Source organism: Thermobia domestica, chromosome 9, assembly GCF_964235325.1.
Source record: "Thermobia domestica chromosome 9, izTheDome1.hap1.1, whole genome shotgun sequence".
Classification (NCBI taxonomy): domain Eukaryota; kingdom Metazoa; phylum Arthropoda; class Insecta; order Zygentoma; family Lepismatidae; genus Thermobia; species Thermobia domestica.
The window spans coordinates 38,946,035-39,006,982 of record NC_137462.1 but is presented as its reverse complement, the minus strand read 5'-3'; the positions used below and the strand labels follow the sequence as shown (position 1 = coordinate 39,006,982).

Here is a 60,948-nt window from a genome sequence, read left to right as displayed (position 1 = left end):
TGAATTTAGGTACTCGACATGTGAAAAAAATATTAAAAACACATCTTCATATGTATGTGTATGTTATGTTAAGCAAATGTCCGACTCAAGACATGAACAAGGTTAGACTTTTCCCTTCAACTCAACAGAAACACCCACATCGGCGAGTAAAGGCGGTGGGCATCATACTGTATTCAGCGTTTCCACGTACCTCTTTGCGATAATCCACTGCAAGGAGACGTTCAAATGCACTGTATGTCTTTTTGAAAAGAAGAAAAAAAAAAGTAACCTGTACTCTGAATTAAGCAAAACACACTACTACAATTCAAATTTATTACGTGACAGTGTACAAGTAAAACTTGTATAATAGTAGTTGGTTAAGCGTATAAAATACAAATGAATGCAATTTACAATATAACTATACAAAACAGCAAATTGCAATTATTTTCAACTATATGCAGATCTATTGTCTCTATCAGTAATAAAGAAAAATGTTATAATACCATTCGATGTAAACATGGTTGCAAAGTCGAAAATCATACATAGCAAAGTATTACAATGAAAAATATACTTTTTAAAAAATAATAATAATAATAAAGTAATTAATAACACAAAATACGTTCAATCACCTTCATAATGAAAAAGCTACCTTGTGGTTTGTTGCCTGATAAGTTTGTCTACTACAGGGTGTCCGAGAAGTCCTTCCCTGATTACAGAAATTGATAACTCCGGCTAGAAATGAGATAGAAATATGAAACTGGTGTTGAATTGTTTACAAACTATAAAAGTTTTTGTCTGTTTTAGGTTTGTTCTGTTTTACCAAGTCTCAATTTTTTTTTGTTTTTGTTTTTGTTTTAGGTTTGTAGTACGTAAGTAAGAAGCCCAAGAAGCCATGCCAACCAACCAGGAGAAGGCACAGTGTGTCCTGTGGTACCATGAGACACGATCACCAACCACGGTGAAGAGACAGTTCCAGACAACATTTGGGAGGACTCCACCTGATGTCAAGAGCATTAAAGCCTGGTATGAGAAGTTCAAGAACACAGGGTCGGTTGCTGACCTTCCGAGGTCTGGTCGACCAAGAACCTCAGCAGACACGCTCTCCTGACATAACCCCATTAGACTTCTTTTTATGGGGTTATGTTAAGGATGAGGTCTACCGAACACGTGTACCAGATCTTGAAACCCTGCAGCAACGAATAACCACAGTCGTTGCATCGATCCCTCCAGTGATGTTGGCTAATGTGTGGATGGAAATTGAATATCACCTAGATGTGCTACGTGCTACCAAGGGTGCTCATGTGGAAGTGTACTGATGTGACCAAAACTTTTATAGTTTGTAAACAATTCAACATCAGTTTCATATTTCTATCTTATTTCTAGCCTGAGTTATCAATTTCTGTAATCAGGGAAGGACTTCTCGGACACCCTGTATATTCATGTATCTGAGTATATATAGACACATGCATTTCTCTCAAATAATACTCTCAACCTAGTATTAAACAAATTAACGCAATATTTCTTAAAAAGAAAAAAAAAAAGGCAGAAATCACATCAAGTTTCAAATTTACAAATAGACACTTAAGACTTGCCAACGTATAAAATCTACTCTTGAAGGTGCAATACATTTTTAACGTAACTTTACTAGGTTAGAAAATTTACATTAATTCTATCTTACAAAAAATAATAAAAGTTGTTCACAATTGGGTATAAATCTATGACTTCTCCATACCGAGACACATGTGGTACCATACATATACACATACAAAATTAACTAATGAAACTGACAGTAATTGTAAACTGTTAATATTGCGTAAGTAATACACAATTAAAAAAAAAAAAAAAAAAAAAAAAAAAAAAAAAAAAAAAAAAAAAGAAATCGTGCACAAACGAACTGGCACTCCTTCAGGAGATTTCTTACTTTTGACTGACACGTACATGTATGAGGCTTCTAGTATATATTTCTCCTTGTAAATAGGCCATCTTTGGACGGATAAGCTCTGTCCATTCCTCTTCCTTCATTATTTTGAAGGTTTCTCGAGAGCAATGATTGGCTACTTGACGGTCCATAGTATTTAGAGTCGGAGTTAAAATCATCTTCGTGTCGCATATCATCATACTCATCTTCATACTCCTCTCGTCTGAACGATGAAGAGCTTGAAAATTCTGAAAGAGGATTTCTTCTTAAACCTCCAGATAAACTGTCATTCGGTCGTGAGGGTTCTACGTCCAATTGTTTACTACTCGATGGTCGAAAGTATTTGTAGTCAGAACTAAAATCATCTTTGTATCGCATCTCATCACTCTCATCTCTTCTGAACGATGAAGAGCTTGAAAATTCTAAAAGGGGATTTCTTCTTAAACCTCTAGATAAACTATCACTCGGTCGTGAGGGCCTTACGTCCAATTGCTTGCTACTCGACGGTCGATAGTATTTGGAGTCAGAACTAAAATCATCTTTATATCGCACATCATCATACTCATCTTCATATTCATCTCTTCTGAACGATGAAGAGCCTGAAAATCCTGAAAGAGGTTCTCTTCTGAAACTTCCAGATAAACTCTCACTCGGTCGTGAGAGTCCTAGGTCCAACTGCTTGCTACTTGACGGTCGATAGTATTTAGAATCAGAACTATAATCATCTTTATATCGCACATCATCATACTCATCTTCATATTCATCTCTTCTGAACGATGAAGAGCTTGAAAATCCTGGAAGAGGATCTCTCCTGAAACTTTCAGATAAACTGTCACTCGGTCGTGAGGGTCCAACGTCCAACTGCTTGCTAGTACCAAGAACCTTCCGAACTTCAGCTGCAACCAAATCTCTGATGTCGGAATAGTTAGCCTTCGGCGACCCCACTGGTCTATCTGCTTCCACGGGTGGGCAATAATCTTGTAATGCGGAACGTGAACGGTCATTGGGAAATCTGTTAAATGGAAATAGTTCAGGAACTTTTTCAAATGACAATAGACTGGGAAGCATCCCAAGCAGATGCGCAATGCCAGTATTTTGATCTCCCCTTTGCTTCTGTAAATTTGACTGTTTGCCCTTCTGTCCAAATCCTCTCTGAGAAGACAGATTTTTCCTTACTCCGGCTGATGTCGGTCCAGGTGCTGCTTTATTCTGTGGCTTCTTTGCTTGACTCTTCTTTCCCATGCCCAAGACTGGGTGCTTCAGCACTAAATCCGAATACACAGCCTCCGATGTTCTAACAAATTCATTTTCAATAAGTTTACTCCAGTCGACATGTTCCTTCATAAAATACAACTGACGAAACTTGTTTAATACAACAGCTTTTAACTTCTTGTATTGCGAGTCGTATATCTGTGAAAGTGTATCTAATATTTGTTCTTCCTCCTTCGTTAGCGCTGCTGGCGCATTATCAGGTTTTGTTCCATTTTTCGCTTGCTCAACAGCAGGTTGTACTGCAGCTTTTGGCAGAGTGTTCACATCACGACGCTCAAAATGAATTACCATCTGACAGTATAACGTTAGAGGAAACATGTCTACTGGTATAGCTTTCAATGGAATGAACGGATCTCCACCAGACCCTGACGCGGGTAGACAACATAGGTCATTTATATTTTTTCGACCTTGATAAATATCTGACGCGACATAAATAATTTTACTAAGCTTCGATACTTTGCGTATTTCTTGCATTGCTGTTACATCTGAAATACACAAAACAATGCAATTAGAATTTTAATTATGAAGCGCATTAATCACCATTCTATTTTCACTGAACAATCAAAGGATAAAAGTCTATTATTTGAGCTCATATATTTGCTTCTCCAATATGTACACTCATGTCCAAAATTATTGTCGCGTGTCTATAAATATGTTGTTGTAGAAATATAATTTGATAACGAATTCGCCTGGTGTTTCTTGTAATGTTAGTATGTGTATAATCGGCGAAGACATGTATGTGGCAAATTTCATGTCAAAAGAGCAGTAAAACGAAAATAAAACCTTCTTGTCCATTTAGCAACATTTTGTTTTAATCATTCTAATTTTCGTATTTATAATTCTTCTCCTATGAAATTTACCACAAATATACATTTTCCGATTATACACATAGTATCAGTATTAAAAGTATCCTGCAAAATCATTATCAAATTATATTCTTACAAGAAGAAAGTTATAGATATGCAACAATCATTTTGGACACGAGTGTACCTATGTAGGCAAGTGACTGACAAGTGACAATGCAGACAAAACTGTTTTTTCTTAAGTCTACGACAAAGGTATGAAATCACATGTCAGGTAAGTAGTAAATAGAATGCTAGTAGCAAATAACATCTTTCAGTGTACGTCAAACAGGTTAACTCACTTCAACTCCAAATTCAGCTCTTTTCTTTGGGGAAGGGGGGAGGGGGAGGATATCCGAAATAGAGTATGTGTTCTTGTGCGCTTTGTTTGCTGATCCACGCCCGAAATGTCAATGCTGGTCATGTAACTTCAGTTAGTGCTGGTCATGTAACTTCAGTTATTATAAAGCTGGTTTAGGGAAAGATTTTCTCTCATACGTAGCAAGATTGTGACCCTTTCTTCTTCACAAGACTGAGCTCCCACTCTCTTCGATTACAATTTCTGAACAAAGCATAACTGATCAAGATTCAATCGGTGCAAAGCTAATAGTTTTTCTATAACATGATTGTTTCTTACAAGTGAATGGTCCCAACTTGACGAGTTGGATGAAATTTCGTATAGTTACTAATTGGAGTTCGGAGAATAACGTGGGAATAGTCATTCGATTCACTTTTGCGTACTTTACGATATATACAGCGTAATTCCAATTTGCAACAAGGTCATTACTGTTTATGTATCGGCCAAATTTAATTGAGTTTGATAATATTCCTCAGCCGAAAACAATAATTCCAGTTTGCGACCAACCAGTAATTGGTTCTTTAAATGAATCCGGAGAGTAGAAGTGATATATGTTGCCAGGTATTTTTTCCTAAAATTGTGAAGTGTTATGAACTACGTAGGGGAAACAAGGATAAACGTCTCTTTGTTTAAAAGTGAGGCAATTGTAGATCAAGATGTAGCGTAACGTTGGTCAGGAAACTGAGTCAAAATACTATATAACACTGCTTGCCCTTGGAATCCAATATTGGGTCCAAATGATCTAGACCCTTAGAAATATTGTAATATTTATTTATTTATTTTGTATATTACTGTTACGCACACGCCTGAAATGCCATGATTTGTTCTTTTATCTTCCCAGATATTTATTTTAATTTTTTTTTTTTTTTAAGTTATTTTGGAAAGCAAAATATTGATGATAATGCTTTTAGTTTTGCGTTTCCTCTGTCGTGTCTCATTTCTTACCGCGCAAAAATCAAGATTTAGGATTAAAAATGGTTGAAAAGTGAAAATAGGAAAAGTGTACGCTGTTTCATAAGGCTTGTTATAAAATACAAGTAAAAAGATGTGTAGGTAGATAAGGTTGTCTCATTTCTTGACAGCAGTCAGTTTTGCCTCCCGCAACCTTTTCTTCTTCCGAACCATATGATCAGGTTGTAAACTAACATAACTTCGAAGATATGCATTCTAGACATTATTAAATGAACGATCTTTTATCATTTGGTAACTTGTTTCCCTCCCCTAGCAACGTTTTGAAGATCAGTGAGGAACAATAGTGTGAATGGATCAGGAGAACTTGTTTATTTCTTCACCTCCAGAAGTAGGACAAGAAACCCTGCTGATTCTCCAATACCTGAATTTGTGTTCTTTCCAGCGTTGTCACATTTCCTTGTAAAAAGTAATATTAATGAACTATAAGAGCTAATTTAAAAATAAAAACGTGAGCATGTAGTATTGGGGTAGGTTAATATTTGGGGAAATTTCGAACTGCATAAGACAAATAGTTTTCATAATACTTTGAAAAGAAGTTCATTATGTTATTATGCATAGGGATTGATGATCTCATTTGAAAACGTTAGGCATGACCTTAATGGAAAGGATTAAGACATTCCCCTAACTAAAACTGGCATGAGCGTTGGAAATTGTATAAAAATATCTAACATTATTTTCGTGGTGGCGAACATCGCATTGCTCAACATCTATTTGAGAATTTCCGTCTTGTTATTAACCCAAATTAGAGTTCCGGTTAAGTAGATTCTGTTTGAAGGATTGTTGCACTTTCCAACTTTCTTAGCAAAATACACGCCACCTCTGGTGAGAGAAAATGAAATCTTTCAATTTAAAGACTCATGATTATGCCCTTTATTCTAAGGAAGAATGATGATTAGGCCAAGTGAATGATGGAAGAATCGGTGGGAGGAAACGGAAGTACCATGAGAGAACCCACAGACACGATAATGTCCACCAGAAACTTACTAGGCCGGGGATCGAACCAGGGACTCCCAGTGACGTAACTAGGGGGACAAATGGAGCTTGTACCCTGGCGCCGGATTGGGAGGGCACAAAATTGGACAAATATTTGGGGGGGAGCGTTTTGATTTGGTTGGTCAGGGGGGCGCTAAGGCGAGTTCTTGTCCCGGGCGACCAGAGGTAAGCACTCTACTACTGAATTTGTAGTAGAATTTATCAAGCAACTTACAACCCAATACTAAAGGAAAGAAGATTAGAAAAATATAGAAACGCAAAGAATACATATAAGGAAGCAATATTAGAGGCTAAGAAAAGAAGTTGGGATCTTTACCTAAAGAAAAATATTGAAATAGATCCATGGGGTGTTCCATACAAACTCATAACACAAAAAAGAAACCCATTAGTATTAAATACAGTCAAGAAATTAGATGGATCATACACCTCAAACAGAGAAGAAACTCTAAAAGTTTTAGCGAACAAATTTTTTCCCAGAGATGAAAACAATAACGACACAGAAAGAAACACAGTGCTAAGAAACAAAATGGGTGAACAGCATACAGGAACTGTACCAGAATCGGACAAAGTTACTAACGAAGAAATAGAAAAGATCTTTAGAAAACTTAAAAACAAGAAATCTCCGGGTGTAGATGGCATCAAAAACGAAATATACAAGAAGACTAAAGATTTATGGGTCCCCTATCTAACGAAGCTTTTCAACCTACTAATAAAGAAACAAGAAATTCCAGAGCCGTGGAAAGCATCAAAATTAATTATTCTCTCAAAGGGACCAGAAAAGGATCCATCCGAAGTAAACTCATATAGACCTATATGCTTATTAAAAATATAAAAAAAATTTTTGAGAGAGTAATATTAAACAGAATTCAAAAATACAGAAACGTAACTGAAGACAAACTACAATTTGGATTCAGAGCAGGAAAATCAACAGAAGACGCCATAAATACTCTTCTAGATGATATCAAAGAAAAGATATACGAAAAGAAATATGTATTAGCGCTCTTCATTGACATCGAAGGAGCATTTGATAATTTATGGTTTCCATCCTTGATTGAAAATGTAAAAAAACTGGAAATGCCAGAATACTTACTAAATTTGATAAGAAACTATCTAGAAAACAGAAAAATAATAATACCCAATGAAGAGGGCGACATAGTAATTAAAACAGAGAAAGGATGCCCGCAAGGATCAATATTAGGACCCCTACTATGGGACATAGAATTACAACCATGCTTGGAAAAAATAAACAAAAAGCAAGAAGTCGATAAAATAGTGGCAATCGCCGATGACGTCGTAATAACAACATCAGGAAACAGCCGAAGGGAATTAGAAGAAAAAGTTAAAAAGATAACAGAAACACTTGAAGAATGGAGTATGGAGAGTAAATTAAGGATATCATCAAAGAAAACCAAATATCTAATTTTCGGCACAAAACTACAAAGAAATCCGACTATAAAATTAAATGGAGTTGGAGTAGAACGAGTGCAAAGTATAAAATACCTTGACATAATGCTAGACGATAGACTAAAATTTGATGAACATTTGAAATATATAGTAAAAAGGGGAAACAGTGTAGCGAATAAATTGACCACTATTGCAAGAAACAGATACAGGTTACCATTAAAAATACTAAGACTATACCAAGAAACTATTTTGTCAGCTACCATGGCGTACGCATCCAGCGTTTGGATTGATAGACTATTAAGAAATAAGACCTACAGAAACCAAATCAATAGACCACAAAGAAACCTATTAATCAGAATGTCTGGAGCTTTTAACACTACTTCGCATAGCGCACTCTGTATAATCCTTGGTATCCAACCAATGAACTATGTGTTACTGCAAAGGGCAACTAATTACTGGTTAAGAAAAGAAGAGGAAAGGAAAATTAGAGAAATTTTTAACAGGGATCTAAAAGACGAGAAAGAAATTAATGACAACATAATTCAACTATGGGATAAAGAATGGCAGGGATGCAGTGGAGCGCAACGATTACATAGAATATTTCCTAGCATCGTCGACAGACTAAAAATAAATCACTTAAATCCAACATATGGATTGGTTCATTATCTATCAGGCCATGGACCATACGAACAACACCTCCACAGAATCAAGTTAAGACCCAGCCCAATGTGTGAATGCGGAGAAGAAGGAAATCCTGAGCACCATGTCATGTGGTGTCCATTATTAGAAGAAATTTTAGAATTAAGAACTCAAATAAGAGAAAAACCGCTGAAAGAAATAATACAAGTAGAGGAAGACTGCAAAAAAATTGGAAAATTTGACAAATGAATACTCCGAACTAAGACGAAAAACTTACAGAAGAAGAATAGAAGGATGAGTGCAAGTGGAAGAATGTGTGAAGAAGTCCTCGGACCGGAGAAAAGACTCCTGGAACCCAAGCACTGGATTACCGTGCTTTCGCCGAGGACCAGAATGCGTGCTGCACCTCCAGCCTCTCGGTTTGGAAAGGAACTCCGGTGCAAGAGTGAATGTTGCGTGAGTGCATGAGTAGAGGTGAAGCGAGGATAGTGTCTCAGAGAGAAAACATAGAGAAACTCTCGCCAATAGGACGGCCCATCCCGGGCGTGCCGGCCGAAGGATAAAACGGACCAGGGCCTGCACTAAGTGCTCTGAGTGGGCCCTGGACCTCAAGCCAGCACAAGTGGGTAGAAACTGGCATTGATACGAAACTGAGAACACTAAAGCATCAAAGCAAAAGTAACAGGAAACGCTTATATAGAAGCATAAGAAAATTAAAAGTTTTTGAAAATGTGAAAATTTAGATAAAAGTAAGTGTAGTGTGTGTGTTTCATAGTGTAAGTACTAGTTGGTGAAGGTTAGTGATTTCATCAAAAGCAGTCAGTGTCAATATCCGTAGTGAGTGTAGTGTAGTGTTGATGCAGGATAGTGAAAAGAGGTAAAATTTACAGGTGAAAAGCCAGTGTAAATAGTGCAAATATAGAACACACAGGAGAGAAATGCAGGCAGAAACCAGAGAAACCAAACATACAGAGTGAAAACCTGAAGAAAAGAAGAAAGAAGAAGATGACCAATAGGTAAACACCAAAACACAAAACATACGACATACAAAACAACACACACGTAACAAACTCAAACTCAATAAAACAAAAAAACACACAAAATCTCACAAGACTACAAATGAGAGTAGAGTTAAGCAAATATTAAATTTAGTTATTTTTGTTTGTTTGTTTGTTTGTTTTATCTTTTTTTTTTGGCAAATCCCTTGTTTTAGTTTCCCGTCCTTTTTTCCTTCCCTTTCCTTCTTCAAAACTATGAAATAAATAAACCCAAAAGAGAAATCATTCGCAATGATGATACTTCGCCGGTTTTGAATGCTCAAGGCACCGGCTGACAGTAACGCGGCTGAGCGAATGAAATGAAAAAAAAAAAAAAAAACTCTACTACTGAGATAAAGTGTCCTCTCAGTCTTTCGATTCCAGGATACCTTCCCACAGTTTCATTTAAGCAATTCTTTCCTAATTATTCACTTTCCATTAATCATCCGCCTTCTTTAGCCTACATTGCAATGACTGGAGACGTAAAAATAAAAATTTCTTCTTATTTTACAAGTACAAAATGTATACCCGTATACAATAATTTGAACGAAAAAAAAAATGGAAAATAAGTTTACTTACACAACCCATTTCTTGGTGGATCAATAACGGCAATTACTTCCTCACTAGTCACCTCTTCTAGTATTGTAGGCAATGTATCCTCGATAGTCCCATGGAAAACTTTGTAGTTGGTAATGCCATTTAGAGCCGCATTCGCTTCGGCATCGGCAACAGCATATTTATGAGAGTCAATGCCAAGAACCTGTCCACATTTCTGCGCAACAAAAGAAAGGTTATATCAACTACTAGCATACAGTAGTGAAAAAAACTACAAGTCCATTCACCTCAGTTTCAAACGGAGAATCACCTCAATTTCAATAGAAAGCTACTGGTGTATTTTTTTATAACATGTTTTTTGAAATGCTTGGTATCAAAGAAATCTTTAGGTTTTCTTTCCTTAAATTCTGTGCCTTAAACCCAGGGTTATTTTATGAAAAGCAAGCCACGTTTAAAACGAGTTTACCTCAATTTAACCGAGCTAAACTCATACTCAAACTTAACGTATATATATATAATGAACACTTTCATTTTAGCTACTCTCTAACTTGACGCTCATTATCGGTGACCTTACACATGAATACGAGGGCCACTATTTATATTTTGAGCCTTGGCAACACTGGTTGTAGTTAGGCGCTACTTTTTGTTTCCATAGAAACGTTTGACATTGTTGATCATAACGTACTTCAAACGCTTTGTCAATAGCTTTATTTGTGTTGTTTACGTTGACTTGAAGATTGCGTGACAACACAAAAATGGAATTAACTCGTGAAAATTGTCGTGCGATAATTTATTACGATTTTCGACGTGGATTATCAGGACAAGATTGCATCGATCAACTTACTTCCACATTTGGTGACGAAGCCCCATCCTTTGCCACTGTGAAACGCTGGTGTAACGATTTTATTCGTGGCCGTCATTCGCTCACTGACGAAATTCGCGAAGGTAGTCCAAAATCAGTTGTTATTCAAGAAAACATTAATGCTGTCCAAAACCTAATACTGCAAGATCGTCATGAGACATACTGTGAGATTGAAGCAACCCTAGGCATTAGCTCCACCAGCATATATAAAATATTGCATGATCATTTAGCTGTGAGAAAGGCTTGTTCTCGTTGGATCCCACATAATTTGACAAAAACTCAAAAAGAAGCTCGCGTCGATTGATGCACACAAACGCTCAATAAATACAATGGCGGTGCTTCAAAAGACGTATATAAGATTATAACAGGTGACAAATCACGGATATATGTATATGAGCCGGGAACGTAAACAGCAGTCGAGTATATGGGTGTTTCAAGATGAAAAAAATCCAACAAAAGTTATTCGCGCTCGAAGAACATCGAAACAAATGGTCACCTGTTTTTTCTTGGTATTGTGGCAACTGTGCCTTTAGAGGAACGTAGAACGGTCAACTCTTAATGGTACACAACAATTTGTTTGCCGGAGGTCTTCGGTCGAATACGGAAAACGAACAAGCGCCGTCGGGTCATTCTTCAAGACAATGCGAGCTCTCATACATCTCATGTAACAACCGACTATTTGAACACTCAAAAAATCGAATTGATGGGTCATCCGCCGTACAGACCTGATTTGGCACCCAATAACTTCTTGTTCCCGAATGTCAAAAATAAATTGCGTGGACAACGATTTTCGTCGGCGAAAGAAGCCGCTGATGCGTTCAAAAAACATATTATCAAGGTGTCTCAAGAAGACTGGAAAAAATGCCTTGACAAATGATTCGAACGAATGCAAAAGTGTATTGATCATAAAGGAGAATATTTCGAAAAACAATAAATCAATTTTCAATGACAAATTACTGTTTTTTTTTCATTGTTAGCCTCAAAATATAAATAGTGGCCCTCGTATATACATATAATTCAAAATTTTAACATCTATTGTAAGATTTATGTAGCCGAAGATTCAAATATCCACTGTTTACAACTGTCAATCCTGTACTGCGACTGCATAAAGTTTTAAGTACTATATTTAAAGAAGTAAAAATAATCCTACATACAGTCAACGTTAAATATGCGAAAACTTACGTTTCACGAAGTACCGATTTCATTAAAAAGTATTCAGAAGTCGAATCTTCAGTCTTGAACCAAAATTTAGGAGGCAATTAGAACATTGGTAAAATAGTCCAAAATCCCTTTCTATGATTGATCACGCGAATTTGGATTCTGCTGTATTACTTATAGAAACGATATAATAACCTGCAGGTGTTCTTATTTATAAACAAATCAGCATGTTCCTCTATTATTCCACGTACCTAAAATCTGTATAAGTTCACTTTCCAGTTAATAAAAAGTATGTTCGGTAACGGAATATTTAGTTCAATCGGTGCGGATTGAGTCCGACGCTTCTACCATTTAACATTACATTGTTATGTAGCAGGTAGAGCAATTACACATGGGAATAATTTTTTTCCCACAGCCAGTTTAGATATAACAACTTTCTATTATAGAACAGTTCAACTAAATAAATACAAAGTTCCAGTAAATAATTAGGGTAAGTAGGTGACCCAAAGTTCAGGCAGCTAAGGGAAGGAAATCTTATAAAGTGAGGTGGGTTTAGGATCCTCAGTGCTCCACGGCAAGCAAAGAGGGATTAGAGTTTTGCCAAGCTCCACAGCAAGCTCGGCGGGAAGGAGTACTACGAAGCCCCACAGCAAGCTAAGAAACAGGTAAGTTCCCAACAAAGCTCTACAGCAAGCTACGCGAGAAGGAATACTATGAAGCTCTACAGCAAGCAGAGAGAGAGGTTAAGTTTCTAATAAAGCTCCACAGTAAGCTAAGGTGACAGGAGGTCTTAGAGCTCCAGGCAAGCAAAAAGGCTTGGGTTGGGTTAAGATCTCTCAGAGCTCCACAGCAAGCTAAGAGAGAGGTTAAGTTTCTAATAAAGCTCCACAGTAAGCTAAGTGGACAGGAGGCCTTAGAGCTCCAGGCAAGCAAAAAGGCTTGGGTTGGGTTAAGATCTCTCAGAGCTCCACAGCAAGCTAAGTGAGAGGTTAAGTTTCTAATAAAGCTCCACAGTAAGCTAAGTGGACAGGAGGCCTTAGAGCTCCAGGCAAGCAAAGGGCTTGGGTTGGGTTAAGATCTCTCAGAGCTCCACAGCAAACTAAGAAAGAGGTTAAGTTTCTAATAAAGCTCCACAGTAAGCTAAGTGGACAGGAGGCCTTAGAGCTCCAGGCAAGCAAAAAGGCTTGGGTTGGGTTAAGATCTCTCAGAGCTCCACAGCAAGCTACGCGAGTGAGTGATCAGCCAAGATTGATGTCGGTTGTGGTGATCCTCAGAATTTTATATCTCCTCCTGGGTAGTGGTGGCGCTAGTGTTCTTCCTCCATCACATGACCAAGTAGTGGCGCTGGTGTTCTTGGCATCTGCTTCTTGTAGTAATATTTAGTAGAGAAACAGGTGGGTTTGTTTATAAATAAGAGCACATGTTGATGTTTATAAATAGAACCACATGCATAATATTACAATACACATTCAGCACTCAAAATTACACAAGAACAATATACGCAATAAAGTGGACTCCGCTACTATTGTTTTTATGTTACTATTTCAGATTCATAGTTATCAGCTCAGTAGGATATTTCGTGAATTTTATGTGTAGTACGTCATTTATTCTTATTATGAAATATATATAAATCATAATAAGGAATAAATGGTATACAATTAAACTTTTTTTTTTTTTTTATTAACCTTATTAACGTAAGTAGTTGTTTCCAGGTCAATCATCTTTAAAAGTTCTAATTGTTTGACTAACAAATAACTCGTTGTTACTAAAAAAAACTTAAAATATAGTTACGATCTATTGGAATTATTTCGAAGTGGTTTCCGATAATCTTTTCTTTTCTCTTTTATCACCAACTACTATAATTCTTAAAAAAAATATTTTGCTTGTGTTGCAGTCGGCAAATTTTGATGCGAATGAGGCCTCTTGTATAAGTAATGAACAGCAAAACACGTTCATGTTTAGTATAATCACTATCCAATTTCAAATAATCAATACAGTATAAGTTGCAATTAAATCGTCAGAATACATTACTATAGGAAACACCAATGTCAGTGCTCAAATCTAACTGTAAGTATGGTTACGGTCTTGTCCTATTTTGAAATAATCAAACTAAAAGAATGAAGTTTCTAAGTTGCAATTCAATCGTCACAATAGTTTTAAATGCGCAAAGTGCCTGCATACTAGCGCCATCTATTGGCATTCGGTAGGCAGGTAGCGAAAGTAGGTTAAGCGGCGAGTGCTAACTATTAGGGATTAGCGTTACTTACAGACTGAGAGAGTCTTGTTTTTGATGGACATTGGTCAAATCACAGCATCTCATTCTCTATCTAAGTTCCTCTCTGTATGTTAAGTCTCGATTCTGTTTTATTATTATTATTGTTATTATCCTGTTGTAAAACAGTTCGAACATACCCCTTCCTAGAACGACGAAGAACGGGGCAAAATATTGACATCATGAATAATTTGCTTAGAACTGTATAGATTCCTAAAGATACGAAATACAGTATCACTTTCTTCGTTACTGTCTCTGATACGTTCCTTAGATCTTAGCGGTTTTACATAACAATGTATTTACATTTACGTAATACTTAATAAATTTCGTTCAGTACGAAAACTCCGTTGCACGTTTGGAGCGAACTTTTATTCTTCAAACCAAAAAACACAGCGCGCTTCATTTGGCATTTGACTACAAAATTATATCAAAACCATTAAATTATCCTACTACACAAAAGAAAGAAAGAAAGAAAGAAAGAAAGAAAGAAAGAAAGAAAGAAAGAAAAAAAAAAAGAGCAGATACTTACTTCTGCCAGACTAAGTCCTATTGTTCCTACTCCACAACATAAGTCCAGTAAAGTAACGTTTTTATTGGGCGCCACAAGCTCTTCAATAAGGTTACAAAGCATTTCGAGTACAGGAGTGCATGGGTGGAAAAACGAAGTAGGATGAAGCTGAAACTTCTTGCCGTTTACTATTTCTGTGATGTGAGTGTCTCCTAGTAGATGTTTTAGTTCACAGTCTTCTTCATCGGTACACACTTTACTAAAGCTTTAAAGAAAACAATTATGTTGTAAGATCACCAAATATGAATAAAATTAAAATTATAAAACATATACAACTATAATGGTCATATTAAACTTATTGAAAATACTTTCAGTTCACTGATGAAAACAAAATATATATTTGCTGCTAAATAGGGAATTTTTAATTAAGCAACTACTGGAACAAAACGTCAAAAATGGCCAGAAGATGACATTTCATGTGCTGTCCATCCTTGTTGAGATATCTTTATAAGGTTTTAATTTGCTTGCCTGTATAAGTGTACACACTCAGCCATATTCAGATACGTTTTTCACATGTGATTAGCGTTGTACTAAGGCTTTGACTAGCGTGTGATGCTAACTTTCATACTTAGCCAAACACTGGCTATGTTGTCCATGATTTATATCGAATAAGCCCAGCCACGACTTTTTCCCGGTTCTCTAAACGCAATAGGAGAAATCACGGTGAGAGAGAATATTAAATATAACTCTAGAAATGGATTTTTCAGTTGAGATAAAGCAAAGTACTCGTCTTAAAATTATAAAATACAAGTATGTGCAGTCTAATAAGGAAGTACTAAGAAACATTAACTGATTGCAATCGAAACTACTTCATACTCGATATCATTTTTACAACATTATTATTAAGAGTCTTCCCCGCACATCATTTAATGGTGCTCTACATCCTTTTAAATTTCAAAAACTATTTCCCATATTTTTTTCTCTCTCATATAACAGAAAAAGATAATCAGAAATGATACCCCTCCACATTAGAAACAAAAGCGACATCAATAACAGGTGCAATTACGGGACAAGTTTTACAAAATTGAAGGTGGTATCGGCGACATTTTTCCTTCTAATGGAGTAACGTCCAATTTGATATTGTCTTATTTCAGGAATTCGCCCATATGGAGGTTCACCGGGTCCGAAGCCCTCTAACTTCGTACCCCGACGAACATTTCTTCACTTTCTTAATAACATGTACGTGCTTTAGCGGGGAAATGATTGATATAGCCTGAAGATTTGATCATACTCTTCATGTGTACTGCTTCTTTTCTTTGAAAAACAATTTAGTTCTAACCTTTCTGCTTAGAATATAGATGACAATAGTTAAAAACAGGGTGGCGACAAAATTCCGGGACTTGGTTTTACCAGTCTTCCAAAACATTTTTTGAAATTTTCTTTGATATATAATTGGCCACACAGATTTCCCTCAAGTTCATGGAGAAACATGACGAAGACAACATGACAATAATGATACACAAATAATATATTCTCCCCCCCCCTTCAATCAACAAAAACAATGAATTTGTGGTGGACAAACACCGTGCTCGTGGGTATTTTCGAGTTTCTCCCGTTTCCTTCCACTTTCTTCATTCCACCATTTCACTCATCTCTCATCACCGTCTCCTTTAGCCTAACTGGCATAACAGTGGGACGTAGAACTTAAAGATTTCATTTCATTTTATTTCAAAAATAATGAATAATATACGAAGAAATACAAAATATTTTATTATAAAATCACAAAACAGTTACCTAACACAAATTCCTGCACAAAGAAATTAAACATCTTCCCTGAAATTTAACCTGTAACTTTAGTCGCATAATGAAAGTTTCGTCACATATGAAAGGAAAAAGTCACAGTGAGACATTCACCGAAAAAGGGTGGATATATGTACCTAAAACTGGCTGTTCTATATTAACGACATATCTTTAGAAAAAAAAAAATAGTATTATGTACTTCATTTTACTTTTCCGAATGCTTCATTTCCTCATCAATATTGCGCATATCATCCATTAATTTAGTCTTGTCAGCTTCAAGTTCGTTCAGAATGATCTTTATTCTTTCTTCAATTTATTATAATAATTTCTTTTCCTCTTTCTCCCGCCGATAATTTGTTGCTTCTGCAAAAGGAGTACGAGATTTCGTGCATAATGAATCACGGATTTTCTTATGAATAATTTCTTAGGGTTACCAGAAGAAGCTATTGTATCGTATACAAGTGTGCGTGCTACTAAAATTTGTTCTTTTAAATAATTTGCTACACATTGCGCGTTGAAATGAAATCTTTCTATATTTTAATTTCATGAGATACACCAGGACCATTCTAACAATATGTCTTAAAAAACTGCACTCTGAAGCATCCACATTATTCAACCAAAAGTCATCTAAATGTTAACCAGTTTTATAATACTGACTCGTAAATGTTTTACAATTTGGATTCAAACAAAACTCTTTGACATGCTTCACAACTACATCTATCTTATTGCCTCCTATGCAATCCTAGCCAATGACACTTTCACGCCCATCTGTCAACTGCCTGCACCACAGCCTTATGATTTGCACTAACATGTCTTGTGACCATACACATGTTCGAGTCGTCTGTGGATTTTTGGACAGACAACGTTCCATGTGAGTATTCATAGTGCACTGTATTATCCGCACATCTGTTCCTGCCCAGGATTGCGGTACACCACTATTTGCCATTAGAATCTATATAAATCAACAAACAAAAATACGGAAGAAGTGAAAAAGACGTAAGTTCCAGAACAGCACAAGCTAAACAAGCATTCAATAAGAATAAAACTACTAACATCAAGAAATGTGTCGTTGGACGTTCGAAAACGATTTATTAAGACTCTATTATGGAGCGTGGCGCTTTACGTATCAGATACATGAATATTGAGAAAAGCTGAAATATCGAAGCTGGAAGCGCTTGAAATGTGCTGTTGGCGCAAAGGAAGTTAATGAACGACGATAGATCATGAAGATAATAAAAAGAAGAAACAGCATGCTTGGCCATCTAATTCGGCACTCCGATTGGATCGCCGTGTTGATAGAGGAAAAGGCAGAAGGAAAACCAGAAAGAGAAAGACCAAGGATAGAATACCTAGATGCAGTTACGAAGAAGAGACCTTATCAAAGTATAAAACAGCTCTCCCAAGAGAGAGAGAGAAGTTTTAAAATGTCCATGTTGTACACCAACCTATGGGTGAGGTGAGAAAGAAGAAGCTAATGGAAAGCTATACCTATTGCATGATAACTTTAAGGACATTAACTCACTATCAGTACACAGAGAGAAAAGAAAAAAACTTGATTTGCGACTACCTTCCTAGTATTAGCGGATATTACTACAGGATTTCAGCAGTTTAAAGATTGCCTATCATACAAAATAAAACTTGTTGTTAAATATGTGTTCTTTCAGTTGAATTACCAAACATTTTAACTTACCTTTTCACAGTATTGTAAAAATAAACAGACTTAATATTTAACTCTGGATCAATTTCTGCGAAAAACTTCTTCAGATCATCCAATACTTCGTTCAGTTGTTCTTCTGACATCTCTTTCGCGGTGGCTGTGACAATAACCATCATCTCTTCTGATACAGTAGAGCGAAGTACCAGCTGTCGCCAAAACCCCTTTTCAGTGATAGGATCATACGGTTCGTATTTGTTATTACTTCGAAGATACTTCTCGAATAGCTGAAATATCAAGCATAAGATTTAATAAAATATATCTGTAATGTATTTACTGTTTTTGCCTATCATCAGGTTTCCAATAGTGTTCAATTACGCAATACATACACATACATACGAAAAAATTCTCGACTATGCAAAATTTGAAAAATGAAATGAAATCTTTAAGTTTTACGTCCCATGGTTATGCCGGTTAGGCTAAAGGAGACGGTGATGATGAGAGATGAGTGAATCGGTGAAATGAAGAAAGTGGGAGGAAACGGGAGAACCCCGAGAAAACCCACGAGCACGGTATTTGTCCACCACAAAGTCCACACGACGCAAGCTGGGATCGAACCAGGGACCCCAAGCACCGGAGGCGAACGCTCTACCACTGAACCACCGCGCCCCCATATGCAAAATTTGAGTTTCATAATTCGTATCCAGTGTCAGTACACTATTGGATGTGTCTGTGTCTCATGTATGGGTACATGAGACTCTCATGTGTAGGTACATTATTGATATTGAATGTTCAGATATACCATCCAACAAAATGCGTAAAGTTTTATCGTTAACCGTAAGGTGGCAAACCCAAACTTCATGCGTGCGTTATTATTATTAAAAACAAATGGAAAAATCTGGAATTAAAAACAATGTTAGCGTAGAATGCTGCATATTGTAAATCTTCAGCTGCAGCATAAACCTTCACTTGAAACAATATATGGCAATTTAAGTTCACTGCAAGTTCTGACGATATATAACCTACTTAAGAACAAAATACAGAATATGCTTCTTAATTTACAATGTTCAAATACGTTTCCGTTAATAATTTAGCAGCCCCTTTCTTCCCATCGCCATTGTTACTACATGATTAGGTAAAACGGACTTTCAACAACTGTACGAATCAGGTGAAGTCTCAAGTTCAGTAATGTTAGAAAACACTGCATATATGGAATAAGTACAACTGTTCAATTCTACTTACGATCCGTTAATTACATCTTATCATATTTAGGAATAATAAAACTTAACAATTATTACACTCTCATTTTGAGAACTGATTGTTCCTAATTTTTAAATCTAGTTCAATACACACTTACCGTATTTTATCACTGAATAATAAAAAACAATTGTATTACTTGATTTATTCTACAAAAACACACAATACTTCGAAAGATTCGGTTTCAAAATTAAGTTTCTACCTTTCTTATAATTCCATAGGCGAAATCAACAATTTGAATGTGAATAAAATGAAATCTGGAGCAAGAAAGTGTTCATAAATGTGACACACGAGCTCTTGCAATTTTCTCAATTTGAATCATGTTATTTAAAGGAGTACAATCAGTTCAACTTTATACTTGTATAAGAAACCTGATCTAAGATTTCATTACTCAACGTATAAAAATGATTCAATGGGACTTGTCAATCTTTCTCCACAAATCCTAACTGTACAAAAAGAGTGGCCTACAAAATAGAAACAAATTATATTCTTTCCATATGCAAGGCGTCAAATAACTGGTGTATATTTTAGTCAATATAAAATGAATTCATGTTTAAAATCCGCACATGGAATTCACTGTTTCTAAGGCAACCTAAAATGACGTATCATCTCTTACATCATTTCTTTTTTTCTATGTGGGAAAATAAATATATCAGCATCATCTTCAAAAACCATTTATAGTTACGAAGTTGTGCTAAACTACATCATGCGTTACATAAGTTCCAGTTTTGCCTTATTTTCCCGCCATAGTTAGTCAATCTTGAGTTATACACAAAAATGCCAGTTCTCTTTCTCAATATTTTCTTCAACAATGATGACCAGGAAATTACTATACAAAAAGTAACGCTCTGAAACAAGGGTTGTCAACGTTTGGCACTGAAGTACCACTATATTTAATATAGCAAACATGACCGTACCAGTAGCCAAAGTTATTCTAGAACGTCTTTCTTATCAGATGAAAGAAGACGTCGGGAAAACTCCTAGGCGGATCTTCGACTCAATTTAGAATGTAATTGTATATATATATATATACTCACATATAAAAGAGATGTCCAACAATTAAATTTCTTTTCCCAACATCTATCCAATAACTAGATTCCACTTACTACATACCGGTTTTCTGCAATCGATTAGACGTCCAAAGCAGTCAGTTCGTGAAAAATCTAATATCACTTCCAGTTTCAATATGAATTTTTATAGAGCGACAACGATAAGATAGCTTTTTGATATTACTTCAGTTTCATCTCGGCCATTTATCCTTCTAACTAACTAACTCAATGGCCTATGGAACCCGGAAGTTCAACGCCGCGTTCACAAAAGCTAACCATTGACTTCTGTCCTTAGCCGAGAGAATCCAGTTTCTACTTTGTATTCCTATTTCTGCGGAATCCATTTTAATATTGTCCTCCCATCTGCGCCTAGTCTTCCTAATGGACGCTTTCCGATTGTATTTCCACTTAAAACTTTGAAAGCGTTCCTACTTTCTTCCATTCTCGATACATGACCTGCCCACCTGAGCCTCCTAGATTAATTGACCTATGCCAGGTAAACGGTATAAAGAATGCAGTACCTCGTTATCAAGTTTTCCGCTATCCCCCTTCCTCTTTCGTCCGAATATCGGTCTCAGGATTTTATTTTCAAATACTTTCAGTCTGCATTCTTCCCTTAAAGTAAGCGACGATGTTTGGGAACCATGCAGAACAGCAGATGACGGCGAGGTTTTGTACCCAAGCCATGGATCGATTGTGTCCTTGACGACTATTAGTTGAAGAAGTGCTCAGCTTATTTTTGTTCTACAACTGAGTTCCGTTTTACATTCTGAAGCAACGTTATACTTCCGAACTACAAATTATTCATGATTTTTAAATTCTATAATTTCGCGACACATCTTATGCGACTGCGCAATACACTGGTTGTGAGACATAGGTGTAGCGCAGTGATTAGTGCACTAGCACCGTACACTGGTGTCACCTGATTTTTTACTCCTGTAAACTTTTACCGTTGGAAATCTTTACCTCATTGTCGGTTTAGGTTATTTCAAAGTAGTCAGAAGTCACGTTCAAATTTGGTATCATTGGATGTGATCTCTCACTTTGGGCAAGATAGTTATATATCCGAATATTTAACAGAGGGTAAATATTTTCCTAGGAAATTAACATTCTCCCATCGGTTTCTAGTTGCTTTAAAGACGAAGTCAAATGTTACGTTATATTACAAATTGATACCATTCCGTATTATCTCTTATCAGACGCACTCATTTTGGGCAAGATGACATATCCAAAAATTCAAATTATTTGTAATTATATGTGATAATATTTTTCACATTAAAAATCAAAATCCACAAGCATACCTGTTTGAGCACCAATCTGACTTTTGTTACATAAACACAGCTATTCGAAGACCAATCCACAGCAACGATTAATTTTTCTATTTTCAGTCCACGTGGTTAAAATTTCATTCTTTCTTCCTTCACTTTTAATTAAGGTCTTTTATAATCCCTTAACAGTTTGAGCATAAATTCTGATTGTGCTGCACTAATAGAACTATGAAAAGAAAAATGCACGACAATGAGTGGATTTGTTAATCCCAATCCAAAATATGTGGGGATCAATATTTCGTTCTTCACGCTCGTCTTTTAATTAACGCCGTGTAACTAATTAACTGTTTGAGCACAAAATCAATTTTCTATGCCACAAATTATAACTTGTAATTCTAAAAAATCATGACACACAAATCAGCACAAATCAAGCACTGAGTATTGTAATATCCCCTCATATTTATATACATGCTTCTCCAAGAGGATCATCAAACAGAACCCTCTACGAAGAAGTACGAAGAACCACGAAATACTCCGACAGCCCCTTCACAGGCTCTTCCTCCAAAGGACAGCTTTAAAAGAGCACGTCGAGGCCAAGAATACATCAGTTCCAGCTGATCATTCCTACCTTTCCTATACTCTCTAAGATTCAGGTCACTGGGATTTCTAATCCTTCTCTCTAAGACGCATGGTCATTGGGAGTTCCTAATCTTAAACCCATGGTCATTGGGAGTTCCTAATCCTTCTCTTTAAGACGCATGGTCATTGGGAGTTCCTAATCCTTCTCTCTAAGACCCTTGATCATTGGGAATCCTAATCCTTCTCTTTAAGACCCATGGTCATTGGGAATCCTAATCCTTCTCTCTAAGACGCATGGTCATTGGGAGTTCCTAACCCTTCTCTCTAAGACGCATGGTCATTGGGAATCCTAATCCTTCTCTCTAAGACGCATGGTCATTGGGAATTCTAATCCTTCTCTCTACGACGCATGGTCATTGGGAGTTCCTAACCCTTCTCTCTAAGACGCATGGTCATTGGGAGTTCCTAATCCTTCTCTCTAAGACGCATGGTCATTGGGAGTTCCTAATCCTTCTCTCTAAGACGCATGGTCATTGGGAGTTCCTAATCCTTCTCTTTAAGACGCATGGTCATTGGGAGTTCCTAATCCTTCTCTCTAAGACCCTTGATCACTGGGAATCCTAATCCTTCTCTTTAAGACCCATGGTCATTGGGAATCCTAATCCTTCTCTCTAAGACGCATGGTCATTGGGAGTTCCTAACCCTTCTCTCTAAGACGCATGGTCATTGGGAATCCTAATCCTTCTCTCTAAGACGCATGGTCATTGGGAATTCTAATCCTTCTCTCTACGACGCATGGTCATTGGGAGTTCCTAACCCTTCTCTGTAAGACGCATGGTCATTGGGAATCCTAATCCTTCTCTCTAAGACGCATGGTCATTGGGAGTTCCTAACCCTTCTCTCTAAGACGCATGGTCATTGGGAATCCTAATCCTTCTCTCTAAGACGCATGGTCATTGGGAATCCTAATCCTTCTCTCTAAGACGCATGGTCATTGGGAGTTCCTAATCCTTCTCTCTAAGACGCATGGTCATTGGGAGTTCCTAATCCTTCTCTTTAAGACGCATGGTCATTGGGAGTTCCTAATCCTTCTCTCTAAGACCCTTGATCATTGGGAATCCTAATCCTTCTCTCTAAGACGCATGGTCATTGGGAGTTCCTAACCCTTCTCTCTAAGACGCATGGTCATTGGGAATCCTAATCCTTCTCTCTAAGACGCATGGTCATTGGGAATTCTAATCCTTCTCTCTACGACGCATGGTCATTGGGAGTTCCTAACCCTTCTCTCTACGACGCATGGTCATTGGGAGTTCCTAACCCTTCTCTCTAAGACGCATGGTCATTGGGAGTCCCTAATCCTTCTCTCTAAGACGCATGGTCATTGAGAGTTTGCATTCCCCTCTCTAAGATGCATGCCACTGAGCCACTGAGAAGTACCTAACCAAGACACCCTAAGATGCATGGTCATTGGGCTCTTTTAGAGGAACTTATACTTATTTGTAATATTTATTACTATTGTATATAAGAGGGAACTTTTGTAATTAAAAAAAAAAAAAAAAAAAGAGAGAAAAGCAAACCCGTGTACCGTCTCTACCTTACATTACAATATTGACATAGCTTTGAATCGATTTCGAGTTGGTGCGGGATAACACCACACCCCAATCAAACGGCTGTTACTCAGTTTAGCCACTCTGGGTACAAATTCTAAAACATGCGGCACAAATTGAGCACTAAATGTTGACGTAAGTTTGAATCGAATCCGAGTTGATGGCGAGGGGGTAACCATACACTCTCTTCAAGCCATTGTTACTCATTTTCCCCCTTCTCGGTATAGCACGAATTCCAAAACATGAAGCACGAACTGAACATTAAATATTACCTAGGTTTGAATCCAATCAACTTAGTGGGGGGTTAACTTCACACACCCCTTCAAACCACCGTTATTCATTTCCTTCCTTTTCGGTATAGCACAAATTCTAAAACATGCAGCACAAATCAGCATAAACTGATCACTAAATATTGGTACTGATTTAATTGATGGGGGTGTTAACTTCACACACCACCCCACACAATTGTTAGTCGTTTTTGCATTTCAGGCCACAGCAAAAATTCTAAAACATGCGCCACAAATCAGCACAAATTAAGCACTATATATTATCATAGGTTTGAATCTAATCTGAGTTAGTGGGGAAGCTAGTGTGAAGTTAACCTCCACCATTTTTGTTGAATTCCTTTGTTGTTAATAAAACACAAATTGTAAATTTTACGGTACAAATTAAGCATTAATTCGTGACAACATTTGCAAACTCTTACTGAGAGGTGGGGTGGAGAAACTTCAAGCACACCTTCTGACTTTTTCTTTGAGATAATCAAAACCGACAAGGGGTAAAAAAAAAAAAAAAAAAAAAAAAAAAAAAAGCCGGTAACACCGACTCGAATTCGGTACTTGATCTGGTTATATTTTTTCACTCAATTTTAAATAAATTGTACGTTAAGTAACAAAACTTGAGAAAATGAATGTATATTGCTCTACATTTTATTTTGTTCACTGTTTCTAAATACCATCCTTATGATGCTATGTTACTATGATTATATTTATATTAAAAAATAAGACAATGAGAGTGTTATTCGAGATATACTATACGAAGTGTGAATAAACAAGTTGGTTTCAACAAACAAACAAACAAAAAGTATTAACTATACGAAATAGTATACAATGAAGAGATGAATCTTAAAATTAAACTATAAATTAATCCTACCTTCGCAGTCTGTATAAATTTTTCAGGGAGATGTATTAAACGATCTGGAGGGCAGACATCTTGTTTTCGTATATTTTTGGCAATACTCAGACGAAATCCCACGGTACACTCCTTGGTCTCGTCACTAATCCCTATTATAAAAGTGACCATGGAGAGAGAGTATCGTGGTTAATGCAATTTATCTTCTGACTCAGTCCCCCTTGCCAGAGACCTGTGTCAAAGACTCGCAAACATCAAATGCCTACGCACGCAGGATGTTATCCTACATGCATATACATTAACAAGATAAACATGTTAATAATAATAAGTAAAAGGAATGCATTAGCGCATTCTTATATTTAAACTATCTACTGACAATAAAATTAAATAAGTAGACAATATATATTGTCTATTTTGAGGAAGCTAAAATTATAACGAAATTGTTCAAATAATGTACTCTCTGCACAAGCTACGGAGATTCTTTGCTAATTCTCTAAATCTGACGAAATTTTTGTTCTCAGGAATGCATTTATACGCCACACAGTGGAACAGAAAGAAAAGAGTTATTCTGTACAATTTGTATTATCATGTCACACATACACACTAAAGATCATAGTGCCTACTGCACACAGACTTAATCCCATTCTTCCTGACTTACTTCTGGTCGACAACCACAACAGACGAAAGATCTTTTCTAATATTCTACAAATAAGCTCTCTAATGGCTAAATGTAAGCGTTCTTGCATTTGTGACGAGAGACCATGAGCCATTTCCCGGTGAAAGTTTATTTATGTTATAAATCCACATGTCATATCCTCGATGATGCGAACGGACATTATATCACAAATAAAAATATCGAGTATTAAAGTTTAAAAAGTTATCAGAATATAACAAAAAGAAATTATACTATTGACCTATCTCTAATTGGAAGTAAGTATTTAATTAAGCATCCTATGGATATGCTCTGCAGGCTTTCTACGTACGAAACTGACATTATGTATCCTAGTACAGCGAACATCATGTTCTTATCTATTAACGATGTTGAATAGCCTTTTGACTTACATGTGGAGTTATTTTTCTTGTTTCTTTGAAATGAACTCGCATGTTAATGTTTGATTTCACTGACTTCTTCTCCAAATCTAATTAAATGTCCCTCAATTCCAAAATCAAATTTTGTTATAGAACCTCAATATTTATAATTTCTATTAATAATATTTACAATGTAAGTAATGTTAAATTTGCAATTTCAAATACCTAGGATCAATATTAAAAGACCAAAATCACATCCACGAATAAATTAAATATTGTCTGAAAGTAGGGAATTCGTGTTATTATTTAGTTCAAATTCTTTTGTTTTTGCGAATTCTGTCGAAGAATTTGAACCTTAAATACTGTGAAGTTTTCTTGTCTATAGGGTAGAGCAAAAGATGGTATATGGGAGTTTGGACTTCCCCCATCATCTTTTACTATAAAAGTTATCCTCTTGAAAACAATATATAATGTATTACAAATAATACAAGTTTCCTCTAATATTTGGAGATTTGTTGGTGAAGTTTAGAGGAGCCCCAATAACCATGCGTCTTAGGGCGTATTGGATAGGTCCCTCTCAATGACCGGGCGTCTTAGAGAGGGGAGTTGGAATTCTCAATGACTGTGTGTCTTAGAGAATTTGGTGATTAGGTGCCTCTCAATAAGCGAGGGTCTTAGAGAAATAGAAAGGAGCTCAATGCCAAGGCGTCTTAGTGCGTATGGCAAGCGTAGCTCTCAATGACCAAGCGTCTTAGAGAGTTGGTTGTTTAATCAACCGGGCGAGATTGATGTCTTCTGTGGTGTGCTCTCCTCTTTTATCCTAAAATGTCGGCTACCTTCGTTGATCTTCGCCATTTGCCGACCGTTGAAAACACGTGGAACCTTATAATATGCACGTATTTAGAAAAAAAAGAAAAAAATACGGTAATTATCCTTGCTGTGTTGTACGGTTCTGAAACACGTCGTTACTTTGAGGGAAGAACACAGGCTAAAAGTATTTGAAAATAAAATCCTGATGCGAATATTCGGATCCAAGAAGAACGGAAATGGAGAATGGCCTAAAGTTCATAACGAGGCAGTGCATGGTTTATACCGTTTACCTAACATAGTTAGGATTACTAAGTCTAGGAGGCTCAGACGGACAGGTCATATAGACAGAACGGTAGTAAGTAGCAAAGCTTTTTAAATTTTAACTGGAAATTCAATCGGAAAAAGACCACTAGGAAATCTTAGGTGCAGATGGGGGTACAATATTAAGACTGGTATTTAGAAATTCCAAAATAGAAACTGGATCTAGTTATCTAAGAAGAGCATGCGGTACTGCTGGTAAGGGTTTTATAAGCCATAGTTGGTTAGTTAGCTACACTGCAATTTCATTCTGAAAACGCATTCGACATTTACCCAGACTTACGAAAAAATGGTAATTTCAAACCAATAAAATTCCAGTTCATTTTAAAGAAACAAGAAAAATAAAAACTAACTAACTAACTTTATGGCCTATGGAACCCGGAGGTTCAATGTCGCGTTCACAAAAGCTCTTCACTGACTTCTATCCTTAGCCAATTGGATCCAGTTTCTACTTTGTATTCCTGTATCTGCGAGATCCATCTTAAAATTGTCCTCTCATCTGTGCCTGGGTCTTCCTAATGGTCCAGTCAAGACTCTGAAAGCGTTCTTACTTTCTTTCATCCTGGTTACATGACCTGCCCACCTGATCCTCCAAGACTTGATGACCCTAACAATGTTTGGTAAACCGTATAAATTATGTAATTCCTCGTTATCAAGCTTCCGCCATTTCTGTTTCGAGTGCAGTCTTAGATCCGAATATTCGTCTCAGAAACTTTCAGTGTGCGTTCTTCCTTCAGAGTAAGCGACCATCTTTCGCAACCATACCGAACAACAGGCATGATTATCGTTTTATGTATTTTAAGCTTCAAATTCGTCGACAGAAAAAAAAAAGAGATTTTGAACTGAATAATAGCACGAATTCCCTGCTTTTATTTCTTCGCGAATATAGTTTTCGTCTGTTAATATTGATCCTAGATATTTGAGGGTATCAAAGAAAAGTAACTCCTCATATAAATCAATGGACAAAGAATAAAGATGGTGAGGATATTTAATTACGTTAATCTCCATGCTTTCTGCGCAGAAATGGAATTCCTCTAATATCAGCTTTTTTTTTCTTTCTTTTCTCGCCTTTTTCCTTTAAATAATTCGAGTGCATTTTTCTTTATTAGTGCACCTATTATTGACATTTCTATTCATGCATGGTTCACATTCAAACTAAATAGTCACATTTACGACTTTTCTATGGTCTAAACTTTTTTGCAACTTCACGATAGGGAAGTTTGCAAGAATAACCTTTACTGGGCACACAACGACTATAGAACCAGGCCGGTGTGCGAGATCAAAGTGTAGGCGAGATTCAAACTGCAATGCGGCGGTTAGTACGTTGCTGTGGAATAAATTAGCTTGTCTTCGTTCAATCTGCGCTGCGCTGAGATAGAATGGCATTTTCAAGTAGCAACACGAACTCAGTGGATGTGGTGTGTAGGCCCCCTCGTCTTTCTCCTGCAGCTTTTAAATTTGAAATAGTTCCAAAGTAGAGTTCCACAACTCAAATGACTTATTTTCTTCAAGTTTCACGGTTGGGTGAGCACTCTGTCATGCCTCCATTCTCAACTAATTACTTTGTTTTGTAATGTAATAGATTATACACATATAATAAGTTGCTTATGCCAGAAGCAACAATGAACAAATTCGTTAAATTTCAAGCTTCATTACTTATTAACAAATCAACAAAGTCCGATATATTTCTCGCAATACCTAAAATTTTTGATCATACAGCGTACTGCAAGAAATATGAGCTTCAGCAAACAACATACAGTGACTACAAGAATTACACTTAAAAATGGAATTCTAAATCTAAATTGAAGGATCTGATTTCCACATTAGCAACTGCTCCGTGTTGCATGACTACAAGAAATTCTTTATTTTCAAGCAGTCGTCACTGACGTAGAAAGACACAGACCCTTCTACAATGTACACTAGGAATTGATTTAAATCAAACTTCATAAATATCTATTTGATTTTCACATTCAAACAATCCTAATTTCATCAGTTATTATATATATATATATATATATATATATATATATATATAGTATATATAAATTCAATATCTTCCACATAATTATGCAATGCAAGGTGTCGGATAGAAAGATACAGTCCTGACAAACAAACGAACATCCATCTATGTTTTAAAGGTCCTCTATTCAAGTACATTTGTAGAAATGTATTCGTACATTTGAAATAAAATTATTAAAAAATATGTTTTTCTTTATTTTCTAGAACTATTCAGTTAATAATAAAAGTAACTTTTTTGCCTATTTTGTTTATCTTTGTGAGTTATTTCAACAATTCGTGTTCTCTTTCTTGGACACGATGTTCATTGAAAAACTAGCGATAACAATTCATCCTTATTTGCCCATACTAAATACACAGAAAATAATTATATTATTACAAGGAATCATTAAAGATTATCACTTTCAAAAAACCCTCAAATAACTGATTTCTTCAAATACCGTAGCACACAAATGTATAAGTGTATAACTGAAAACAAACAAAGAGTTTATTATTTCAGGTTTTTCAATTATATTTATTAAGTTACGTTTGTTTATTGATTGAAGTTTAGCGTCCCATTTCAACACAAGGCTGTATGAGACGTGATCCTACAGTTTAAGGTGAAATTCGAACCACCATAATGAGTTCAAATTTTAATGCTTTCGCACTGGGAATCCAATCGGGACCCATGTATCAAAGCCGCGCGCCAGCCACTAGACCAGTGATGAGAGCCTTCTAAAATTTGTGTTATGGTATTTGAATAAATCAATTATGTCAGGATTTTCTCCCTGTGATTTTTATTTGGGGGAGGGGGGGTGATAATGTTGTAATTGTTTTCTGTGTATTTTTACCAGGTAACCAAAAAAGTTCTTACCGTTTTTGACGTACCTTTAATCATGCGCTCACAGAGAGGAAAAAATTATGCATGTGCCTGCCAAGCGATTGGGAGTTACTCTGACCATCGATCTTCAGTAATGCAGGCACGTTGCTCACACACAGTAGTCACAGCTCGTCCAGTGTCCAAGAGAAGTGGAGGTATTGAAGCAGCTTGTTCGCATGTGTTTGTTGAATGATTTTAAAGTGGGCCTGTCAGCTCCTGCATCAAGTCGTCGCACAAGCCAGGTATTTGGGGATAATGCTGTGAACGAACGCACCGTCAGACATTGGTTCAAGTTCTGTTCGGGAGATATGAGCCTTTCGGACGAACCTCGCAGTGGACGACATGTATAGGATGACAAGACCTTGAAAGCAACCATTGAGGAGAACAGTGGTATAACGTGTGATGAATTTGCAGAAAGGTACCGTGTTTCCGCTGAAACAATCAGACTGCACCTATATGGGAGAGGGAAGTCATACAGGTTAAGAAAATGGGTACCCCATACACTTTCGGCAGTCAACAAGGAACAACGAGTGATACTCTGTTTGTCCTTGCTCAATCGGCACCTGAACACATCATCTTTGATCGCTTGCTCACTGGTGAAGAAAAGTAGTTCGTCTATGATACTCCCAATCGTACCAGACATTGGTTTTCGCCACGTAACCCTGTTCCTCACACCTCAAGACCACCTCGGCACCCCGAACGGTTATGCTCTCTGTATGATGGAATTGTCGGCAAGTGGTGTATAATGAGCTCCTTTCAACTGGTCAGACGATCAGGTGGACAAAGACCGTGCTTGTGGATTTTCTCGGGGTTCTCTCGTTTCCTCCCACTTTCTTCATTCCACCATTTCATGCATTTCTCATAATCACCGTCTCCTTTAGCCTAACTGGCATAACCGTGGGACGTAAAACTTAAAAGATTTCATTTCTTTTTTTTTTTTTGGTCAGACGATCATAGCTGACCTCTACTCTCAGCAGATGCAAAGAGTGAACCGTGCATTGCGACCGAAAGAGCCGGCATTGGTGAATCGCAAGGATGTGCTGTTCCTTCTCTACAGTGCCAAGCCACATGTAGCAAAGAGGACCCGGGAGACACTGTGCCATGTATCATATTCACTTTACCGTACGCCAACAGACTACCACCTATTTGATTTCCTCCACAACCACTGCCCTGGGAGATTCTTCGCAAATGAGGGAGCCTGCGGAACGCAACCGGACTTCTTTCCATCCACGACCACCGAGTTTTATGACCAGAGTATTGTGTAGCTGCAAGAACGTTGCCAAAAGGTGTAGGATACTAAATGGAAATTATTACGAAATCTACAGGTACGTAAGGTCCACTGTATTGCTCTTTGTTTATCACTGCTCTGGAATGACAAGAACTTTTTTGGTTACCTGGTAATATGAACAAATAGGTATAAATCCTTGGCGCTTGTTTTTCAGCGTACATCGTGACTGGAGAGGAGACTAGAAAGAGTTCTTCAAACATCTCACAAAGGCAAATAAAATATACATAACACAGTTAGCTGATAAAACATAACTGTAATTTGTTTCTATGAGCTGAATGGCCTGTTCCTTTTACGTATATACTGGAGTTTTTTCATTAATCAATGAAACTTTTTTTTTTTTTTTAATATCAAGAAACAAACTACTAAACGGATAACGGTACCGCCAAGCTTTTCTAAGGAAATACCTGCGAGAACTTACCATGGTCTACTGCTACGTGATAGTAGTGCCAAATATGGAATTCAGTAAGCATTGGCAGTCATTAATGTTTTGAAATACGCAAGAATATCGTTTACTGTAGCTATACAGTAAACTTCAAGGAGAATTACTAGCAAATGCCCACATGTGTTACTGCGAATACTTGGGTTTGCGTTCTTCCTTTTGTGCCCTTCATCTCCTTCTTCTTCCCACGTGGAATTTCCTAAAATTCATTCTTAGTGATACTTCACGTCACAAATCCTACGTCCTCTTCAAATTTCAAGTTTCTAGCTTAACAAGTCTACACGTTGGTCAGTCAGTCACGATATTTTCTTTTATACATAGATGTTCGGAGGTCATTTAACTCGAACTGGCAACACTGCTACAATTAGAGTGTCGTGTGGGCAGGAGACAAATGACGAACGTAGTGTGTTCCGTGGATGCGTACGAGTCAGTTCAACACTGCTGCGGTCCCATATTATGGTGTGTGTGGCGAGTCGACTTTGTTAAAGTGATTGTTGTGTGAAATACCGCCCTAACGCAATGATCACGCCTGCATAACAGCGTGTGTTTATGAAATTCCAGGTGACACGAGAATGAAATGCTAGGACGATTCACAGAGGATTAGTAGAGGCCTGTGGTGAAGCTGCTCTACCGTATCAGACAGTGGCGGGATGGGTTGCAGCATTTCAAACGAGACAACAATCAACAAACAAAATGCACGGTGGAGACAATATGCGAACTGCTACGGACGAAATTCATCTTGCAAAACTATGGACACTGCTGACGGTGTTCGGCGCTGGACTTGTAGTGAATTGGCGCAGGAACTGAACATTTCCGGATCAGTGTTCCGCATGCTAACACAAGATCCTGGCATGTGAAAATTGCACACAGATGGGTACCCCATGCTCTGACCGAAGTTCAAAAGTGGCATAGGTGGGAATATGCGCGCCTACACCTCCAACGTTGCAATGAGGAAGGTGATGACTTCTTGCACCGCATTATTGCAAGTGATGAAACGTGGGGAAGATCCTACGAGCCTGAACTGAAACATCAGTCGAGTGAATAGAACCACCCAGAATCTCCACGACCGAAAAAGCTTAGGCAAGAGCCGCAAACGTGAAGGTGATGATGATAATGTTATACGACCACGAAGGCATTATCCTGTCACATCAAGTTCCACCGGGCGTTACCGTCAATGCTGCACACTATGCTTCATACCTTAGTTACCATTTGCAACCAGCATTGCGGCGCAAACGTCCACACCTCCTGGAGTCTGGACCAATTCTCCTACATGACAATGAAAGATGCCATACAGCCAATCCAGTACAGACTCTGTTACGACGATAGGGTTGGGAGGTACTGGATCACCCGTCATATCCTCCGGATATGAGCCCCTGCGATTTTGATCTTTTTCCAAAAATGAAGGAACCTCTCAGAGGCAAACAGTAGCTCTATTGCTCTAAGTAATTATATATTTCAACAAGATATCTCCGGCTCACTATCACACATATGAGCTATCTCAATCGAAAGAGCATATAGAAATTTCTAAATTAAAGTCGTCCTACGGTAGGAAAACCGTGTTAGACGTGGAGTGGGTGGATGCGGGTGGTGGCACTGGAAAGGTCTGGATCCCCTGAGAACGGCGGTGATGTCAGAAATTGGGCCCAGGCTCTGAGGCTCCAGGAATTGGGTCCCGTAGTTTTTGGTTTGGGTTTCTTCTATTTGCCTATTAAACATGGAGTTCTTGGACGTGAGTGGTGGCGTTGAAAGATCCGGGTCCATTTTGCACATCGGTAATGTCAGAAATGGGACCCGGAATCCACAGTCCAGTGGGATTCTGATATTTTGGATTGGTCTCTTCTATTTACCTATTAAACATGGAGTTCTTGGACTGGTTCGTGGTGTTGGAAAGGTCCTGGTCTTCTGAGCACAGCGATAATGTCAGAAATCGGGCCCTGACCTCAAAGCTCCAGAAATGGGGTATAAAGTTTTGGGCTCGGGTCCTTTCCATTTCTTTTTTCTATATGGAATTATTGGATGCGAGTTATTGTAAACCTTCGGGTGCCCTGAGCACAGCGGTGATGTTAGTAATCGGACCTGGGCGCGAGGCCCCAGAAACGAGATCTCGAAGTTTTTTGGTTCGGATCTGTTCTATCCACCTGTTAAACATGGAGCTGTTGAACACGGATGGGGCATTAGAAAGGTACGCTTCCTTGAGTACAGCGGTGATATCTGATATCGGGTCTGTACCCTGATACCTCATAAATGGGGTTCGAAGTTTTTGGCTCGGGTCCCTTCTACTCGCCTGTTAAACATGGAGCTGTTGAACGCGGGTGGTGGTGTTGGGAAGATGATATCAGTAACCGGACCTGGGACCGGAGGCGCCAGAAGATTTTTGCTCGGTGCAGTGACAGCTAGCATTAATTATGGACAAACCAATAGGAAGTAGTAATGATGGTTCAGTAGTGTCGAAATGAGCGAGTGGACACAGTCACGGTGGCACTTGCTAAGTCAGATATCAATTCTAAAGTATTATTGTGCTCCGTATCAACCTCGTTACTTCGTTACATGTACTGAGGCTCCAGCACTGAAAAAAAAAAAAAAAAAAAAAAAAAACACTGTCTCTATTTTAGCAGAAGGGCTTCGATTTTTTTCTTTTCTGTTCCACAGCCACCTCGTTTGACTTGCGACGAGGTACTCAACTATGTTGAGCGACCATGAAAACAAAAAAATTAATGGCCTAGTTCGAGATCCTCAAAGGAACCAAACTTTGGCGAATCAAGGTGGCGAAAGATCTATGCATATAATGGTTATAATGGTTACACATGTTTTATCAACAGCGTCTAACTCCCTACTGTCGCAATCCGCGAAGTGATAGACATAATGTGTGTTTTAAAATCTCAATTGGGAGAACATATGAAAACAAGAAAGACAGAGAGAAAATCTGGCCAATCTTCGTTTCGCTGATGATCTCGTTCTTTTCGCAATCATCACAGAAATGGAAGATATAATAGGAGAGCAAGGAAACCAAGTTGAAAATGAATACGAAAATGACAAAAAGCGATCTTCAATTGATTCACAAGGTCTCGAAGATATAAGTTGAAAATATGGAAATAGAAGAGAATTCTATGTCCACAAAGACATCCATGAGTGGTGACATTAAAAAAGCATTAAGTTATGTAACTTTTCAGCACTGTATACAATTCGGGACATAATGTTTAACATGGGAATGTTCAAGACAAGTGCCCCTACTGGAAATCGAACCTGGGACCACGCGTCTTAGCCATTAGGTCTCGGAGAAACAGCTTCATATCAAAAACTAACATGCCAATAAATCTAAAGCGTTCAATTTTCGATAGGAGTATTCTTCCTGGTCTGACATAATCTGATAAGTATATTATATAAGGGGAAATTACATAGTGCACTGGGAAACTAAACAGTGTGGGAATTAAAGGGGTATGCTCGGGTTTCTCTTGACAACTCTTTCTGTAGTACAGATATACAAATTACCATTATATGCAGCATGTTGAAATCCGTATGGTATTGTTAACCCCCCTCCCCTGGCTAAAAAGAAAGAAAGAAGAAAAGAAGCTATGTAATGGTCTTTCCTTTGATCAACTTTACGGTCGCGAAGAAAAAGATGGTTTAAAAGGCTGGTGTAACAGCCTTACCGAGTTGTTGAAATTTGAAACCTAAGTCGGAGAAAAAAGGTTGGGTCTTTACACAGGTTGGGCAACGAAAGAAAATGTATCAAGTTATAGAAACTAGAGGAAAAGAAGAACTGTCTAATTTTAAGTTCTAAGGTAGCACTATTAATTAAGATTTCAAATACTAAAGAAACTAAAAAAGATACGAATGCCGAAAGTAGCCGTAAAAAGAAAAGGTGTGTTTTGTGGGTTATAGAAAACAGTCCCGATAAACTTCTAGAATGTTTCATGTAAATGTTGAATTGTAGGCAACACAAATATGGACACTCGAGAGAAAAAAAAATGGGAAACAAATGAAAGTTTAGAAATGTACCTGCGTAGAACGGAAAATTGATGAGAAAGTACACGCAAAAAAAGAAAAAAAGAAAAGAAAGAGAACACTAGAGATGAAGGAGAGTGACAAAGAATAGGAAGGAGAAAATGCGATTGCAATTGACGGACGATACTAGAGATTAACCCTTAAGTAAAAACTTACAAATCTGAGAAGAAATATGCGATAGAAGCCTTGCAGAACGAGATTAGCAGTAACTGCAGAATACTTTTGACAACGATGATAATGAGACGACCAAAAGTACACATTTAAGGGATTACTGCTGGAATAATTACTTCAGTTTCATCTAATAAATAATTCAAAAATATGTAATATCAACTACACTCTCATGTAATCTCTACGCGAAAGCTGTTACTTTTTCTTTTAACGTGCTATACGTCAAACGAATTATATCTAACCTCTATCATTGACTTACCAATTACAAATTCAATCTTATTTCTCCACCGTTCCTGTATTGGTGAACCTCTGATATCTTCCAGACTACAAATCATGCCATTGTAATTTTCCCGCTGATGTTGTACCCAACCTGCCAATTCTGGGCTTATCGCCAGCGTTCTCTTACACAATTTATCGAGAACAAACTTCATTGTTTCTTCCTTTTTCTTCAACTGAAATAGTTTAAGAGATTTCACATTAAAAAATAACAAAATTGTACATAAAGGAAAAAGTAAAATAATAATAATAATAATAATAATAATAATAATAATAATAATAATAATAATAATAATAATAATAATAATAATAATAATAAAGCAACTAAATAAATATTGCTTCTATTCCAAATTCATTTCAAGCTACAAATTGTTGGAATATGAAAGGTACAGAGGTACAAAGTGCTTACGAATGTAACACTGGCTGTTTCTAAGGTAAATGGGATTAGTATGTGCAAATAGACAGCAAATAAGATATAGTTTTGTGATAGTTTGAAGAAAGATGAATTATGATTTAAGATTACGAGAAAGATTAGGAAGATAGGAAGAAATATGATTAATATTAGGATTTATGATATGAATGTGAGTTTTTAGATGATTATACAGATAAGAGATTTATAATACATAGTAAAGGCACAGATTAAGAATAAAGAGATCACACAAGGTAATCTTATTATTGATTTTTGTAGGGTTACTGTACGAAGCAAGTTAAAGTCACAATTGGCGTTTATTTAAGATTTCAACGATTTTTTTTTTTTTTTTTTTTTTTTTTTTTTTTTTTTTTTACTTTACTTTACTTTACGGAAACAATCTTAATATGTAAGAAATATTCTCCTTACAGGCTTATATGCAATTCTCGAATATCACTTGTACTTCCGAGATTTCGAATCTCCCCTGGAGTCTTGGTCACGGAGGGAGGAAGACAGACAAACAAACAAACACACACGCACCAAAAAAAAAAAAAAAAAAAACACCAGGGTAGAGCAGTGCAAGAGGCACCTTGTCAAACCTAAAATCGCGCGTTAAATTACGAGAACACGGGTTGTAATATGGTGGAGTTAATTTGCATATTCTTTTATCCATTAGTGGAAAGTTGCCAACTCACGTTGGTGTTTCTATTGTAATATCGGTGCTGGGCAAATTTTGTAATTACTGCTTTCCATTCATCACTTAACCAACTGCATTCTATGAACAAACCGATTTTCACAAACGAGTCCCTTTACTTCATTTTTAGTTCTCAATAAAATTTTCCAATCTCATGTTTTGATAGACATGAACACCGGACTTTCCGATTCAGCATCCCTAAAGTATTTTTAACGCGAACCTTGAGGTTTCTTTTTAGTCTTTCCTACGTAACTCTCATGGCAACTGAATTTTACTTTACAGATACCTGATTTCTCATTGGAACCTGTGTAATAACTCTTAAATTGGGCGTAGCTTTAATTAAAGCTTTGAAGGTCTTCAAAGCTGTACGGAAACCGTGCTGTGCAAAAATCTTCTTCAATTCTGATATCAATCTGAGAAAAATAGGCAATCCAACCTATTTGGGGTCATTCATTTCGGCTTGAGCCTAAATTTCCTCTAGCCTGATTACATTTACTTACTAATAATGGAAGTGGATACCCATTCAAACTGCCAAGCTTCAATACATGATAATCTCAATGTATAAATCTGACTCCAAAGAAGTGAGTCGAATGGCACGTAAAAAAGAAACTCTTTTAAAGTTTGCTTTAATCTCTGCAAAAGGAGCGAATTTGTAATGAATATATTTAGTGCCAGCACTGGGTTTATGGTGGACACAGATACCAAACTTATTGTTGCTGTAGCACTATATATTAAGATTTCAATAAGTACGTTTGCCTTCATTTTTATTTTTTAACGTAAATCTTAAATTACTATGCATGCTATTCAATTTTTCCAATAAATAAATAAATAAATAAACACACACACACACTCTCTCTCTCTCTCTTTCCTCTACGTCGTCTACGGATCGTATCTAATACCGTTCTTACCCAAAATCTTTCCTAAAACAAAATCACAAAGTACAAGGTTGTTCGTATGTCAGATCGGAATCTAAGCCTGGGTACAAAAAAGTGGTGTGGTGGCTAATACCAGTGGAGTTATTGGCAAGTCACATATTTCAGATGATTGACCGATAAAGCTTTAAAAATTCCTGACCGTGGATTACCCATAATTTATGACTTGGCAAAAGTATTTCTATTTTTTCTGTTGTTGTCCTCCGTGACCAAGACTCGAAAGCACAGAAGTAGATGTGATATTCAGAAAACGCATAAACATGTAACTAGACTGACAGAACTCCTGTGCGTGTCATCAGAATGTCTAAAATGTAAATGTTGTATGTTACTTTATTTCGCAATAAAAATAACTTTAATTTACACAATAAATTTTCTGTTTCCGCTTTAAATTAATCAACCCTGCCTAAGGCCCGACGTTTTGAATCGGACGTTGAGCTAAGTACTTGTGAGATACAGTGTGCTTCTCATAACCACCGGTCTTCTTTCAGCACAGCACATGTCGGATGTTGCAACACTAACTGATGCCATAGGCAAGTGTATGCAACTATAACACCTTTTCATTTTACTAATTTTCTATTACACTTGATCCCCATAGCAGAACATGCCGCGATCTGCGATGTGATCGCAGAAAATTTGACACACCTGTGCAGAAATATTGCCAGAAGAAAAAATAGCCAACAGAAAAGTATAAAAACATGCCTGCTATGTGTAGATGTCTTAGATACACGGACGACTCGCATAAATATAGTTTGAACTATTTTTTTGTCGCGTAAAGCGTACTTTTAACAATCACAAGTGTTTCATCTGCAGAAAATTTTTGACGTACAAAAGCTCATTGCAGAAAGACAAAGAAAGTTCTGCCATCGGGCACTTGATCAAAAGTCCAACATGCAACTTACACTTGTTTTACTAACCTGTTCGTCATATGGAAGGTCCGCCAGTGGAGTAGATGCAATCTTCAATCTCTCCGCGCCAGATATCGCAGCCACTTCTAGCTTCAATTTTTTTCCTGGATCATTTGGTTCATCATCAAGCTTTCTCTTTTCACTTGCGTTAGCAGCTGTACCTGCCATCTAAAAACACAATAAATATATGAACTTCAATGTTGAATTATACTACTACATATAAAATAGTTCAATCCGAATGCTATCGAACTGAAAAGAGCTAAGGTACAGTCCGGTCCAAAAACTCTTATGTTTTCGGGAAAGCTTAATTCGTTCGTAATTTTAATGCGAGGTTCTTTACTCATATTATGTAATATACCTTTATTATGTTATTGCTTTACAATACAGTTTACATTATTTAATACACAAATGAATAGTGTTTCAATATTTTGTCATCCATTAGCTTTTCTTAAGAGCCTGAATTCTTTTTGGTATCGATGCAACAAGTTTCTCACATGTACCAGGCTCGATTTCATGGTACCAAACATGAACATTTTTTTCTATTAATTCTGTTCTGTTACTACAACATTTGCTCAATTTGGAAGACATAATAGCCCACAAATTTTCGAAGGGGTTCATATCAGATGAATTGGCCGGCCACCATAGTCTCTAAATACCTAATTCTGACTCACACTGTTGGACAATCTTCGATCGGTAGCACGATACATTATCATCTTGAAAAATGAATGGTCCAAGGTTTAAACCACTGAAATGGCCCTAGCTGTATTCAAAAGCTCCTTCTTTAGTATCTCACAGTATGCTAAACCATTGATTGGAACTGTGCAAACTTTAATCCTTCCGACATCTTTGGAACACACTGTTCCCCATACCATTACACTTTCACTGAACTTTTTTGTCTCCGTGATCCACTCTTGCTTTAACTCTTCTCCCGACTCCATCCACTATGATTATCGAAAACGTTGAATTCTTCCCATCTGAGAAAATTACCATTTTCCAATCATCAACTGTCCACTTTCCAAACATATCCACGAATCTTTCTGTCCTTGATGTATTTCTGTCAAACGAGGATTCCTTACAGGCGGTTCTTTTTAAATATTCATGCCCGAGAGACGTCTTAACATTGTTCGGTATGAAAGAAATACTCTCACCTAACTCCTCCTTTATCTTCGCAGCAACCTGCTTTGCACTTAATTTTCTCTCTTGCTTCGCAATTCGTTTGATTGACCTGCACAATCAAAGCTTTTTTTTTAACGTCCACACTGATGCTGTAAACTTAACATTTTAGTTTCAGTTTGACGTTTTATAACATTGCCCACTGTTTTGTGGTCAATGCCCAACCTTCTTGCGATTTCTCTATTCGATATTTCTTGCGACTTCAGTCTCAAAATCATACCTTGTTTTCTTGAAGATGGGTTCTTTTTCTTTCCCATGATGTAGAAACTGAAAATGTATGACCCTTCACTGAATGGAACAGATATTAACACAAACACAGCTTTGTATTCGCAGCAGGGTTGCCAAAACCATGGTTTTTATTTAAAAACCAAAAAACCAGGTTTTTTTGGTTTAAACCCGGTTTTTTTGGTTTAAATAATTTACTCCATGTATTTATATTAGATATGGACAGAAATTAGTTTGTTTCGCCTTGGTGTTATTATGCAACAACAACGTTATGCTGGAAGGCGTCACATAAGCTTAAAGAAGAATCCAAACCGTCTCTCGGCTTACATCCAAAAGAAATTGTCCATTTGGACACGAAACCGGGACTAATTGGTCGCAAATGCGATTGCCCACTCACCCACGAAGGACTCCTGATAAAAATACGTTGTACTGATCTTTACATAGGCCTACTTGTTAAAATAATGTCGAGAGTCATTTCAGAAGAACAAAAAGATAAACAGTTACACAAGTAAAAACATTATACAAAATTATATACAAATCGGGAAGTTCCCGCCTTAGCCATTGGGTAAATCCTGATTACTTTAAATGTATTTGTATGTAAAATTTTAAGGTCAACGTATCATAATCACTACGCTAAAACTGAGGTATTAAATTACAAACTTGGTATGTAGATATCATTCAATAAAATAAAAACCAAGTCAAATCCAAGCTGATGTTGGAAGCTACGAGGCAGTTGATAAATTTTGCCAATTTCTATCAATATATTTAAGCAACCTTGGTTTCTTTATAAAACAACAGGCATTCATTCAAGTAGAAATATATAATTTGGTTTCATTTCGTATGTTTAGGCTTAACATCCTTATGAAATACCAAAGTTATCACGGAGAAGACTTTCGCTTAGAGGGACGCCTCGAATCGCTACTTGGTTTACACTTGAAAGATGGGTTGTGGTTCGACCGAGAATTGAACACGGGACCCCTTGATTAAAAGGTGAAAAGTAGATAAACGTAATGCGGATGGCTTGATATGTGGAAACGTCACCATGAAGTTCACACGATTTAAAGCTTTTTTTTTTTTTTTTTTTTGTTTAAACCAGTTGGATTTTTTGAAAAAAACAGCTGGCCCTGATTCGCAGAACCTAGCCTTGCAATTCAGAATATAGCACCAGCAGTCTTCACTTTGCCAATATGCACTCGTTTCCGACCACTCTGCCTCCTAGAAAAAGGTGACTGAAAAATGGCGGTAATCGAAAAGTTGTGGCATCTAGGACAAGTATTTTGGAACTTCAAACATATTTCTGCTATCTAGTACCTAAAGAGTACACTAAATGGCATGCCTTTGATCTCAATACGCTTCAGTTTCCCAATTAACCTTTTAACTAGCAAGCATTGATAGCATTACCATTAAAATATTTAGTTCGCTGTTATGGTTGAACCATGTTTTCCTGATCATAATTTCGTAACTTTTAAATTATTTTTGTACTTTGGTTACAAAATACAGGGTGTTTATTTCAAAGCAACATTGCCATAAAATAGGTCTTATGTGCAGCTACTGAGCAGCATTGCCCTATTATGGTAAAATATCACAAGAATATTCTCAGTAATTACCAACAATTTCATTGAAATATTTTCCTACAGAGCAAGAAACCACAAATGAATGAAAAAAAAAGAAAACTTTCGCGGAACGTAGGAGATAAAGCTTCCACAATACTAAATTTGACTGTCCGCTGTTGACGAATATTAGAAATATCTGAACAAGTGACCCGCATATCATGTATATGAATATTGTATGAAAGCAATAATGTCAATTAAATGATCACTGAATAATTTGTGCGGATAACGCAATAGAATGCGATGTTGCTTGAGAGCAACAGCGCCAAATAAAGGGTTAATGAATATTTCTGAGCATCAAAAAAATTATAGATTGCGTATATTTCCCCCCTAAACAAATGCACGACAGAGAAAAGTAGTCGATTATACCAGATATCAGTAAAAACTCTTACAAACGATTTAAGAATAAATTACCGTTACTCAATTACCAAAACAGTCAGTGTACATACGCAAACCTCAACGAAAATCTAATAATAATAAAATACTTCTCAATCAAAATTCATAGTAGGGATATTTTTCTGGACCGAACTGTATATGATTTTATAACAATATGCAGTTATTTATTGAAAGCAAAACAAGACTACACATTTCTTAAATCATATATATGGTTATTCAAAAAGCGCGCCGGTTTTGTTACATCAAATTATGAACTTTATTTTTTTAAAAACACACTAACAAAATTCATAAATATGTTCATTACACTTACGATTTCAGGTATGGTGAATGACGTCGGGTATATGACCATCTCTACTGCGCAGGCATGCAATAACTCTGTACGTGAAATTCGCTATGACTGCCTGACTAATAGCCACACTGTCACGAACCACCGTAATGTTCTACTCAGAACGACCAGTGCGACGACACCCAGGACTTTTAATGTTCACTGTTGAACCTGTTTCAATGAACTTTTTCATAAGTCTGCGAACTGTTGATTCATTCGCTGCCTCATTTCGCCCTACAACCGCGCGAAGTCGACTGACAGTTGCTGCATAGTTTTCTCCGTTCTGATAAAATGCTTCCACAATTAGCACATGTTGCGCTATAGTAAACTGCTCCATGGCCAGACACAGACTGAAGAAATGCGAGAAATTCAGACTAAGGCGACAATCGGAATATTTGTGGGTAGAGCAACAATACAAAACAATGTCGGCAACCGAGAAACAACAATTTGCCGGACGATCCAAAACCGGTGCGCTTTTTGAATAATCCTATACTTCATATTCGATTCTAAAACAATATTGGATGCACAACCCACAATAGGAACATTCAGAGCGAAAATTGAACTCATACATAGACGAACAATGAACTCATACATTGACATACATAGACGAACAGTGAAAAGGGGGCCGCGGTGGCTCAGTGGTAGAGCGTTCACTTCTGGTGCTTAGGGTTCTGGGTTCGATCCCAGCCCCCGCCAAGTGTTCTTTGTGGTGGACAAACATCTGTGCGTGGGTTTCCTCGGGGTTCTCCCGTTTCCTTCCCCTTTCTTCATTCCACCATTTAATTCATTCCTCATCATCATCGTCTCCTTTAACCTAGAAGCATAATCGTGGGACGTAAGGCTCAAAGATTTCATTACGAACAGTGAAAAACTTTTGAAGTTTTCAGGTGAGCATCGTTTTCAAAAATTACACAATGATAGATAATTCACATTGCAGACTTCCAGGCCTTGTAGAGTACATTTAGAATATAAATAAATGTAAGGAAATCTATAATTTGTTTGCTACAAGTAAAACAAAAACTAAGCCATCCTGAAAAGCACAATATGGATACTGACGTTGAAAGGCGGAGTACTGACATCATGCAACATGCATCACATGTTCACATTTCCGAGTCATTTTTGTGTACTCGCACGTTTAATTCCAAAAAGACTTTGTGTAATGGGCATGAAGTCAAGAGTTGCAAAGGAGAAACCATTTTTGACAACTGCAATGATGAAGAAAAGATTGGCATGCGCTAAACAGTACGACAGAAGAGCAATGGAGAACGGTTATATTCTCCGACGAAAGTCGGTTTTCTCTAATGAGTGACAGACCGCAGCTTATCAGATGCGAACCTGATGCATGAAAGGATGGAACCTGGAGTGCCTTCAACGTACAGTGAAACAATGTCCTTCGATTATAGTGTAGTGAGCAATGACTTATGTGGTTATGTTTTATTGCGGGAACAGTGACCAATACGAAGTTATCCTCAGGCGCCCTCTGACGAACACGCCTTGCGATCCTTTTCACGATCGTCAGTGAATTTTCCAGCAGAACTTAGCACCATGCCACACATCCAAAAAGGTAAGTTTATATTATCTTTTTTGAGAAATGTCATTATATTTATTTTTAATATGTTTTTAAGGTCAGTATTGAGCTATATCGCCAAGCTTTTTTGTTTTGCAGATTCGTTCTGTCATATCTGAATTGAGTATAGAAGTATTGCCATGGCCAAGTAATTTACCAAACCTTAATCCGATTGAAAATTTGTGGTACCTTATGGAGAAAAGGATTCAAAAGAAAAGACCTGGTACCAAACGCGAATTTAAGGGAGTGATTATGAACGTATGGAATCATGAAATCGACAATAATATTGTGAGAGATCTGATACACTTAATGTCAAAAAGACTGAAGGCGGTCATTAAAGCAAATGGTAATACAACAAAGTACTATGCGTTAGTACTGAAACAAATATGTATCAAACTTATCATTTATATACGAGAAATTGAGTAGAAAAAAAAAAAAAGCTGTAACAAATATTTGAACAACTATCTATCCTGCAAATATGTAACATGACAAATCGAATTTCATTGTGTAGCACGCAATGTAAGAATATTGTTATCAAATTCCACTTGAATAAAATACCAGAATTCCATTTCATTACACATTTCATACTTATTAGGTTTTTGTATCACTTGTCGAGTATAGTTTTTCAACGAAACATACACCAAATAATGATTTACATCTTTCAAAAAAAAAAAAAAAAAAAGTAATACACTTGAAAATTTCAATTTTTTCCTAGGCCTGCAATACATGAGGACAGTAGTGTATACATATTTCTTTTTGTTATTCCTTATAATTTTGTTACATTGTTACAGTGTACGTAATATCGACATAGATCTGTATCTGAAACATTTATAAGTAAATACATAAATAAATAAAATACTATGTGTTGCCATCCTCGTCTATTCTCATCTAACATAAATAAAATAAAGTTTGTGTGTCTGTGTGCGGCCTGGAGACCAGACGAGTGAACCGAGTTACCAAATTTTGGTCACGGGTACCTTTGTCCAAGCCCCAGACAAAGACGAATCCTTTTTTTATTTTTATTTTTTCAAAATTCGAACCAGGGGGTCTCAGGGGGGGACTTTTACCGGGACATGTACAAGTAATGGGAAATGATCGATATTAGTGTCAAATTCATAGTTTTCGCGGTCGCTGAGATCAATGGTGAAACTCCGATCGCATTAACTTCCAAATTGACCCCATTCGGCTGCAGGCCGGGGGTCACCCGAACGGGGGGGGGGGATACCGAGACATGTAAAAATAATCCAAATGACCGATATTAGTATCAAATCCATAGTGTTTGCGGTCGCTGAGATGAATGGTGATACTCCCGCAGGCGTTGACTTCCAAATACAGCCCCCATAGGCTGGGGCCAGTTTTTTTTTTTTTTTTTTTTTTAATTCGAACCAGGTGGTCTGAGGGGGTGTTTATCGAGATATGTGAAAAATAGTAGAAAATGACCGATTATTTTTCTTTCGTTGTTCAGTTTGTTTGCATAGATATTTTATCTGACGCATGCGAAGAATGCGTATTGCAGCTAGTATAGATATATTAACTACTTTTTCTCTATTTTGTTTTACATTATCACACGGTGTTTGTTGTATTATATACTTTTATTATTTCATGTTCATGAAAAACTGAAAATAAATAATTTTTATCTCCAGCGCTCTCGAAAGTACGATACACATACTTCTAAACTGCGATGAAAAAATTCGATTTTTTTTTCTTTTTTTAATAGCAAATTGGTACAAAAAGTTTTTAATGCTGATGACACTATTAGTCGTAACTTCTAATGAGAAAAGAAAATTACTTACCACTACTGTTAAAAATTTTCCGTAAGACATTTCTTGGCCATGTAACGTTTTCACGGCATGTTCAGCTTCTGTCAGAGACATAAACGTCACTGGAATACAAGTCCCATTAACTCCCTTAGTTGCTGCCTGAATACGATGATACGGGTGCTGAAGCTTTTGAGTCAGAAACGTCTTCAGAAACTGAACATAAAGAAACACAAAAGGCGGATAAAACTTCACTTTCAGTAATACATAATGATACAGACACACAAAACATATCATGCAAAAAAAATTATTACGAGAGTAAATTTTACAATAAAACTTAGCAGCCAATATCGGTTCGAAATCATAGCCTGTTCCTTTACAGTTCTATTCTCTTGGACCTCCACAGTAGAACATAATACTGGTACAAAAATAATGCCATTAACAAAAGAAAAAAATCTATAGTAACATGTTACTACGATGTCTGGACAGGGTAAAAGGGAAGTTTGAAATTAAATATACAATTTAAAAATACAACAACTTAACAAGAAATATACAATTTCAGTAGACTCACGTATTCGTCTCGTTACTATCTGGTCTAGTTTTCTTTTATCGTAATTAAATAAGGCAACGCATTGTTGGCAACACTGCCACGGCATTGGAAAAGAGCGTCTGCTACGATCCTCCTACGTGTCATATGCAAAATACAAGTTGTGACTTGAAAAGAGCATCGTTCTGCTCCTTGTCCATTGTTTCGTCAGTGTGTAACGGACCTCAATACAGTACGCTTGCCGCTGTTCCTGATTATAACTGTACGTACAGTACTGTACTGAAAATTTGAAAATGGGTGATAAACGAAAAAAAGTTGTAGTGACTATGGAGGAGAAATTATGCAAAGAAATGAGTTCATAAAACTCTGGCCTATCCGTTTTTTTTTTTTTTTTTTTTTTTTTTTTTTTTTTTTTTTTTTTTTTTTTTTTTTTTAATCTAACCTGCCCTTCCGCCACATTAGGGCAGATACTCGGTAGTCCACTGAAAATATATACGTGATTTGAAGTTAAAAGTGAGATATCCAGACATCCAGATTTTACCGGAACAATCCTTTTCTCCAACCTTCCTCTTGGTCATTTTAAAGCTATATCGAGGGTCAATTGTTCTGATATTCACGATCATATATTTTTCTTGTGTATTTTACTTTTTTGGCTTTTATCCTCTGGTTTGGCATATCTTCAACAATCCAACTGACACTTGTAGTAAGCTTTTTTTCTTGTTGCCTCTTTTCTCTCCTTAAGCAGTGTCGCTATTATAAAAAAAAGCAGCAGCGTCACGTGAACACCAGCGAAGAAGTTTTGTTTGTATATCGTCATATTATCTCAATGCTACTGAAACCGGAGATGGTAGCAGATTTCTACAGCCTTCAGTTTTACTAGAGAGATTAAGAGTGAAGATAGAATATAATCTTGGGACGTTTAATTGATTGCACAAAACTATTTATTACTGTTTTAATTATATAGTGACCAACATTAAAACCGGAAATGGTTGATTTCTCCCACTTTTGGTTTGAATACAAGGTTAAGCGAGAAAATGGTGCCTATTCTTAGAACGCTAAATCGATTCAAAAATGATCGCTTCTAGGAATGTTCTATCATTTCTAATCTATGTAGATCAATATTAAAACCGGAAATTGTAGTGGATTTCTATTACTTCCGGTTTTAGTAGAGAGTTAAGGATGGAGTCGAAATGTATTCTTGAAACGTATAATCGATTGCAGAAATCTGCTTCTTGCTATCTCTTACTGTATTTGCACAATAGGAATCAACGTAAAAACCGGAAGTGGTGAATCTATGTGGAAATTATACGTGATCATACATACAATTGAAGAGTATGGAGGAAAATAATGGTAACGCTCATTTTAAAACCGAGTGAGTTGGTTACAGTGTACTGCCACTGCTCTTACTTCAGCTTGACTAGACTTCAACTTTCAATTCTGAAAATAGTCTGGATCGCCACCACATATATAAATTTCTTATCAAATCAAAATAGGTGACTATTTATATGTATGTGTGTATGTGAATGAGCAAGCGAGCGAAAGTGGGAGAGTGCGTGAGTGAGTGTGAGACAGGGAGAGAGAGAGAGAGAGAAAATGAAATGAAATCTTTAAGTTTTACGTCCCACGCCTTGATGATGATGAGAAATGAATGAAACGGTGGAATGAAGAAAGTGGGAGGAAAAAAGAGAACCTCAAGAAAACCCACGCACATGGTGTTTGTCCACCACAAAGCTCACTTGGCGCGAGGTGGGATCAAACCAAGAACCCCATGCACCAGAGGTGAACGCTCTAAAACTGAGCCACCGCGGCCCCGAGAGAAAAGTGGGTGAGTGTGATAGGTAGATAGATAGATGTAAATGGATCGAATTGAGAAACTCATTTTAAAGTCGATTAAAAAGACGTATGTATTTGAGCTCAGATCACAGACGCCACACTCTTATTCAATGTGGCTCAACTAATTTCAGTTAAGGAAATACTCACAAATCATGGCAAAACACACAATGATGTATTTTAATGCATTTGTAACGTATTATTCTATATTGTGTTGCATGGTCCCTAAAACCCAAATAACATTTTCAGTTCAAAGTTACCTTCATTATCGAGAACGACTGTGTGTTTTCCTGACATTAAAGAACTTTTCAATAACTTCCACGATTTTTCCTGACAAAAATAAAATTCTCTGACATTTCCGGTTTGTGGGAATCCTGCAAGTATACGGCTACTTCTGCCCCACTCTGTGTAATTAACATTCAACAAAATCACACAACTAAACCGTATTTCTTAATTATAATTACTTATGGAGTGTATGGAATACATTATAATCTAACGAATTACTCCCTACTTGATATTCCAATAACAACTGTTAATCGAATATTTCGAATGTTACACAAGGAAACCTGTAAGTCATATTTCAATTCCTCGTGTGTTTCTAATCCTTATTTTTCTGTTGCGTTTATTCGTACAGATAAAATCCGTTGGTTTCTATACCCAAACGTTCCCTCACAACGCCAGTAGACATTTCTTGATTCGAAAAACGGCTTTTGTATAGTACGAGACTTTTCAATCATCCTTGGAGACAGCTAAACAAAACTGATATTATATCTGAGAAAGATGATTTACATTTTTTTCGCGAAATAACTGTAAATTGTGAAATATCTATATATTTAATATTTTTCTTCTTAATTCAATGATATATAGCTGCCAAAACGTCTTGAGTCGCGGAAAAAAATGCGAACTAAGGCTCACACCCACGCGTTGAGCCAATAAGGTTGTGGCTTTCTGTTGCTAAGCGAGAAAGCCTTGTAGCTGTCAACGCCAAAGGGAGTGGAATTCCTTCGCCCGATAGCAGCGCTTGGCTAGGTGTCAAGTCAATGTGGTATATCTATACAAGCCTCTAAATGTGAATATAGGGAGTTCTAGGTTTCCTTTTGCCTTTTGGACGTAGCATCGTGTCACTTAATTTCGCCTCTATCTATTAAGTAAACTATTTTTAAGTACGTGCGCAAAATTACTTCATTATAGTATGTTTCATCTTTGACAATGCATCACTATCAGTACTGTAGTTCAGACAACTATAGTTCAAATCCAAGTGGAACTGTTTTCTCTTTAACTGAAGAAAAGCAGGGTGAGCCGAAACAATAAATATGTCTGACTTATACGTAGTAAATGAATACTTACTTTATCTTGGGCTCTACCAACTCCATAAATTTCTATACAATGGGACCAGGCCCCTCTTTTCTTAGGATGACCCATTGTAATGTATCTTTTTCTTTGTATCTCTGAGTTACGGTGTCTCAAGGGTTGAATTCAGAACTGTAATAAAAATAGAAAATCCACTGAGTAATATAATTAACGTTATTATTAATACTACAATACAAACAGTCAGAAGCATAGAGTTTACCTCTTGAAGTGGTAATAAAGACAGAAAACTTTTATTCAATAAATGTGCACGTTCTATGATCACATAGTATAGTGCATTTACACACCACTCACTTCGTGTCTTCCTTACGGAGTATTACGCGGTAAAGACGAAACTTTTCATTTCATATTTCAACCTTATTATACAAGTAAGAGGCAAGACCCTGATATATTTTCATTACTTGTACAATGCTATTATGAAATCAAGTAACATATTTCTTCCTTAATTTTACAAATTTACGTCCGACAATATGGGAAAGCAAACAAAATTTTGCCCTGTTTCACCACACTTAGTTCAGATACAATTCCCCTTCCATTAGTTTCTGCTCTACATTTCTGTTTTCCCTTTATTAGTGCAGTATTCACGTCCTAGGTTAGTTATAAGACAATTGGTTTTGGAACACTGCCATGTTATGCTCTATTGCCTGCTCAGCTAATAGCGCATCAATACGTAAACTCATATCGTCCAAAATTTAACTTCTTTTTTTCTTCTTAATTAATCACTCTACATTGATGACCTTTCTATGTTACTTTCGTGCTGAAATTTCGTTTAATTCTGTTCATTTCTCCGTAAATTTTGTATTTTGGGACTGCCATCTTAGTAATTAACCCCGTATTTCAACTTTTTTTAAACATATAATCCACAATTTAACTTCATTTACTTCCTAATTAATCAACCTACATGCTGACCTTTATTACACTTTTCTTGTTACTCTCGTGCTGACATTTCGTCTGATTCTGTTCATTTTGTATTTCGGGGCTGCTATCTGCAGCAGTTAACCAGTTTTGCGCAGTAATACCATATAGATGAATAAGAACCTAGTGAAAGTCAGGCAAAGCATGAAAATACGAAAATATTTCCGATTAATAGTTAAAAGTGAAGGGCGGGAATGAAAGAGATGCAATTCTGTTGAAATATATTAAAATAAGAACAAATAAATGGTACTATTACGTTGAGAACAAATTCATATGATTATAATTCGAAGCCGCATAGACAACGCACATACGCGCCTGCTCCCGGTGGATACACCTTTCTGTGGGCCTCTTCTGCTGTGCTAGTGTCCTTACTCAGTTAGATGGCATCCTCGCAATGCCCCCGTTAGTTTGAATTGTACACACTATCCTCGCTCATTTTCCCTCCGTTGCTAATGCGTCTACTCCCTAAAGAAGCACCTCCGCAGCTTCTCCTGCTCTAGATGATTCTCTTTGAAACGCTACCTAGCACAAGTTCGTTTGTATCTTCTACAGTCGGTTATATGACATACGTCCGGACGCGTGTTTATATCCACAATCAGAAGTCCTTGTAAACTGAATCGGGTTCACTCGGGCAGATGGTCCTACCAAACAAAACAAACAAACAAAAATATAGGAAATAGCATGAATATACAACGATGCCAAGTGAAACGAGAGCATGAATATAAGTAATTATTGTCAGTGCACTGGATATTGAAATGAATTTACGTGCCCGCTCCCTACAGACCCGCCCAGCTGCGCTCCTGCTCTGGCTCAGTTAGATACCATTCGTGCATTTAATGGACACTTAGCAAAATTTCGTGTCTTGTGCACTGTAATTTTTATGCCATAGTATATTTATATTGAGCCCTCCTAAAGTCAATCTGCAAGTAGTAATGTGCGTGCTCTGCTCCTTAATTAGTGCATGGTCTGCTAAAAGAAATACAAATCTCTAACCTGGAATAAAAATGTATGGAATGTCAAAATTTCGTAGAACCATCTGCTGAAGTAGTGCGAGTGATTCTGCATGCATGGAAGGAATTTTATCCTACAAAGCGACTACTAGGCACAAGTGAAAGTTGCGATTAAATACCTGCATTATAACAACACAACACCCAATACAATAGCACGTATTTTATTTATTTATTCTTTTTTTCATTGGCCCAACAAGCTAATGCTCACACTAGGGGGAAGTACAAACAATTAAGGACATATTTGAATAAAACATGACAAATTATTTGTAGAGCACATCAGTTTGCACGCACATTATTAATCTGTATGCAATTTATAGGCGTGCGCTTCAGTAGTGGGTGTGCAAAACGTCTCTGAAAATCAATTACAGCAGAAAAAAATTGAATAGGTTATTTTAGTTTGATAAACTATTGTAAACCTGCGCCGAATTTGAGCACTACATTGGAAACGCCGGTTTGAATCAACATGCAGTTCCTTCTTTATACCAGTAATAAATGCAATTCAGACAAAATAGATACCAACTCTGTGTTATCCACCATATATTTATAAGTATATTAATTTATTAAACCTGTAAAACATACAATTACACACATATAATACAACAAAATTCATATCGGCTTACATTCTTCTTTTTCTTCTTCTTCTTTTGAGGGGGAACTCATGTTCCCTCCCCTTTCTTGTTCCGGGAATTCCCTTGAACAAACCATTGGTAGTACCACAGCCTTCTATATATGTACCATACAGATGGCTATGGTAGTACACATGCTTGCTAGAACAAGTTAGATTAGGGGCAGTCGTAAATGTATTTTCGTTGCTCGTCTAGTTGTGGTAGGAAGGTAAAAACGGCCGCCTTATGCAGAGTCGTTTTGACGTGTGATTAGCCGCATACTAAAAGCCAGACTACTGCAGGAAACATATGTTAGTCGAACTCTTTAGTATGGCACTAATCACGCATCAAAACGACTCTGCATAAGGTCCCGGGTAGTTTAAGTTTCGGAGGCTGTAGAAAAGCCCCCCGTTTACTTTACCATCTTAATATCTTATAAAAACATTGTGAACATATTAATTACGGTCGCAGCTTTGGCCATACCACTCTCAGATGGTTATATTCAGCAGGGTTGATATATTTAAAACAAAATGTTTAAAACAAGTGTTTAAAACATGTTTAAAACGAGGGCTGTTGTTTTATTGTTTGTTTTAAACAAATTGCTTTAAACGTGTTTTTTTATGCTGGTTGGACATGTTTAATAAACTAAAATATCAGATTGAAGAAACTAATTTAATTTTCTAACAAACAACCCATCCTCCGCAGGATTCGTGCATGAAGTAAATTACAAGCAGAGCTACATTCTTATTATAACAGCAATTACTGAACGAAATTCTGCACATCAGTGTGCGTATAACTAAACCAACAGAAATTCAAGTGAAGTATTTGAACATTTCTTAATTTCCAAGAATAACGGAGGTTAAACACACTATACACTATTCTCAGATCCAAATTCACAAATTCAAAACTTGGGTATTTTTTGATCACTATCATTTCCATAATGATGAACTGTTCTCACATCATAAGCTAGAACAAATGCTTTCACAAATACAACTCATAGAAAAGAGCAGTGACTAGCCTACAAGGAGCAAATGACATATTTTAACTAAACAGTTTTCAAGATACATCTCTATCTGCAACATGGATAGCTAATAATGATTAGTGTCTACGACATAACAACACAATTAACTCTAGACACCCGTCAGGGATTTTAACAAAATGATAGACTCTCACGTTCGGGTCTCTGGTGACCCCCCTAATTATCACAGAGTCATAAGTTATACACCATTGGAAAGCTTATAGACCACAAATTCCAATAAGGTAACATTCGTGAAATTCCCGCAGTATTCGTAGAAAAAGAACATACATGAAAAATATGAAAATATTGACTTTGCGGGGTCCTGGCAACCCTTGCAGTCACCCTACGCCGACAAAATGATGCTAATGTGTAGGCCACATACTTGTGACAATAATATAAGAAATGGTAGTCTTTGCGTAATGAATTCGTTTTATGTAGGAGTAGGAAATATTTTTTAAAAAAATATGCACAGAAAAACATTAATTGAATTAGACATTCTCTCCCCTCCCCTACTATAGTACCATGTCCATATGCAAATCATTTTTGCTGCACACATCATGTATACGAACAAGAATTATGCTTCTAGACCACTTCGGTGAAATATATCTTGTGTTATATGGAACCGTCCCGAAAATAAATGTAAATTAACCAAATTTGACCCCCTCTTCCTCTATAAACAACAAGTACACATACAGGTTACTAACATGTAGGGGACTACTTTATTGCTTCACATACCAATTTTTTTGGATGTACCATAAAGGGGTGAGGAATAACCGCCAAAACCTGATGAAAAAAAATTGGTGAAAAATTAAAAAAAAAAACTTCATCCTCCCTCTCGGCCGTCCATACTTACCCCTATATACATAAAATGCAACTGACAGAAAGCTTCAACCCTCAAAAATACTTTGGTACCAAATCATCTTTCTAGCTTAATTAAGGACTGAGCTATTGATGTTTGTTGTAAAAATAAATGTAATTTACGTCAAAAAAACTGAAACTCCAAAAACTGGCTAACTTGGCCCCCTCCCTCCTCCCCCATATAAGCAAGAAGTACAAATACACGCTATTACCATGTAGTGGCCTACTTCATTGCTTCACGTAACAATTTTTATAAATCTATCTCCCAAGAGGGGAAATGGCCCCTCAAAAAACTGTTGAAAAAACAAACAAAAAACACGATATTTACCCTCCTCCCACATACATAAAATGCACACAAGCAAAGCTGCATCTTTCAGGAATAAATTGATACCAAAACCATCTTCCAGCCTTAATTTGAGGTTTAAGACTGAGCCATTGAGGTTTAAAGCCCTGACGCAGCAGTTGCGTCAATGGGCGTTTAAAGATTAAGAATGCAGACGACCAGTAGAACGTAACACAAAGAAACTAAACTACATAATTCAGTGAACGGAGATCGGGAAAATCCCGATTTCTTTCTCCGGAATTGAACATTTGGGCTGGTCGAGATTAGGGGAGTCCCGAAATTTGATTTAGCGGCTGAATATAGATGGCAAGGAATACCTAAGAGTGTAAACATGTAATATATATGCCTATTTAGATTATTGTTTTAAACAAAATAAACATTTTAAATATTTTTTTTGTTTAAAACAAAGTACTTTGTTTGAAACGTTAAAAACGTTTTAAACAAAAAAAAACTGTTTTAAACATCGTTCTGCACTCTGCATATTGTTTGTAAGAACATTAACTTTATGAAAACTGTTCTAAAATATTTTCCGCCGTTTCGCTTTTCGACGTGGGAAGGGTGGGACATTATGTATTCCACTGATATATTTACGTAGGACCTATATGTCCCAGTGGTAGTGACATGAATGATCATCTTGTATTTTCAATTATGATACGTATATTGTAAAAAAAAAAAAAATGGTTCGTATTTATGATTACAAATATTTTACATTTCGGCATCCTTTTCCAAATGACAGTACATGCAACCACTGCTTTATCACTAGCACATTGTTCCTCGCTTTCATTGTTCACGTTCACTTCCACTACTGCCTATTTGATAATGTTCATAACAATTCTGTGAACCATTGGCAGGCTTCTCTTTACTAGTGGGACATCGATTCATAGCAATAACATGCGGTAAATTACCACGGGTTCTCTGAGAATGTATCGTGGGACACATATGTCCTAGTGATAGTGAAAGGGTTAAGATATGAGTGCAGAAACAGAATACCTGTTTCAGCTCTCCTTTCAGACCAAGTTCGTAAAGAAGAATAAGGAAAACAGTCACTGCTTATAATAACTAGTAGTCTTAGATATTTAGCTCGCAGTGGTCAAGCTAGTGGACATTTGCATAGTACGGATAATTTGATGTCACTCCTGGCTGAAGGAAAAATGGATGTGCCTGTTCTCAATCAATGGATTAATCGACGGGATAACTGGCTTAGTGCTGATTGAAAGAATGAAATTTTAAAGATTATGGGATATGCAATATAGAGAGACTTGGTAGCAGAAGTTAAAGAGTCTCCATTTTATGCAATCATAGCCGACTCCACGACTGACATTTCAAAGAAAGAACAGTTGTCGGTTGTCTCTCTATGCGCTGTATTGACTCTGATTCATCAAACCCAACAACATATTTTTGGAAATGATCACCCCACATGGCACAAACAGAATTCACGATCAAAGATATTCTAACGAAACTTAACTTGAATTCAGAAAATATACGCGAATAGTGTCATGATGGTGCAGCTATTATGTCAGGACGAGTGAATGGTGTGCAGAAGATAATTTCGACTCAACATCCGAAAGCTGTATACATTCATTGCAATAATCATGCATTAGATTTTCCATTGCAGGAAGTAGCACGAAAATGCGAATCTTTGTGTGACGTACGGGCCATAGTGAAAGACGTTTGAAACATCAACCTGAATTCTGCAAAACGATAGACAACATACGCCGACATTGTTCTTGAACCCTGTAAAACTATCAACGCAAGTAATTCTAAACATTTGCTGCCTCTTTATCCTACTCGCTGGTGTGTTAGGCGAAAATCTCTAATCAGATTTCAATCTACTACAAACGAATTCAAATCACGTTGGAATAGAATCATCAGTAATACAAGTGGTCCAAATAATAATCAAAAAGTAATTCTAAAGGGTATTTGTAAAGAATGAACAAATTCGGAATGATATTTTTTCTGGTAGTCAGTATACGTGCTTTTGTATACCTTGCGGACAACTGGCGAAACTACTTCAAAATTCTGAAGCTTCTGCTTCTGGAGCTAAAAGAGCAGCAGCAATTCTATGTAGAGGATACTCTGAGAAACCTACGAACGGACAGTGCATTTGAAAACATCTATAAGGAAGCAAAGGAAAATGCAGACAGACTACACTTAAAATTGCCCACTTCATCAAGATCAAACAGAACACCAATTAGGTTGGAGCAGACTGATAATCCTTCTATAACACCTACCCTAGAACCTGTATCAGATCTTCCAAAAATGTATTTCGAAATCATTGACTATTTGTTGAATGAAGTGCAGCGTCGTTTCAATCAACCAGGCCTCAAACAACCCATAAACGCGTCGGATTTTAACCTGGATAGATTATGAGCTCAGCTCAGGCTGCTTCCACCTACTTTGATGACGACTGAGTCGCTGATAACCACCAGAATATTAAAAACTATTAGTGCTGAAACCCAACTGTTCGCAGCTTTCTCGACCAAGTTGTTCGTCTAGGGACTTTCGTTCTCACTATGCCAGCTTCTTGAGCATTTGCGAAAGATCGTTCAGCTATTTGCGTTAGTCTAAAGACATATTTGAGGAAGTCCATGACACAGGAAAGATTGGCTCATCTGCTGTTGTTGCATATGTGTAGCGACCAGACTTAAACACCATTGCAAGAGAATTCATATCAAAGACAAGCGAAAGAAAAGATACTTTTGGTCAATTTTGAAAAGAAATAAATGTACAATTAAGTAAAAGAAAATGTTATGCGTTATATAACCAATTATTTAAATTACAAAATAGCACTTAAAATTCAGTATAAACTGAATTATTCCTTATTAATTGTGTCGTACTTTATTAGTGTGAAGTGAAGTGAATATAATGAGATTAGGAAGAGAGGTGAATGTAATAACAAACTGGATATACTGAAGTAAGTGTAGTAAAAAATAAAAATAACTCTGGATAATTAGTGTAATTGAATTTTCTATATGGTTGGCAAGATGGCGTAGAATGTTCTACACAATGGAGCGTCATGCTCTTCAATTATTTCAATTTAATTATTAACAGCAATTTCAATTTTGGACATAATTTAGTGTATTACAATTTCTATAGTGTTTTACATAATTTTTTGTATGTTCTACGCTTCTGCCTTCCACTTTACTTCACAAACTAGTGTGGAAACAAAACTATTTGAAACAGGCCAATTCGTCCATTTTGGAACGGGCCATCTTTTACAATTATACTATAATAACAACACAAAGATTTAAAACAATTCTAGTGAAGCAGTCAACTTGGCCTTAGTGCTGTGACTTTTTAATTATTAAATTCTCCTGCGAGGGAGATGAATAGAATAGAATAGAATTTTCTATATACATTTTATAGTCTTTAGTGAAAATTCTATTTTTCCATTTCTGGCACGAAGTGAAGTAGGTAGAAAAAATATTTTCTTATTTTTTACTTGATTATGTAGCCTGTTTTATAATGTTCAAGTTACTTTCTACTACAAAGTTTGTAGTTCTAAATAGCAATTTCTAATATTACAGTGTACTGCAACATTAGAAGTGGATTTTTAAAAATATAATTTTCATTTCATCGTTTCCAAGTGATTTAAGTAGCTTTAAGATTCTGTAATAGTGTCCATGTGACCATTTCTAATTCTGGTTTCAGTGGTTGAAAATTTCTGAACCAGAACAAAATCCAGCACAAAACTGACACGGGATTAACTAATCTAAAGATGGACTAATCCTAAGATGCCTCTCATAGATGGAAATTTCACCCTCACGAAACTATTTACAGCTTCATTGTATCATATTATCATTATCATCATTATTATTATTATTAACCAATCAAATCAAATTATTGTTACATTACAAACATATATTCGTGTTATCTGACCTATGTTACATTCCCGTTTCTATTTTCAAGACAGCAGTTTGCCCCCCTCCCCTCCGACGCCACTGCTTCCGGGAATATTACTCTCCCGACCTAGTCCTGTTCCATACATACTTAAGAACAACACAGTGATTTTTAGATTCGGAACAAAGCTTTTTAGGCTAAATGTCAATGATCTCATTCCGTAGCAAGCATTGGACTTAGTATATGATATTTCTTATGAGTCCGCTACATACTCATAACCTTGCTGGGATGCTGAGTGTAGAAAGCTCATGTACAAGAACTCCAACGGAATACTGTCATATGCTCTTGCAGTGTCAATGTGAACAGCCAGAATGTATTCCCTACGTTGAAAAGTGTTCCATATATCCGTGATGAGGCTGGTAAGAGCATCATGGGTGCTATGAGCTCGACGGAAGCCATCAAGGATTGGGGAGAAGATGTCATAGTACTCCGACCACCACGTAAGAGGCTGGAGTATAATTTTCTAAAAAAAAATAGAAAAATAAAAAAATAAAATAATAATAATAATAATAATAATAATAATAATAATAATAATAATAATAATAATAATAATAATAATAATAATAATAATAATTAGATACGCAAGGTAACAGAGTGATGGATCTATAGCTGATAGTGTTTCCTGAGGTACATTGGGTTTCGGGACTAGTACAAGATGATGTTTGCAGGAGATCGGTGCATGAGTAGTATTGAGAACTCTGTTATACAATTTCTGAAGATATTCAAAACTCCAAGCAGGGAGTAGTTGAAGATAACGGCAGGTAGTACTATCTACCCCAGAAAGCTCACAAAATTCCGATAGGTAATGCTATCGGAATTTTTTGAGCTTCCTGGTAACAAATAAGTTTCTTTGGATCAAATTCGAGTTATCAATAAAGAGCCTCTAATCTTCTGCATTGTATTTACATGCCATAGTTTCAGTTAGTCCTGTCATATCTGTACAATACACCAGTCCTTTGCCCCTTTGAAAATATTTTAATAGATGCTTCTGTCTGTTCGATACATGAAGATTGTTCCCGGAGCTAACATATTTGTTTATTTTACTCTGCACCTAGTAGTTCTGTTGATGTCTTTGGTGGATCAAGATCACGAATGAGATTGAGCGAAAGACTTGCACAAATTGGATTCATTGCCTAACTACAAATTCCTCATCATTACTTTCTGCATTAGTTCATCGCTATGAGGAACAGGTCTTTTAGAAGAGAAAAGATTAAGGTACTTAAGGGTACGTTTGTTCATACCAGATTTGTATGTTACATTTACTATACAAAAATAGCAATCATTTACATGTTTATGCTGATCTCGCCACACCATTGGGGTTTCAAAACTAAAGCCTGCTATATACTATAAGTCCTAGGAAACACCTTGGGATAAATAGGATATCTTGGGAACAATGTTACGATATATCTCGTAGGAAATCTTATCCTTCCCCATGCCATAAGCGTCAGTGGACCACCGCTGGGCAACTAGTGACATCTCTTCAAAAAATGGTGGCCCCGCAGCGACGAACCATGGTGATCCCACTTCCGTTTTGAAAATTATACTACCAGTCGCAGAAACGCCAATGAACCATAAAATTACTTCCCCAAAATATGTTAAATCGCCTATATGCATGATTTGTTTACGTCAAGGTAAATCTTTAAAAAAAAAGTTTTAAAAACAGCACCCCGGGGTGGGCGCGAACCACCAACCTCATGATTACTAGGCACTTGTTCTTCCGACTTCACCACGGAGGTAGTGAAGAAACTATCGTTTGTAGAATAAATCGTTGATACCGATTTCCTAATAAACGAGAAGGAAATTTTTGTGTTTTTACTATCATAACTATCAGTTTTAATATCACTTTTATATATTATATTAATCATTTTTTTTATTTTAGTCTCTTTTCAGCTCTGTCTCTTTTCAGGTTTTATGTCTGTGATCGTCTATGTATGTACTTTTGTAATAATAATAATAATAATAATAATAATAATAATAATAATAATAATAATAATAATAGTAATAAATATAAATAATAGATTTTTAAAAAAGAAGAAAATAAGGCATGGTTTATATAATTAGGCACCATGCCTGAAAGATTTATAGAAAAAGGGAAAGAGGTGTATGTTGTATTTATTGATCTAGAAAAGGCTTTTGACCGCGTGAATTGGGAATTGTTGTTGGGAGTTCTAACAAAGATAGGGTTGGAATGGAAAGATAGAAGACTCATAAGAAACTTATACATGAAACAACAAGTAAG

General features: G+C 36.7%; 1 protein-coding gene across 4 annotated transcripts; it reads right to left on the bottom strand.

The window, feature by feature from the left end:
* Window positions 1-298: 298 nt before the first annotated feature.
* On the bottom strand, window positions 299-52,738 carry LOC145694586 (uncharacterized). Of its 4 annotated transcripts, none has more exons than XM_081770944.1 (10): window positions 52,606-52,738; window positions 50,040-50,174; window positions 46,352-46,531; window positions 39,272-39,430; window positions 36,306-36,498; window positions 25,136-25,266; window positions 18,260-18,510; window positions 14,791-15,034; window positions 9,994-10,186; window positions 299-3,654 (listed from the first exon to the last, which is right to left on the bottom strand). In XM_081770944.1, exons 2-10 carry the CDS (start codon window positions 50,112-50,114, stop codon window positions 1,931-1,933), a joined length of 3,150 nt encoding a protein of 1,049 aa, XP_081627070.1. In that variant the 5' UTR covers window positions 50,115-50,174; window positions 52,606-52,738; the 3' UTR covers window positions 299-1,930. The 4 variants fall into 4 exon arrangements, with proteins under 4 accessions (XP_081627070.1, XP_081627071.1, XP_081627069.1 ...); XM_081770945.1 differs by having other exon boundaries at window positions 52,575-52,652; XM_081770943.1 differs by having other exon boundaries at window positions 52,565-52,619.
* Window positions 52,739-60,948: the final 8,210 nt, after the last annotated feature.

Excerpts from the sequence above, each read along its gene's own strand:
- LOC145694586 (XM_081770944.1), bottom strand. The coding sequence starts at position 50,114 with ATGGGTCATCCTAAGAAAAGAGGGGCCTGGTCCCATTGTATAGAAATT. Across the intron at positions 39,431-46,351 it reads GAAAATTTTTAACAGTAGTG|ATGGCAGGTACAGCTGCTAA; the intron begins GTAAGTAATTTT and ends TTGTGTTTTTAG. Across the intron at positions 10,187-14,790 it reads TAGGACTTAGTCTGGCAGAA|AAATGTGGACAGGTTCTTGG; the intron begins GTAAGTATCTGC and ends TTTGTTGCGCAG.